This window comes from Dendrobates tinctorius, unplaced genomic scaffold (assembly GCF_039654945.1).
Source record: "Dendrobates tinctorius isolate UK_male_01 unplaced genomic scaffold, ASM3965494v1 ptg000165l, whole genome shotgun sequence".
Classification (NCBI taxonomy): domain Eukaryota; kingdom Metazoa; phylum Chordata; class Amphibia; order Anura; family Dendrobatidae; genus Dendrobates; species Dendrobates tinctorius.
The window spans coordinates 19,681,976-19,754,064 of NW_027361832.1; the positions used below are offsets into that span (position 1 = coordinate 19,681,976).

Consider the following 72,089-nt stretch of genomic DNA (forward strand, 5'->3'; position numbering starts at 1 on the left):
TCTGACCCTCAACCCAGGGTTTTTGCTGAAGGTGCAAATGCCTGAGCCTCCGACCTTTCCTTATCTCCTGCTCAGCCCTGCACTTAACCCTCCACCCTCCACCCAGTGAGAAGTCACCACCAAAGCTCCCACACAAATAATGACAGACAGGGAGAACTTAAACTGCACTGCGCCGCACACACACAGGAATAAACAGTAATGTGAACAGGGCACAACTAAACACAAATATGGGAAGGAGAAAGGATAACGACGGATCATACGACACCAGATATGAATCTCTCTCTCTTGAACACCTCCACTCCAGACCGGAACCACTTGGTATGAAACACAAGCTATAATCGGCGACGCCCATAGGCCAGCATGACTATTTAAAGACCGTGGGCGTGACTAACCATCCAACCTGGTCTCCAGCAGGATTAACCCCCGAGAGCCTGAAGATCAGGCCGGCGCCACTGAGGCTATAGTGGCTGGAGGTGGAACTACCTCTGCCTGCCGGATGCTGTGGTGTGAACAGCGTCCGACATGACACTGAGTCAGCAATGTAAGACAAAACTTTTTCCTGATGCTCTGGCTTTAAAAGCGGTTTGCCAACTCCTAGAAAACTAAGCGTTCGAGGCCTTATGTAGCCAGACGATGATGCAGGGTCAGCACCTCCTGCATTCGGTCCTATTTTGCTCTTGCCACTACCATCAGATCCACCACCAACACCATCATTACCAGCTGCCAACCCCCGCCCAATTCCACGGCCTCTTCCACCAGCCTTCCTCATTTTTGGTAGAAATGTAGACAAAATCTAACAAACTATATAGTAATGTAAAACAAGGTACAAGGTGTCTATAGGACAGGGGAGATTTTGAATTTCTGCAGACACTTGTGGACACTGGACACTTTTGGATTGTGTGAGGCCCACTGATATCTGAGCGCTATGTGACAGGCTCGATGGCACAGCTGTGACCAAAGTGACTAGAGGATAAGGGAGATTTTGAATCTCTGCACACACTTTTGGACACTGGATGGACACTTTTGGATTGTGTGAGGCCCACTGATATCTGAGCGCTATGTGACAGGCTCGATGGCACAGCTGTGACCAAAGTGACTAGAGGATAAGGGAGATTTTGAATCTCTGCACACACTTTTGGACACTGGATGGACACTTTTGGATTGTGTGAGGCCCACTGATATCTGAGCGCTATGTGACAGGCTCGATGGCACAGCTGTGACCAAAGTGACTAGAGGATAAGGGAGATTTTGAATCTCTGCACACACTTTTGGACACTGGATGGACACTTTTGGATTGTGTGAGGCCCACTGATATCTGAGCACTATGTGACAGGCTCGATGGCACAGCTGTGACCAAAATGACTAGAGGATAAGGGAGATTTTGAATCTCTGCACACACTTTTGGACACTGGATGGACACTTTTGGATTGTGTGAGGCCCACTGATATCTGAGCGCTATGTGACAGGCTCGATGGCACAGCTGTGACCAAAGTGACTAGAGGATAAGGGAGATTTTGAATCTCTGCACACACTTTTGGACACTGAACACTTTTGGATTGTGTGAGGCCCACTGATATCTGAGCGCTATGTGACAGGCTCGATGGCACAGCTGTGACCAAAGTGACTAGAGGATAAGGGAGATTTTGAATCTCTGCACACACTTTTGGACACTGGACACTTTTGGATTGTGTGAGGCCCACTGATATCTAAGCGCTATGTGACAGGCTCGATGGCACAGCTGTGACCAAAGTGACTAGAGGATAAGGGAGATTTTGAATCTCTGCACACACTTTTGGACACTGGATGGACACTTTTGGATTGTGTGAGGCCCACTGATATCTGAGCGCTATGTGACAGGCTCGATGGCACAGCTGTGACCAAAGTGACTAGAGGATAAGGGAGATTTTGAATCTCTGCACACACTTTTGGACACTGGACACTTTTGGATTGTGTGAGGCCCAATGAATATCTGAGCGCTATGTGACAGGCTCGATGGCACAGCTGTAACAAAAGTGACTAGAGGATAAGGGAGATTGGATTGCTTTTAAAAAAGCAGTTTGCGGAGCAGTGGGTAAACAGCAATGCAGGAATGTCAGGAAGCCTTAGAAGGCAGCCCAACAACCAACACCACTGATACACCACTATGTAGCCTCCCCTTGCACTGCACACACAGTGACTGGTGTGTTGTGCAGGCCAAATTGCTAGCAGCAGAAGCAGTTTTTTTGTCTTCTCAGCAGGACAAAAAAAAAAAAATTGGGATTGCTTTTAAAAAAGCAGTTTGCGGAGCAGTGGGTAAACAGCAATGCAGGAATGTCAGGAAGCCTTAGAAGGCAGCCCAACAACCAACACCACTGATACACCACTATATAGCCTCCCCTTGCACTGCACACACAGTGACTGGTGTGTTGTGCAGGCCAAATCGCTAGCAGCAGAAGCAGTTTTTTTGTCTTCTTCCCTGCCTAACGCTCTCCCTACAGAATCAGCAGCAACCTCTCCCTATACTAAGATCGGCAGAAGTAAGATGGCGGTCGGCGTGCACGCCCTTTTATACCCCCTGTGACGCCCACCAAAGCAAGCCAATCACTTGCATGCCCTTCTGAAAGATGGTGGTGACCCGTGCCTATGTCATCACGTTGCCCACAGTGTCCGTGGATCCTGATTGGCTGAAAAAGAGCGCAAAACAAACTTTTGAAACGCGACTTTGGCGCGTAAGTCGCCGACCTCGTGGCCGACCTCATCCTAGGGTCGGGTTTCGTTTCATGAAACCCGACTTTGCCAAAAGTCGGCGACTTTTGAATTTTTTCGACTCGTTTCGCTCAACTCTAGTCACTACGTGACACCTGCCTACTGAACACTAATCTTCAAAGAGAAACCTTTGGTGGCCCTGATATCCACACTTGGGAATATATCTCCACACGTTTTCTTTCCTCCACCACATCCCTGTGCAAGTCATCTTTGGACTGTTTAAACAGCGTAACCCCTTTTCTATCTGTAAACAAAAGCTGGGATGCATTATATAGAAAACAAAAGGGAAATGAGTCTCACTGTGTGAAAAGTTGGTAGCCTCCAATGTTGCAGCTGGGATCCAAAGTCCGTCTGACCACCGGACATGATGCATTATATAGTCTGAACTATCTCTTAATCCAGAATACCCACTGCACCCCAGAATCCCATGTGCTCCCCTTCCTCTGTTTTAACTGGTACACTGCTGCTTTTTCCCTGACTTTAATTTCATGTATCGTACCTCAAATTTACTGAATGCGTATTGATATGTCAGTGCTACTCACTCCTAGCCCTATCCTTTTGGGACGTCCTCACACCTAGGGCAGCGGGGTACTTGGTACCGGGCCGATGTCAGGGGGAAGGTGTCACAGCAGCAGTGACCCGGTCCATGGCCCTGGGTGCCCAATATCAATGGCGGTGATGTTAATGGTGTTAAAGTTTAATGGAATAGTTCGTGACGCCACCCATGGTGTTTGGCAAGAGAGATGTTAAGCCAATGCTGCATGCAGATCCGCTGGGACTGATGATATGTTGCAGCAAAGATGGTATAGCACCCCACAGGTGGAGCTGTAGTCCCAGGGCAGTGTAGGTGCAATGGATGAGGAGAGGCGCAGAATGGTATGGATGCTGTTACCCAGATGTTACCCACTGAAGGTGTTGACAGCGAATGAATGGAGGACACCAGGGCTTGCAGTTTCAAAGCTTTACTCACAGTTCGTGGTACCCACTGGTGCCTGCCTCCATGCCGTGTCCTCCGGGGTAGAGACTCAATCAACCTCCCGGGCAAGTCAGGGTTCTCCTCTCCAACACTCCGCCAACATGTGCCTTTCCTGAACGACTCCTCTATTGCGCCTTTTAGTGTGAAGAACTCCAGTACCATAGTTCTCTGGAATTCTTCCTGTCAGATGTTCCTAGAACCTCACTTGTATGGCAGACAGCTGTAGCCTCTATCGGGGACTCCCTTCTCAGGAGTCCTGGCTCTCTATCCAGTTGCTGTTGTGTCCCAAGTCTTTGATGGGAGTAGTGCATTTACAGCCAACTGCTCCACCGGTGTCTGCTGCAGAACCATAAGTGTCCATACAACCTCGGGGACCGGGCCCCGGCCTTGAGCTGAGAACCTATAGGCAGGGTTCCTCTTCCAACCCACAACTCCTCTCTGTTCTCCTACTCCTTCGTTCCGCGCTGTTCCTTCTCTCTCTTATGGAAGCTGAGGTTGCAGTTCTATGTCTTTCTCCTTCTCTTCTCTTTCCCGTGCCAGCTGGCTCAGATCACTGAGGCAGCTGCAGCACTCTTTCTAAACTGAACTCAAACTGAACTCAAAACTAACTTCAGAACTGAACTCCTCTCGCCTGACCTCCCATCAGACTGACCTGTAATTCTAAACTTTCCCACTCTTTTATACTAACTCCACCCACCTCCCAGCCCATCTCGTGTTATGAAACACTGTTCCACGAAGGGTGCTGTGCTACCCCCAGCCTGACGCTGCTAGGTGGACCTACTGAACTATCCTGTGTGTGGGATGCAAATGTTGGAGTGTGGAAAGGAGTTCCCAACTTACCTAGGCGGTGGGGCACTACACCTTAGGAGAAGGTGCAGTGCCTCTGTGGCGACTGAGCCTCAGGGGCGCCACACTTTCATCTCATTCTGTCTCTCCAGCTTTGATGCTAGTCAAATGCTTTATCAACTGCAAAACTGTTAATTGCTCTCTGCTGTGAACTGTCCTCCTGCTCCATCCTCCTCCCCTCTCTTTCACCTAGATTCATTTCATGGACATTTGAATGGTATAAGTCAAATGGAGCAGGTCAGATCTGACCTTGGTCAGATGTGATGTCATTTAAAGTGTGACATCAGAAATATACCAGAAATAGCCCAGAAATCGGTCAGAAGGTAAGAATAATCACTGTCTTCTAATTTTACTTGCCTTTCTTTTCTTACCCTGCTCTTTAACCATACTCACATTTGCTCTAACCATTTTTGCTCCACTAATCCTCACTGCCCTTCGCTATCCCCAAACCCCTGCACCCTCGAACCAATCAACTATCTCCCCCTCTCTCTTACCCCCCTACCTCGCTTCATCTGCAGACCTGCTCCTTAACCTCAGACCTCTCCTACTAAAATATAATACAAGTCGGTCACTCTCTTTCACCCACCTGCTTTCCCTTTCTCTGCTTCTTCTCACTCCTAGTGACATATCACCCAATCCTGGCCCCACCACCTCAAAAATCCCACTGATCCTCACGCCTATCCTGCCCAGCAAGTTCATTCTTTAGGACTACCCAGGCACTTCCAACCATATGGCGGCTTATTGAATAAGACCGGAGATCGGTATGAAGGGTGAATTGTGCGAGCCCCATTATTAGCTTAGACGGTCCATTTGTTACTGTTGCAGTTTCAATGAAGGATTACAATTTCACTAAATGAATATGAGTCAAGAGACATTATTGCCATTATGCCATTAATATGCCTATAATGTTATACAGCATTGCATATAAAGGATGTTGGGTTTTTTTGGCAGGTCAAAGAAAATGAGTGCTGGTGTTTTGCAGAGCTGTTACATGTGAGGAATGGGTGTCTTCTGAGTAGCATTCACAGAGAAGTTATGAAGGACGGGCTACACCTAGGAATACCTGGTTCTGGCTAGTACTGAGTGTTAACAAACACTAATCAGAAAAAAATCCATAAAAAATCATTTGAAAGGTAACTCACCAAACCCTGACTGATGCACTGGCAGGACGCAGCAGAACCCCATTGATAAAGGTTTAGGCAGGACAGGTGCATTCCACTGATGAGGACAGCCAGTAACCATTTGTGGTCCGGCTGCCCAGTGGAAATGCACACAGATGAGGCTTGCATAAGGCATAAGTCACACTGATAAATGTGATGCAAGTACTGAGTGTTGTCTGTCAGGAAGCAGCAGTGGCAATGATGAGGCCATAAAAGTAAAAGGTTTGGTGCTGATCTGAAAGTTCATAAGAATGGCGTGGGATACTACACCTAAATGTTGAGTGTTTTTGTGAGAGAGAGGCCAAGACTTAGTCACCAGTGAGGAGCAAGCTTGTCTTTCTTCAAAAAGGCATGAAAAAACTGATAGTGGCTGTGGAGTTGGTGACCTGGAGGTGGGTAGTCATGGCATGGTAGCATGTATGGTTCTGTGTAAAAGGGCATACCATGTGGGCTACTTCTATAGTTTACCATCAGACAGCGAGGTTAACTATAGAGAGTCTGCTGGACCTGTAGAAATAGTCAAACTAGTGAGGGAACAAGTGGTAAGGTCAGGTGGTGTGATGTAACTGGAACCTTTTGGGGTGAATCAGACTCCATTTAGCGTGGCCCAGTAGATAAGCTCAGTAAGGTTGAGTTCTTTGCAGGCCTTGGCTGGACTGGACCGCATGGAGTAAAGAGCACTTGAAATCAGGACTAAAGTGAGAAGGCCGTGCTACTGTGTGAGACTGTGAGTGAGTCTCACGTGTGGGCTAGCTGTCCCATTCCCATACATAGTTGCCTTCTGGATGTTAGCTCGGGAATAAAAGTGCGAATAGACTGAAGCATAGAGAAGGAGGGTTTGTATCTGGGAAGTTGAACTCTTGAGAGCAAGGTCTTTGAAAACAAGTGAAAGATTGCTGCCAGATACACAGCACAGATTGAGATATTGGAGAGAGACATGGGAAGGAACACGGTACTGCTAGTGACCATGTGAGCAGAACAGAGGACGGCGCAACAAGCTTTTCTAAAAAATTTTTGCCTTCTTTAATTTGGGTATTCCGCAGTATTAATAATTGTTCCACGTGAGTGTTTGAAACCTATGAATTTATTGTGTTTCTTAATATGAGAAACTACGACTTTTGTATAATGTTATATGTGATCTGTAAAGGATAAACATTGACTTTTTAATGATCATAACCCAAGAAATCAATACACATGAATATAAACAGTGGCTTCAGGGTGGAGACACAAGGATTTCTACACAAATCATACAATCGTTCTATTAGTCAGTAGCATGTTTGTGTTACTGCAGTGGAGTAGTCATTTTTTGCAAAGTGAAAATCTGAGGTGCTGGGTAAATTGTCATTTTGTCGTTGTTAAAGAATCCTAACCATATGGTGTATTTTGGTGGAAAATCTATCTAAATGGAATATTACCCTCTTAAACATTGTAGCACATGCACTGAATATGCCATAAGTGACTAAGGGAAAGGCGTATTTTCAGTGCGATCCAACAAAACATCGGACCAATGTAACGCCATGGCACCGTTCCCTTTGAGTCTCTCCTTCTACAATTTCACTTATTAGGGGTTCCATTTGTTCTCTCTTTTATTGGGGAAATTCTATATTAAATTCAATAGAGAGGCGACATCACTTCTCTTCACTACAACAAAGTCTATGACGAGTTATGGAAACATCCAGTAGCCTGACCACCTTTATTAAATGTAATAGGTAAAGTGGTCACTGTAATCCAGCAAATGGAGCTCATGGCCTTTCAGGCAAGTATAACTTAGCATTTGCTTAATGGTCTGCGTTTCGGACTAGCAGCTAGCAAGTCAGAGCAGGCACCTCCGTGAAATATATTCTAGTCAAAAGATGCTCTAACTTCTCTCCCATTCAGGGGCTGGGTGGGCCGATAATTGTTCACCATTTTCACTGGAGCTTCACACTCCATAGTTGATAAAATACTTCGAAGTTTCCCCATCTGCAAAAAATATAATAAACTGGAATTATATTACAGCAATGTCTGAAATAAATTGAACAGCCGGACATATGCTATAAACGTCTAACACATGCAAGGCTTAATTAGACCCTCACTTTTCTAAGGAGTTGGGCCATGCATGGCCAATGCGATCTCCATCCAATTCTATGGAACTGCTAAAAATTGCCAAGAATTTGACATATAATGGTGAAAATTGTCAGGACGGTTTACCTGTTCTGCGCTGGCTGTAATTGGTTCTCTTAGGAGTATCCAGGTCACACATTCCTCACATGGGGGAGTTGTGTAAGAACCTTGGTATGTCCAATAATCACGGGATGAAGGGAACAGGATTGAAGGGTCAAAATCTGTGAAATGCGCTTTCCTTCCCTTAATTAGAAAAGGTAAAATTATTATTTTGGTCGTGATGACAAATGAGGGTATTATGCAAATTCAACTTACCTATTACCTAAACTAGTAGCTTTTCATGTAGTTAAACATTTTCTATGTTGCTAGTAACCCCAGTGCAGCAATCGTCATATTATTCTGCATATCCTATAAATCAGCCTTGGGCAAAGTGCAACTCGCCGGCCACATCCAGCCCTGGCCTGTGGACTGAAACAGCTGAACGACTGAAAATACTGGCTCACAGGCCGCAACATGTGGCCGACTTGCCCCGCCCGGCGTCCCAATACAATGAAGGAGAAGGTAGCCACCAGCTCCTTCTTCCACCACTCGGCATCTACAACTGAGACAGCAGACGCGATGATGTCACTACATCACTTCTGCTCTTTCGAATGTCACTGCGCACAGCAAAGACCGGAGCAGAGCGCCGGGGAAACTGGCTCGAGGTGGATATGTGTTTGGTTTTTTTTATTAGCATGTGTGAGGGCTGATACTGTACATAAGAGGGTGAGGGTGACCTATGTGTGAGATCACCCTGTATATAAGGATGCTATGTGGGGGCTCATGCTGTATGTTAGGGTCTGTGTGTGGGCTCATACTGTATAATGGGGCGGTGTGTGGGCTCATACTGTGTACACTATGGGCTGTGTACATGAGGTGTGGGGCTCATACTCTATATAGGGGTTGTTGGCATACTTAATTCTGCTCACTAAGTTATACAACAATATTAATATAAAATAATATAATTCATCTGGTAATATTTATATGGAAATTAATTAATTTCAGCCAGTTGGTTCAGCCCTCCGCAACAGTCAGTCACTCATGTGGCCACTCGGCAAAACTAATTGGCCATCCTTACTATAAATCATGCCAGTGTAACCTCACTACATGAGTACGACTTCTCTAGGGCCTTATGAAATAATTGTAAAACTATGAGCAAAAATTAAAATTTTAGTATCTGGCTGAAGAGGACAAGTGCATGTCACTGCATCAATATTGCCAACATGTGGAGAATTTGTTTCTACCGGAAGGTTTATGACACTAGTCGACGTATGATCATTCTCTAACCAGACAACGAGAAGAGCAGATAAGACCTAAAAATGTTCTGAGATTGAGCTTCAGCCTTTCAGTATAGCAGCTGGACTCCCTGCACCAGCTCTATACTTCTGTGCTTACTTATACACTCTGTCCTTGTATTACAAGGTGGCCTGCTAGAACAGCCACGCACAGGTATCCCTTAAAATAACAGCTGATCTCCTGGGATCACCCAGGGGTTAGAGAAACCCAATGCACAATGATCACCTGAACACCACACAATTTATTTTAACTCTTGAAAGTATAGACTTTATCAACAAGTAAAGGTGAAACGTGCTTATAATATATCCAAAATATCTATATAGGGACTAATCTAAATGAAGTACAATTTATTCCACAAAGATGCCACTTTTGGAACATGCACGTTAGTGTTTTACCTTTTTATTTGGATACAAAAAAAAAGTCACAACAGTTTATTATTTTCTTTTAAGCTAGTTTCACACTAGCGTTTTTGCCCGCAGCGCACGGCGCCGCTAAGCCCCGCCCCCTCCGGTCATCTCCGCCTAGTGTCGCACATAGCTGCATGCGATCTGCACACCCTATCTTTAGCATAGGGTGCGCAGACCGTGCGCTGGCCATGCGCTAGTAGGATTTTGCGTGCACTGCGCCCTTTTGACGGTACGCCGATGTGCGCAGAACACAACTTGTTGCATTTTGGTGCGCTCGGAGCACCGTCAAAAGGGCGCAGCACATGCAAAATCCTACTAGCGCACGGCCAGCGCATGGTCTGCGCACCCTATGCTAAAGATAGGGTGTGCAGATCGCATGCAGCGATGTGCGACACTAGGCGGAGATGACCGGAGGGGGAGTGGCAGGGCGGGGCTTAGCGGCACCGTGCGCTGCAGGCAAAAACGCTACTGTGAAACTAGCCTCACAGTGATCATCATAAATCACAAATATTTATTTTCCAGGTTGTTGACGTTTTAGGGATACCAAATTTGTATCCGCTCTCTTCGGACCATTGTTCCCTGCCCGATCCTTGCCCTTATGTGTCTCGATCAGTAAGCTTTAATAAGTAATATTCGAGGTTTCCCTGATCTCTGTCAGCAGAGAGGGGCTGTAGTCACATACTAAGGTTTCTACCCCGATCATACGAGCAGAGTAGATGTAAGGGTATGTGGCATGTGCACACGATCAGTATTTGCAGCATAAAATACATTTGTTTTTTTTGTATGCATTTTCCCATTCATTAATATGGGTGAAATCTGCAGCAAAAACGTTCAAAGAATTGAGCTAAATCTGCTGCAAATCTGCAAGTCATATACTGTATAAGCAAGATGTGCATGAGACTGTAGGAATCTCATTCACTTTGCTGGTGCTTGGAAATTCTTCAGGTTTTGTGACAGAGAACGCAAAGGGACTAGAAAGGACAACAATCAGGGATTGCAGTTGATCCTGGGCCCTGGAGCCCCTTTCACCCATATGAGTTGACAAATAATATGAAAGACTCATAGTTTGAAGCCCTGTTGGATACTTTGCATTGGAGTCCTCAAACTTCAAGTTACATCACTGACACGTATACTATTCAGGATGCAGCTACTAGCTGCAGGACAAGCAAGCTAAATTGTCATGGACAATCAAACAGTTGGTTTTTTTAACCATATCATGGTATCTCAAATGAGCATTTTTTTTACTGTAGTTTGTATTTATACCTCGTACTGTCAAGCATCATTTCATCACACACCTTTGCCTTGATGCAGTCCAGTGCTTCTAAAATTGCCTTCAGCTGCTGGTTTACTTTGCCAACCTGTTAAAAAATAAATCCTAATTATTTAAAGCTTTTGCACCCCAATAAGCATGTGAAGACTTCTGGGGCATAGATCGCGCTGGGAAATACCGGCGCATGCGCAGTAGCGATTATATGCTTCGCCCACAGTTGGGCAAAGCATACTGCGCAGGCGCCGGTGGCCTTTACAATGCGCAAGCGCGGAAACCAACGTTATCTCTGCTATTCATAGATGAAGATTACGTGCAGCAAGCCGAGGAGGGGGGGAGAAGCGACTAAGCCACGTCCATCGGACCGTACCGTGGCGATTTGCATCCATCCCCAACAAGATAAAAAAGGTATTTATGCCTCAAAGGTGCGGGGTCGGGGGCATCAAAAGCCCTAATAGAATCCTTATGGGACACGCATTTGGGTGATATCTTTACATGATATCACGAAATATGGGTGACAGATTCCCTTTAAGATAAAAACAAAATGTGCAAAATGCATTTATGTATCTCCTCATTGCTGGGTGTCCATTGGTCAGGATCTTGTTCCTGCTTGACCCTTATTCATATTTATGACATTTGACAGATAGTAAGACTTTAATACTAAAGGTTAGGACCATCCCAAAAAGAGTCACCATGATGTGGAGACACGGGGGGTCACCCAGGTCCGCTGGCCGGAACCGCATGGACCAGGGATCGTCTCGCCGAACACCCGCTCTCCTTTTAACGTGGGCACAACGCTACTCGGACAACACAGGGTGAGGATAAAACAGTGTGGCAATGCTTTATTGAACCACAAAACAGGCATATAACATGTAGAACAGTCCCAGAAAAATACCCCAAGATGGTGCACATTAGAGTCTCACCCTTCCACTGACTCGCCGGGATATTGGCAGCTGTTACTTCAGAGCATCCAGGGTAGACTACCCCACCTGTGGCATGCGCACAGAGAAGATGTAACAAGAAGTGTAGCCTGGCTTCTCCAAACATCTCCAAACAAAGTCGAAGTCCCCTAGGCTGGCATCCTGTAGAATAATAAATCTGTGCCCCCTTGTGATGAAGCCACGATGTTGTCGGGGGTATGATATACTACGTTTGTTTATGCCTCTGCCTTTCTCTGTTGTCCCAATGCCATATATTATAGTGTATGTATATTTGTAAGATATGATGGTACTGCTACACGATTTAGTGTATTACCACTCTTATACAATGGTACTGCTACACTGTTATGTGTATTACCATGTCTTGCTGCATGTGTATATGTATAATGTTATATCATAATATAATGCTGCTATGTATAGGGTAAGTGCAGTTACTGGGTTGGCCACTAGATGGAGGGGCATTACAGTGTACAGAGTGTTCAGCTAGTGGATAGGATAGGAAAGGGTTAACAATGCTCTGTGGTATGCTAGGAATGTTCCTTTAGGTAGTGAGAAGGGCGAGAGCACCTGAAGAGTCCACATGGGCTCTAGACCCAGGACGCCACCATAGTCACGTAACATTAAAGAAGAGAAGTTTAGTAATTTGTAGTCTATTGGACAGAAGTATGGTGTCAAGCAGCAGGATTGCAGCAGTATATAGCCGGAGAAAGGAAGTGGTCCGGGAAAGTACAGGGCACAGAATGTTCAACATGTGGCAGATAGTTGCATGGGTCGATGCTCTCAGGACCGGGCGAAACAGGCCAGAGAATCCCCAAGCACAGGAAGTCTGAACAGGGAGAATGCTGCGGTACCGCCTAAGGTGCTATTACCCCGTAATGTACTGAAGGAGGTGGAACTGAGTACAGGGAAGGAACAGGATGAGAACTGCATGGAACTTGCTGTTGATGCTGTAACTGACAAGAATGTGCTGCCAAGTTGTTCAAGTAAAGTTTCACATGTTGTATTTGAACCGGATTGTGTCTCGATTCTTGCAAAACCAATTTCAGAAAGTCTTCAGCACCACAGTGGAATCCCTGATGGTGTAGTGAGAGAAGACACAGGTATGCTGGTGAGAGAATGCTGTTTTCATGTAAGAGGAGGCCAGGGCTCAGATACTCCTGAGTGCTCGGCCATGACTTCAGTCCTGGCACTCCCTTACACTGTCTTGGCTGCTGTGCCATCTCTGGTGCTTTGGATGTCTTGGCTGAATCTCTGGCTGTCTCTCAGTCTTTCTATACAGAGGCGTATAATCTATTTCTATTCTTAACAAGTGTGCTTCATTCAGTATTTACATAAAGGGTAAGAATGGAGATGAGATCAAGTAGCATTACTTGATTATTTAATCTACTTGCATAGTTTTTCTTCCTCTGTTTTCGAAGTCATCAAACTATCTGGCCTAGACAATGCATAATTAGCAGTAAGCATCACTAGTCATCAAGGATAAGAGCGCAATATGCAGGACAAAGTATGAGGTCTGATTTGGCTGGGTGAGAGGCTAAGACTGGGATCTAAGGGGTTAGGTTCCACCATCTGGATAGTGACATGCCAGGTCTGGCACACCAGTATCAAGAGACTTAAACGCCTTGCCTGCTCCTCTGGGAAATTAGATATGCAAATTTTCTCTTCAGAGAGAAGGAGGACTTTAGTATAGAAATGTGTTCTAGTTCATGCCAAATGGGTAAGAGTCGAGTTGAGCGACTTTTGTTTTTTTAGGGTCGAGTTTCGTTTCGTGAAACCCGACTTTTGCAAAAGTCGGGTCAAGCAAGATCGGCCGATTATAGGGAAAAGTCGGGGTCGTCCCGAAACACGAAACCCAATGTAAGTCAATGGGGAATAAATGTCGGCAGTGAGAGGAGGACAGGAAACACACCTACAGTGCCCATTTGAATGCCAAAAGCATCAATTCTTCTTACTTAAGCTTGTCAACCTTAATTAACTTCATAATACAAGTTACGCACTGAAAAATGGGGGTTATTTTGCTAAAGTTGTGGGGGGGTAGGGCTGGCTCCAGGTTTTCATGTGCCCTGGGCGAAAGAGCGCCCCTTTAACACATACCACAACTCATCATGCTCCGATACGGCAGAGAAATAGCGGTATAGTACAATGAAAAATACTTCACTTTTTACATCTCATGACGAGGCCCATCTATTTCTCCATACAGAATCATTGGTCCCATATAATGTTTGAAACAGTATATGATGAGCTCCACATAATGCTACAGTATATGTTGGTCCCCATGGATGAAGCTCCACTGTCTTATGGGCCCAAATAATGCTCCAAACATAATGGGCCCCATTTCTAATGCTCTAGTGTATAATGGGCCCTGTAAATGCTGCTCCAGTGTCTGATGTCCACCTTTGGAATGTTCCAGTGTATGGTGGGCCCCATCTATCATTCTCCAGAGTATAGTGCTCCCCAAAAATTGCTGTCCCAACATTGAAAACAATCAAATAAGTCTCCTCGCTAGGGAATCCCTGTACTAGTCTGGACTCCTCGTCGTCCCCATCTTCCATCTCACTGCACAGTATTTCAACCTTGCAAGTGCTGTGATCCTGAGCAAGCAGGGGGGGCCCACTCGTTGGCGACGGCACTGGCACAGGGCCCCTGATAGTACGGTGGTGTGTCTGATGGCGGGTGGGCCGAACCTGCACTTTCATCTGCAGCTTCCTCTTTGTCACCGTGTAAGATGGAACTGTATATGGGAAGGGTAACCTGAGTTTCATCAGGGTCAGATTCAGGCCGTGTAGCGTGCGAGGGGAATGTAGTGGTCTGGGTCAGTGTACCAGCAGATTCATCGAGCAGTGGCTGGGCATCAGTGCACTTGTGTCGCCCCCAGGAGTACGGTCGCCACAGTGGCATTACCTTCCTCCTAGGGAGTGTGATGTCATTCTTGGGAGCAACGAAGGATCTCTCTAGCAGGTTAACTGATTGGGCGGCGTTATTCCCACGAGTCATGACCCTCCAAACAGCGTTCATGAAGGCAAAGTGTTTGTTTTACGTGGGCAGTATGGTTGCAAAGCTGAACCTTAAAGGAATGTTCAGAAGGGCACCACCAGGAGTGGAGCCTACGGTTAAATTCGACTCCACCTGGGAAACCTCAATCATTCCAGCTACAGAACAGATGCACACATTGCAAGCTTAATTCCGTTAACGAACGAGACTCCGTCATGCCCCGCGGTCCGAGTCCGACTTACTAGAGGGACACGTGAGGCTCTGGCACATGAGATTGGCCAATAACTGGTGTGTCATGCCCTTACATGTCCGTGGCTGCATGTGCGCTACACTGAAAAGGCCAGCGTTTGTCGCTTACAGGTGCAGATAACCCGCTGAACAACGTTAGTGATGGGGATCACTGATTATTACAATTATTACCCGCGAACGATGATTTCCCAGTAAGTGCAGGTCAACCGCAGTTCCGGAATTAGGCCTAACCGTCATTCCTGAAAAAATGAAAAACTTACGTGTGCAAACCACAGGTGCTGTAGCTTGCTTAACAGCTCGCCAGCCGTTCTCACACCCAGTATGGATTACACGTGATTGCACAAAGGTGAGAAAGGGTACCGTATCCCCGGATAACATGTATGGATAGCGTACACATTCAAAATATATGTCTATATACATCAGGAGGCAGGCTCAGACGGTGTTAGGCCCAGTATGGCTTGCACGTGATTGCACAAAGGTGAGAAAGGGTACCGTATCCCCGGATAACATGTATGGATAGCGTACACATTCAAAATATATGTCTATACATCAGGAGGCAGGCTCAGATGGTGTTAGGCCCAGTATGGCTTGCACGTGATTGCACAAAAGTGAGAAAGGGTACCGTATCCCCGGATAACATGTATGGATAGAGTACACATTCAAAATATATGTCTATACATCAGGAGGCAGGCTCAGACGGTGTTAGGCCCAGTATGGCTTGCACGTGATTGCACAAAGGTGAGAAAGGGTACCGTATCCCCGGATAACATGTATGGATAGTGTACACATTCAAAATATATGTCTATACATCAGGAGGCAGGCTCAGACGGTGTCAGGCCCAGTATGGATTTGACGTCCCAGACTACACAGCGGAGGAGCAGGGAGAGGTAAAGATTGCAAATGCTGGGCCCTGCCCAAGCAAGGGGGGCCCACTCGTGGGCGTCAGTACTGGCACTGGGCCCCTCATAGTACGGCGGTGTGTCTGACGGCGGGTGTGCACCACCACCGTCAGAGACACTTGATTGCATTATGAAGGACCCTGTGCCAGTGCCCGCGCCCAAGAGTCGGCCTACCCACCTGTCCAGGGCAACGGCACTCGCACGGTGTTGTGCGCTAGGTGGTGACCCCGGCCATGGGGGGGGGGAGGCAGCACAGTTAGGGAGTTTTAGAAAGTGGCATATGTTGATGTTGGACATTCAGCTGATGCAAAAGGCGAAATAGGTCAAGTCCCAGGAAGAGGTGGACCAAAGCAAGCCATTTTTCTGTCACCCTATGTGTCATCAGGGGAAGGTGGGACAAAATCCTTGGAAACCCATGCATGGTTCATTTTAATGAAGGTTAGATCATCCACATTTTGGGTTGACAGACGGGTCCTTTTTTCTGTCAGGATTGATCCAGCTGCACTGAAGACTCTTTCCGATAGCACACTTGCAGCTGGGCAAGCGAGCTCCTGTAAGGCATATTGTGCCAATTCAGGCCAGGTGTCCAGTTTAGCAGCCCAATAGTCAAAGGGGAATGACCTGTGTGGGAGAACATCGATATGGGAGGAAAAGTAGTTTGTAACCATAGTTGACAACTGCTGTCTCCTGTCACTTTCCATCGATGCAGTATTACCAGTTGTGTGAGCGGTACTTGAAAAATCAGTCCACAACATTGTCATGAAACCCCTGTCTCCAACGCCACTTCTGCTGTGTGCACCATGAACACCTCTGCCAAGCTGCCCCCGGCCCGTATGGCTCGTGTGAGAACCATCACCGCTGCTGTGTGCTGGGAATGCCTCAAGCAACCGATTTACCAGAGTTGCTTGTTTATTAGCCAATATTAGGTCAAGGTTCTCCTGTGGCATGATGTTTTGTAATTTGCCTTTATAGCGTGGATCCAGGATGCTGGCCAACCAGTAGTCGTCATCGTTCATCATTTTGGCAATGCGGGGGTCCCTTTTTAGGATCTGTAAGGCATAATCTGACATGTGGGCCAATGTTCCCGGTGTCAATGATGCACTGCGAGTGCTGGGTGGAGGAGAACTTTCTGGCAAATCCACATCCCTCCAGTCACGCACAAACCCTGTACCAGACCTTGCCACGCCAACATTTTCACTTGCCCCACGAGATGCATCCTCCTTCCCTAAGTAATCATCCCCATCATCATCCCTCCTCCTCTTCTTCCTCCACCTCGTCCAGGAGAGGTCCCTGAGCAGACAATGGCTGAATGTCATCAAAGATTCCCTCCTCCTCTTTCTCCTCATCAACATTGGCTGCAGACGCCTGCTCCTTAAGGTGCGTCAAAGTTTGCATGAGCAGACGCATAAGTGGGATGCTCATGCTTAGGATGGCGTCGTCTGCGCTTACCAGCCGTGTGCATTCCTCAAAACACTGAAGGACTTTACAGAGGTCTTTCAGCTTCGACCACTGCACACCTGTTAACTCCATGTCTGCTCTCAAAGTGCCTGGCCGTGTATCCTCCCACAAATGCATTATGGCCTGCCTCTGCTCGCACAGCCGCTCCACCATGTGCAGGGTGGAGTTCCACCTTGTTGCAATGTCGATAATGAGGCGGTGGTTGGGAAGGTGGAGCAATCGCTGCAGCTTCTGCATACGAATGGAGTGTACAGGCGACCGGCGGATGTGCGCGCACAGTGTTCGCACCTTCTGGAGCAGGGCTGTTAACTCCGGATAATTTTTGAGGAAGCACTGCACCACCAGGTTCAAGGTGTGAGCCAAGCAAGGTATGTGGCTGAGTTTTGAAAGGGCTATGGCTGCCACAAAATTACGGCCGTTATCACTAACTACCTTGCCTGCCTCAAGATGTACACTGCCCAGCCATGACTCAGTTTGTCGCTTCAAGTACTCGGCCAGCACCTCGGCGGTGTGTCTGTCGCCCAAACACATCATCTGCAACACAGCCTGCTGACGCTTTCCACTAGCTGCTCGATAGGGGGACACCTCGTGTGCAACAGTGGCAGCTGCAGATGGAGTGCTCGTACGACTGCGCTCTGTGGACGAGCTTTCGCTTCTGGAGGAGGAGGAGGAGGGTCGAACGCCTACAGCCAACTGTTTCCTATACCGTGGGCTAGGCAGCACTGTCCCACCACCGCTGTCCCCTGTGGACCCTGCATCCACCACATTAACCCAGTGCGCAGTGATGGACACGTAACGGCCCTGGCCATGCCGACTGGACCATGCATCAGTTGTGAGGTGCACCTTTCCACTCACTGACTGCTTGAGTGCATGGACAATGCGGTCTTTTACATGATGGTGGAGGACTGGGATGGCTTTGCGAGAGAAGAAGTGGCGACTGGGTAGGTCATAGCGTGGTACTGCATAGGCCATGAGTTCGCGGAAAGCTGCGCTTCCCACCAACCGATAGGGCATCATCTCAAATGAGATTAGTTTGGCAATGTGGGCGTTCAAACCCAGTGTACGCGGATGAGAGACTGAGTACTTTCTTGACCTACTCATAGTGTCTGGGAGGGTGAGCTGGACTTGAGAGCTGCATATGGTGGAAATAGCAGTGGACAGGGCGGACTGAGAGAGGGTTGATGATGGTGATGGAGTTGGTGTTCTTTCTGATGGCCTAGATTCAGTATTTCGTTGACATAACAGTGGGATTCCCTGACTGCTGTGGCCTTGCAACGACACTTCAACATTTGCTGCTGTGCTAACCGGTGGGCTTACAGTGGGGGAAACAATGTAGCGTTGTTGACTACCTTCTTTGTGATCAGTTGCACATGTGGCACTTGAGGTTTGGTGTTGTGTCCACGCTTGCAAGTGCATGCTGGTTAAATGTCTAAGCATGCAACTGGTATTCAAATTTTTCAGATTTTTCCCTCGGCTAAAGGTCTTTGCGCACTTCTTACAGATAACCTTGGCCTGATCATGAGGATTTTGTTCAAAAAAGTGCCACACTGCACTCTTCCTACTTTGGCAGACATTTTGCGGCCTAGCACGCTGTGATCTTTTGACGGTCTGGACAAGCTGTCCAGCAACTCTTTTGATTTTTGGAACCTGTCTTTGGAGTGCTCCGGGCCTGCCAGATAACAGCTGATGCGATGTCGACGTCTGCTGTGGATGCTCCTCCTCATCTGAGCTATTGGAAGCAGCACCCTCTTCCCCCAATGGATGCCAATCTGGGTCAACAACTGGGTCATCCATCACCTCCTCTTCAATGTCATGTGCACCTTCCTCTGTGTCACCGTGTATGGTGGTATAGTGTGCGGGAAGGGGCACCTGAGTCTCATCAGGGTCAGAATCTGGCTCTGTACACTGCAAGGACAATGTAGTGCTCTGAGTGAATGTACCAGCAGAATCATCTATCAGCGGCTGTGCATCAGTGCACTCCATGTCAGATTCATCTTGGCCTGGGTAATTCACCATTTCACTTGATAATCCAGGCATGGTATGTGAAAATAGCTCAATGGAGTAATCAGTAGTATGGCCTGCGTCATCCTTCAATCTTGGTTGGGGTGAAGGACACAAGGAAAGGTGTGGTTCATGAACATGAGCCTCCAATGACGACTCAGTGCTTTTACTTTTTACAACTGAAGAAGAGGCGGCGATAGAGCTGGAGGCTGAGTCAGCAATGTAAGACAAAACTTTTTCCTGATGCTCTGGCTTTAAAAGCGGTTTGCCAACTCCTAGAAAACTAAGCCTTCGAAGCCTTATGGAGCCAGACGATGACGCAGGCTCAACACCTCCTGCATTCGGTCCTATTTTGCTCTTGCCACTACCATCAGATCCACCACCAACACCATCATTACCAGCTGCCAACCCCCGCCCAATTCCACGGCCTCTTCCACCAGCCTTCCTCATTTTTTGTAGAAATGTAGACAAAATCCAACAAACTATATAGTAATGTAAAACAAGGTACAAGGTGTCTATAGCACAGGGGAGATTTTGAATTTCTGCAGACACTAGTGGACACTGGACACTTTTGGATTGTGTGAGGCCCACTGAATATCAGAGCGCTATGTCACAGGCTCGATGGCACAGGTGTGAAAACAGTGACTACAGGATAAGGGAAATTTTGAATTTCTGCAGACACTAGTGGACACTGGACACTTTTGGATTGTGTGAGGCCCACTGAATATCAGAGCGCTATGTCACAGGCTCGATGGCACAGGTGTGAAAAAAGGGACTACAGGATAAGGGAGATTTTGAATTTCTGCAGACACTAGTGGACACTGGACACTTTTGGATTGTGTGAAGCCCACTGAATATCAGAGCGCTATGTCACAGGCTCGATGGCACAGGTGTGAAAACAGTGACTACAGGATAAGGGAGATTTTGAATTTCTGCAGACACTAGTGGACACTGGACACTTTTGGATTGTGTAAGGCCCACTGACGCTGTATGGTGTGAAAAAATGCACGCTCAGTACCTCAGCAGGACAAAAAAAAAAATTGGGATTGCTTTTAAAAAAGCAGTTTGCAGAGCAGTGGGTAAACAGCAATGCAGCTGTCAGGAAGCCTTAGAAGGCAGCCTAACAATCAACACCGCTGATCCACCACAATATAGCCTCCCCTTGCACTGCACACACAGTGACTGGTGTGTTGTACAGGCAAAATCGCTAGCAGCAGAAGCAATTTTTTTTTCTTCTTCCCTGCCTAACGCTCTCCCTACAGAATCAGCCACCTCTCCCTATGCGAAGATCGGCAGGAGTAAGATGGCGGTCGGCGTGCATGCCCTTTTATAACCCCTGTGACGCCCACCAAAGCAAGCCAATCACTTGCATGCCCTTCTGAAAGATGGTGGTGACCCCTGCCTATGTCATCACGTTGCACACAGTGTCCGTGGATCCTGATTGGCTGAAAAAGAGCACAAAACAAACTTTTGAAATGCGACTTTGGCGCGTAAGTCGCCGACCTCGTGGCCGACCTCATCCTAGGGTCGGGTTTCGTTTCATGAAACCCGACTTTGCCAAAAGTCGGGGACTTTTGAAATTTTTCGACCCGTTTCGCTCAACTCTAGGTAAGAGTGTCAAACTAATAAATTTAGCACTGATAATGAAATGTCGCAATTTGAGCAAAAATTTGGATGCAAACACAAGGATGACTGTCATCCAATATGTCTTGACTAAATTTGGCCTTTTTTGTTGCCTCATACTGCCTCATGCAATATCCAGTAACATCAATGATATTATTCTTCAGAGTTCATCTTACTTTTAAAAACACAGCTATTATAGCTACTCCGTCAGGATTCTTCTTGGCTTCTGTAACATTATCGTACTTTGCGTTCCAATGAACAAATTGTAACTGTAAAACAAAACAAGTGTGTTTCCATTATGTTAGATGACTTTACCGATGAATGAAAAGCACATTATTTGTGCCTAAACTTTACATTTAATGCACCTTTTAAGGGTGCTGAAATCTCATCTCCCGAGATCTTGATGCTGAGATCTCCATCTGTGCATGCGCCGCCCCTGGCAGCCATTTTCCCACCCCACCCCATAGGAAATCATACAACTGCGGGGGCTCAGGCTTTTCACAAAATGTCGTCAGAGCCCCTGCAGCACCATACACCTGGAGCACCGAACCCCGCAGCGGTGCGCCGCACATGCAATCGCCCCTTCATCCCAGCCTGCTTCCTACAGATGCACCCCCATTTTCCCCCCAAATTTTGAGGAAAAAAGGTGCGTCTTATAATCCGAAAAATGCAGTATGCCTTTGTCTTACATTAGGACCTGTTCACACTGTCTTTCTTTACTGTGCCCCGGTGGGTTCTGCCTAAATCTCTTATAGAGCCATAGATTGCAAAGGCAGGAATGGAGTTCACATGAATTCCACAAGTGATGGTTTTTTTTGTGAACGTGTCCGTCTGTTCCAACAGCCACAGAAAAGTGGACACTTTTAGACAAAAAAACACAAACAGACTGAGGGTAGGTGCACATGATCAGTAATCTCTGCAGGTTGGACGCTGTGTACTTGTGCAGCGTCCAGATGTTACAGAATAGTGGATGGGATCTCAAGAAATCCCGTGCCCACTATGCGTTCACAGACGCCCGCGGCTTACCCGCAGAGATTGGCAACATCCAGATCGCAACATGTATATTTATCTTTGGGAGACGTGATGAATCTCACCCATACACTGTTTTGGACGCAGTGAATCCGCACGGTTCAGTGATCACATGTGGAGTCACCTGCGTTCAATAGCCGGTAGCAGACATGTGCTGTCTCCAAAGCGCTGCCGATTCCTGATCGTGTGCATCCAGCCTAAGAAAATAAATCAGTCAATTTCAGAAAAAAAAATCATCTGACCTCTGCTTGTGTCAGTGCCGTCTGTGACATGTTGGGGATTTACGTGAATTCTATTTTAGGGGGATTCAGGCAGAGCCCCCCGGACGCACTGCAGAAGCGCAGTGTGAATAGGGCTTAATATACTATTGTGTGGAATAGTGCAGTCTACTATACTAATCCACACTGTCCTAGTACAGCCGCCAGACACTGAGACCGGCCAGACACTGACACCATCCAGACATGGACACCGGCCAGAAGACATTTTCTTTTTTTCATAAATCTGTTGCTGTCGTCTTTCAGCATTTCTGCAGACTTTTTTCCCTGTTCAAATGAATGGGACACAAAAATGCAAGTAATAAGGCAGCAAAAACGCTGAACATTTTCACACTGATTGAAAACACTGGTGACACCGATATCGGTGTAACATGTACATGTTTTATATGGACATGGGGACCCCACTTTGAATTTTGCCTAGGGCCCCAATTTGTCTAAAACCGGCCCTGGTCCTAGGTGTATATCCTTAAAACTAAAAGTAAGCAACTAATAGATATTATTTCCAGTACCTCTCCTGCATATTTCAGTCCGTCTATTACATGTTCAGATCCTTGGTCATCAGTAGAACCCCAATGGAACTGCAGTTGGCGGAGTCTGTAGCTTCCAGTAAGAGGACCATCTTTTATCACTAAAGAAGAAAAGATTAGACTTTCTGCATTCATGGGCAAGTCACAAAGGAGACATATGATATAGCTCAATATCATTTTAACACTGGTTGTACAGACATTGTCTCCTAAGGCTGCTTGCCCACGATCAGGAATAGTAGCATTTTGGACTAAGCGTATTTTCTGAGTCCAAAACGCTGCTTTCTACATTACAAGTGTGGCGCCCCTGAGGATTCAGTTGCCACAGAGGTACTGCACCTCCTCCTGAGGTGTGGTACCCCACCATCCAGGTAGGTTGGAGGCTCCTGACCACGCTCCAACACCTGCATCCCACACAACACAGTAGTTCAGCAAAGCAACATTGCAGCTCCCTGCTTGGAGTGTAGCAGAGCACCTTTGGTGGCTCCCTGCTTGGAACACGAAACGTGCTGGGAGGCGGGTGGAGTTAGAATACATAAAAGAGCGGGAAGGTTTAGGATTTCAGGTCAGTCGGTCAGTCAGTAGTAGAGAGTGAGGAGAGAAGATCCCTGGGAGAGGGATGGAGGAAGGAGGTGCTGCAGCAGCAGATCTCAGTGACCTGGAAAGGAAAGAAGGAGAAAGACATTGAACAGAAACCTGATCTTCCATAAGAAGGAGAGACTAGTACGGAACGAAGGAGTAAAAGGGAACAGAGGACGTGGGTTAGGAGAGAACCCTGCCTAGAAGTTCTAAGAGCAAGGCCGGGGCCCGGTCCCCGAGGTTGTATGGATGCTAATGGTCCTACAGCAGACACTAGTGGAGTAGTGATCTGTAAATGCACTACTCCCATCTAAGACTTGGGGGCACAGCAACTTGGATAGTGAGCCGGGACTCATGAGTAAGGTGTCTCCGAAGCAGGCTACAGCTGTCTGCCGTACAAGTATGGTTCTTAGGAACATCTGTCAGGAGGAACTCCAGTGTAACTCAGTACTAGGAGTACTTCACACCGAAGGCGCTATAAGAGGAGACGTTCAGAAAGGCACATGTTGGCGGAGTGTTGGAAGGGAGCATTCCATCTGACCTGGTGGTTGACTGAGTCCCTGACCCGGAGGACACAGCACGGAGGCGGGCACCTGTGTGTGGCGCCCCTGAGGCTCAGTCGCCACAGAGGTACTGCACCTTCTCCTAAGGTGTAGTGCCCCATCATCCAGGTAAGGTGGGAACTCCTTTCCACTCTCCATCACCCGCACCCCACACACACACAAGGTAGTTCTGCACAGCCACAACCGGCTCTGTACTTAGAGAGTAGCAGAGCACCTTTGGTGGTTCCCTGCTTGGAACACTGGACGTGCTGGGAGGTGGGTGGAGTTAAGACATATAAAAGATTGGGAAAGTGTAGGATTAGGGGCAGTCCGTCTTGAGTCAGATAGAAGGTCGGCGGAGTAGTAGGACACTCCGGGAGGAGTGAGGATCCCTGGAAGAAGGGATGGAGGAAGGAGTGCTGCAGCTGCCTCATTGACCTGAGCCAGCTGGCACGGGAAAGGAGAGAAAGGAGAAGGACGTAGAACTGTAACCTAAGTTTCCATAAGAAAGAGAGTCAAGTACGGAATGAAGGAGTAGAGAACAGAGAGGAGACATGGGTTGGAAGAGGAACCCTGCCTATAGGTTCTCAGCGCAAGGCCGGGGCCCGGTCCCCGAGGTTGTATGGACACTTATGGTTCTGCAGCAGACACCGGTGGAGTAGTTGGCTGTAAATGCACTACTCCCATCTAAGACTTGGGGCACAACAGCATCTGTATAGAGAGCCGGGACTCAGGAGAAGGGAGTCCCTGAAGCAGGCTACAGCTGTCTGCCATACAATTAGAGAACACAGGAACATCTGTAAGGAGGAACTCTAGCATAACTTAGTGCTAGGAGATCTTCACACTTAAAGGGGCAATACAGGAGACGTTCAGGAAGGCACATGTTGGCGGAGTGTTGGAGAGGAGCCTTTCATCTTGCCTGGGGGTTGACCGAGTCCCTGACCCGGAGGACACAGCACGGAGGCAGGCGCCTGTGTGCCCTACTAACTGTGAGTAAAGCGTTGGAACTGCAGACCCTGGTGTCCTCCATTAATTATCGCGCCTACACCCTCAGCACAGCTACATCTGGGTACGCTCCTACGCTGCCTGCGCCTCTCCTCATCTATTAATACTACACTGCCCTGGGGCTACAGCTTCACCTGTGGGGAGCTACACCATCTATGCTGCAACACACCACCAGCCCCATAGGATCTGCATGCAGCGTCGGCCTAACATCCCACTTGCCGAACACCACGGGTGGCGTCACGAACTATTACACTATAAACCGCAACCACCATTGATTTGGGCGCCGAGGGCCACAGACCGGGTCACCGCTGCTGTGACACCTCCCGCTGACACCGGCCCGGTACCGAGTACCCCACAGCCCTGGGAGGGTGACCCATGTGTACTGTGAGTAAAGCTTTGGAACTACATGCCCTGGTGTCCTCCAATTAATCCTGCACTAACACACCCTGTACCACTACATCAGGGTACCAGCTTCTACACCGCCTGTGCCTCTCCTCTACCCCTACATCTACACTGCCCTGGGACTACGGCTCCACCTGTGGGAGCTTCACCAACTTGGCTGCACCACACCACCAGTCCCAGAGGATCTGCATGCAGCGTTGGCTTAACATCTCACTTGCCGAACACCACAGGTGGCGTCACGAACTATTCATTTAATCAACTACATTTCACCATTCAAACTTCCCCTAATAATTGGGCACCCAGGGCCATGGACCGGGTCACCGCTGCTGAGACACATCCCGCCGACACCAGCCCGGTACTGAGTACCCCACAGCCCTGGATGGCGACCCACAAGCATAGTGGATGGGATTTATAGAAATCTCATGCTCACTGTGCTTCTTTTTAATGCTGCATAAACTCACCTGTGGTGTGAGTTTCCGAGCCCCAGCATGTACACTTCTATAGCCGATACTCTTATCTCCTGTGTATAATCTCCCCACTAGATTGTGATTAGATGTGGTAAATCCACATAGTAACAAAACACAAGTACGTAATTTAGAACGCAGTGTTTTGTACTCGAAAATACACTGCGTCCAAAACTCCACTATTCCTGATCATCAGCAGGTATCCTTAGGAGTAAGGATCAAGAAGATAATTTAGGACACTGACAGTCACTAAATGTTTGGTGAAGGCTGTAGGTCATAGGATCAGTGGTAAATTTCAGGGTCTAACCAGTGAGCTCCAGAAATTCTGAGAACATGGCTGTGCATCCCAAGAATGTAGCTCTGCAGCTTCAGCTTCAATGGTACAGAGATGTCCATGCTCAATGTCCAATCCATTCATTGTGTGTAGGATTTCCAGAAATAGCCATTACAGAACATAGCTATTTCTGACAGTCCATGGACAATGCAAAGAGTGGAGGTTGAGCATAACAATCTCTGCTCCATTTGAGATGGGACTTTGCTGATCCGTTAAAATATTTTTTTTGTGCACCGTTGACCAAGCATGCCTGTTTATGGAAAGGTCTGGAAGATTGCGACATCATGTATACCGGACCTTAAAGGGAATCTGTCACCTCATTTTTGGCATATGAGATGCAGCCACCGACATCAGGGGCTTATTTACAGCATCCTATAATGCTGTAGATAAGACCCCGATGTAAACTGAAGGATAAGAAAAACGAGTTAGATTATACTCAACGGGGGGCGCAGTCCGGTTCGGCGCCTCCCATCTTCTAGAGACGTCCTCCTCCTTACTTATGCCGCGGCTCCTGCGCAGTTGTAGTTACTCTGTCCTGTTGAGGGCAGAGAAAAGTAATGCAGTGCGCAGGTGCCGGACCTCTCTGACCTTTCCCGGCGCCTGTGCACTGCAGTACTCTACTCTGCCCTCAACAGGGCAGATAAAGTATGCCTGAGCAGGAGCCGCGGGAGAAGTAAGGAGGAGGACGTCATTGCTAGATGATGGGAGGCACCGGACTGCGACACCCATTGGAACGGACCCCAGGGTGAGTATAATCTAACTCGTTTTTCTTCTCTTTCAGGTTACATCGGAGGCTTATCTACAGCATTACAGAATGCTGTAGATAAGCCCCTGAAGGCGGGGGCCGCATCTCATATGCCAAAAAATAGGTGACAGATTCCCTCTAAAAAAAAATTTTCCACTTATAGTGTGACAATATATGATAATGCCAATGAGGGCTGCATACATGTCTAGTTATACAGTATATACCATAATGGGAACCATACATATAAAGATGGAGGTCATATATACCAGGATGGGGGAACGGGTATATCAGGATGCAGGACATCTGTGTGTATATATTCAGTGAATTGTAAAAGTATTCACCACTTTAGCGTTTTTTGTGCTTTGCTAACTCACAAACTGGAATTTTCTTTTTCCTTTTTTTTAGACTTTGCATTGGCTCATGTAAACATGCCTACAACTGTGAGCATTTGATTTTCTTTTAGCTGTGACGCAAACAACAAATAACTAAAAACTTCAGTGTGCATAACTATTCACTCCTCTAAAGTCAGTACTTTGTAGAGCCTGCTTTTGCGGTAATTTCAGATTACAGCTGCAAGTCGCTTTAGGTAAGTCTCTATGAGCATTCCACTAGGATTTTTGCCCATTCCTCAAGGCAAAACTGCTCCAGCTCCTTCAAGTTAGATGGTTTCCTCTGGAGAACAGTGTAAGGTTCTCAGTCTCTTTTTGACATGTTTTTTGAAACTCAGTTTTTCCGTCGGCCATTTTGCTTTCTGTTTTGCTGCAGCTATCTTGCCCTCAGTATGGAGTTTCCAGCTTTCATGTTCCCGCCCTGCTTCTCTCCCTCTTGCCTCTTAAGCAGCCTCAGCTGAGCAATTAGTGCTTCAGAATCAAGTCTGCAGTTAGCCTGTGACCTGGCTCCTGAAAGTATTGGATATGGTACTCCAGCCATCTGCTGATGATGAACTTTGGAACACATGTGGACACTGGAAACCTGTTGCCTGCTAAATCCACAGTTGCAAGGGAAGTATCAGAGAGACCATGAACCTGTTGTGGAAGTTCTGCTGTGCTTAAAGTTTACTCTGGCCTGCTGTGTCTCCTGCCTTTGTATCTGCAAACTGTGGGAACCCTTTTGCTTACTTGTATGAAGTAATACAAGTCCTTCCTAATCACACCTGTGTCTCCTGTGTTTTCCTCGCACCCAAGCACAAGACGCTATATCAATCGTACACAGTACATCACAAACAGCAATCTTCAAGTCTGACTACAGATTCTCAATTGGCGTAAGGTCTGGGTTTTGACTCGGCCACTTGAACCACTCGAATGTTGCTTTAGCAGTATGCTTTGGGTCATTGTCTTGTTGGAAAGTGAACCTCCATCTCAGTCTCGAATCGCTGACAGACTAAAACAGGTTTTGCTTAAGAACATCCGTGTATTTCACATCATTCATCTTCCCCTCTACTCAGACCATTTTCCCTGTCCCTGCTGCCGAAAAATATCGCCACAGCATGATGCTGCCACCACTATAATTCACTGTGGGATTGGTGATCTTTCAGTGATGTGCCGTGTTGGTTTGGCGCCAGACATAGCATTTACCTTGGTGGCCAAAAAGTTAAATTTTGGTCTTATCGGACCACTGTACTTCCTCCATACATTTGGGGAGTCTCCCACATGTCTTTTGACAAACTTAAAATGAGCCTTACAATTTGTGTGAAAGTAATGGCTTTTTTTTTCTGCTCACTCTTCCATAAAGGCCACCTCTATGGAGCGAACAGCTTATTGTGGTCGTATGAACAGTCCAGTCTCTTCTTGGGAACTTTGCAGCTACTTCAGGGTTACCTTTGGTCTCTGTGCTGCCTCTCTGGTCAATTCCCTCCTGAGAGTTTTGGTGGGTGACCCTCTCTTGGCAGGTTTGTTGTTGTACTATGCTCTTTTGATTTGATGATAATGGATTTGATGGCGCTCTGGGGGATCATGATAGATTTGTTTATTTTGTTTTTTATAACCCAAACTTGACATGTACTTCTCAAGAACTTTGTCCCTGACTTGTTTGGAGATCTCCTTGGTCTTCATGGTGTTGTTTGGTTAGTGGTGCCTCTCGCTTAATGGTGTTGTAGCCTCTGTGGCCTTTCAAAAAAGGTACAGTGTATATATTGACAGACATGTGACACTTAGATTACACACAGGTGGACTTCCTGTCACTAAGCATGTGACTTATCAAGTTAATTGCTTGCACCATAGCAAAAGGGTTGATTACATATGCACATGCCAATTTTTAGTTATTTGATCCCATACATTTAATTTATGCCTATATTTTTCACTTCACCAACTTAGACTATTTAGTCTAACGTTGTAAGGTAACAAAATAGGTAAAAAGCCAAGGGGTGAATACTTTCACAAGCCACTGTATATGTACTGTACATACCAGGATGGGGCCAGGATGAGGGACGTATATATACATTTGGATGTACCCAGGATGGGGACTTGTATATCAGGAAGGATCCCAGGATAGGGGACATTACTACATAATGGGGGAGGGGGGCAACTTGTATGTCCTAGTAGGATTTATATGGCTACAAGGACCCATGCATCTGATCAACATGCAGGGTTCGAGGTGTGTGCAGGGGTTCCAGGTACAAATTTTGCATTGGTGCCCATAAGATTCTAGTTACACCACTGGTGTCATGGTTGATGGATGATGAGGTCCACTGAGGTTATGTCAAGATTTTCCTAAGTTTGACAACAAAATAGATTCCTACTGTGCTATTCTTGTGATCCAAAGTGATGTAAACCCTAAAGGAATTGCCAACAGAGGCTCTCACTAAGGCTACTTTCAACACATCCGTCTTTTGTAATCTGGCACGATGCGGCGAAAATTGTGAAAAACGGATCCGGAATTGGATCCGGTTTTTTCACATACAATGTAATGATCGCCGCATCGTGCCGGATGGGGCGCCTCCGTTGTTTGCCGGATACGGCAAACATGTGCCGTCCGGCGTCTGCAAAGAATGTTGCCTGCAACGTTTTTTTGCAGCGCCGGAACGGCTTTTTCAAGAGCGCATGCCCGGACACTGAGTTTTAACCCCACAAGTGTGCTTTCTCCTGCGGCTCATCTTTTCTCCTGCGGCTCCTTTAAATGTTGTCCAAGCCGGATCAGGCGCCGCATCCACATCCGGTGTCACCGCTGCAGGCCGGATCCGGCGGCCCGGCTTTTCGCCGCACAGCGCCGGACCCAAGACACCGGATGTGTGAAAGTAGCCTAATACCAACCAAGATTAAGATCCCTTATCCCCTCAATCTGCGGATCTGCATGGCATCTACTTACTCCAATAACCCTTTATACTCTGTTTTGTTTCCTTCTGCACCCTTTTCTATCAGATGATTATTTCATTTTTTTCCATATTGCTCAAGGTATTAACAATGTTCACGGAAGCTAAAATAGGATTCAGCGTGTACTCGACTTTTGCATGCCATTTATCCTACCTCGCTTTGGTGGCCTTCACTCTTCTGCAATGTCTGCAGTTGCCTATTGTTTTCTACCTTATTTCATTTCTATAGGATCTATTGCATCAAGTTTTCATGGTTTACAAAAGATATGATAGAAAGTGTCCTGGGACCCCAAGTATTAGTAAAACTGCAGGATCTCCTCTATGTCCAGATAGCTATGCCAATTCACCTGTACAAATAGAAACATCACAATATAATAGAATAAAGGATCACCTGATGAACCATCGAACATCACTCTGATCGTAGTGCCATCATTGGCAATAGTCATGGAAGATGCTGCACGGTAGGAAAAAGTCCATGGACGCAGGCTGACATCATGCTTAATATACCGCGTGTGAAGCTCAATGGGCGATTGGCTTTGTCCTTTAGCACATGGGAAGTAGTCTGCCCAGGTGTCTGGACCTATACAATTGAAAATCATATACATTTTATGAAATACAAAGAGTATAAAAAAACAGGTATATTTATTAAACGTAATATCTAATTTTATATAGAATACTTTTTATATAATAATATACTATAGTTATAACATAATATAATAATGATAATAATATTTATATAATATACATTGTTTCATATTATAAAATTATATTATATAGAATATTATTATTATTATTATATAGAATTTTTGTATATAATATACGTTGTTACATAATATAAAATTAGATATTATATATGAAAAAAATATATTTGTTTAGCATTACTTGAGCACTGTATTTTGGCATCAAATGACTCATCCTAATGCAAAATTTTACCTGCTTTGGGTGTGGAAATGGGTCCCCTCACCTCCTGGGCCCCGGTGCACAGACTGCACTAATGGTATGTCCGCCTCTGATATATGGCATATCATAAAAATATACAGTATAATAATCTTTTTAAATATATGTATTGAAAATCGAGTACTCACCATTGAAGTTGCCGTATGACCAGTCGTGTCTTCGTGACATCACTAGTTATATGTCCGGTTGACAAGCCCTGATTGTCTATTTGCAGGTACCCCTCTGTCATTTATAGATCCCTATACCCGTCAGTGCTGACACTGGGTTGACTCTTCCCCTCCCCTATGTGCTGGGTGGACTTCAGGGAATGGAAATGTTATGTTGACTAACGAGCCATCCTGCCCTGCAGGAAACCATTCAAGATATTATGATCCCACCTCATATTTAGAAATTGCAGAAGATAAAACGTTAATCCGATCACAAGGAGGCGTCACAAAGCCAAGCGCATTCAGACACGGGCACTGAAATTCTGACAGTAACCGAATAGTCCGAGATGATGTGAGAAAATGTGTCGCCCGAGCAGATGATATTGTCTGTGCTTAACACTCGCATGAGTAGAACATTTATAAGTTCATCTTGTCGTTGTACAAGGATGTGAGTGAGATAAATGTGAGAAATACTGTAAAAGACGAGCAGTTTCAGGTTTCGTTAACAAGAGCTAGGGAAATCTCAGAACTTGTTCAAATCAATTTATAGAAATAAAATTACATGTGAAGCCATACATCAATGGGACTTATTTTTTTCTCCACAACTGATTATAATTCTTTGGTTTTTTTAGTATGTAAAGTATGTCCTGATATGAAACATTGGGGGATGAAAAATGGATCCGTAGCCTACAGAGAATCTTTCAGTTGATATATCTCGGTTGACTTGTCCAAGAGCCTTCTCCCTGCCCCACTACCTGAGACTGAAAGGTCTGTCCCTACAGACATACTGTACAACAGGTGAAATAAGTATTGAACGCATCACCCATTTTCTAACTAAGTATATTTCTAAAGGTGCTATTGACATGAAATTCTTACCAGATGTCGGTAACAACCTATCCAACCCTCATAAGCAAAGAAATCAAACTATAGATGTCCTTAAATTAAGTTTTGCTTGACTCGATGCCAGTGATAAGTTACAGATCTTTACTCCATGTAGTCAAAACAGGAAAAAAAAAAACCTGTGAAGCAATTCGGCTCCTAAGGGCTATGAAAGAATGCTTCAGACGCTTTGGCCCTGATTCATCATTTGTGTTTTAAGTCTCTTTCCTTATTTGTCTTGTGGAATTAGGTGACGCTTTTGGCACCAAATTCTTCAAAATGCTGCACATGATTCATGAAGTTGGAGCAAAGTCAAAAATGTTTTATTTTATGTCCTCTAAACTATTTTTGTGACTTTTGGGGGCCAAAAGTCACGTTTTGCAAAATGATGCAAAAATTGTGCTAAAACACTGGCAAACTTCAAAAATACACTAGGGAAGGGAGTGGTGTGAAGTTGAGCCAATTTTTTTGACTTTTTAAAAAGTCACAATTGATAAATCAGGCAAAAACAACTGACATAGCCAAACTCCATCCACAAAGTGGAAAACAAAAAGAAAACAGACAAACATACAAAATAGACTTTAAAAAAAAGCACCCGTTCAGACCTAATTTATGTATGGATGTGACGGTCATTCTTTTGATATTTGTATGTATTTGCCTTCTGACTGAGCACTCCGCCCCTTAGCCTTAAAAGGAATCTGTCACCTACCCTTTGGCGGGCGATGAAAACGAGGTCGGTCTGGTCCGATGGGCGGTGTTCCCGATGTGTGCCGCCTCCCTATCCTTGCCCACCGTCTGCAGGTTATTGCTGAATAACATCTCATAGAATATAATGAAGCACCCCACAAAATATAATGCAACCCCCTCATAAGGTATAATGCAGCACCCCATAGAATATAATGTAGCACCCTCATAGGGTATAATGCAGCCGCCCTCATATAGTATAATGCAGCCCCTCCACAAAATATAATGTAGCCCCCTCAGAGTATAATGCTACCCCCTCATAAGGTATAATGCAGCCCCCATAGAATATACTGTAGCCCCCTCATAGGGCATATTTCAGCCCCCCTCATATAGTATGAATTAGCCCCCAGAATATAATGTAGCACTCTGAGAGAATAATGCAGCCCCCCACAGAATATAATGTAGCCCCCTCATAAAGTATAATGCAGCCCCCTCGTAGGGTATAATGGAGCCCCCCTCCACCCCCATCATTGTCCTCATCACTACCTCTATCATTGCCTTTTCCACCACCTCCATCATTGCTTTCTCCCCCACCACCTCATCATTTTCCATTTCACCACCTCCATCATTGCCTCCTCCCCACCACCTTCATCATTGCCTCCTCCCCCACCACCACCATTGTCCTTTCTACCACTACCATTACTGTCCTATCCACCACAACCATCATTGCTTTCTCACCCACCACCCCATCATTTCCCATTCCAACACATCCATCATTGCCTCCCCCCACCACCACCATCATTGTCCTTTCCACCACAACCATCATTGCCTTCTCCTTCAACACCCCATCATTGCCCATTCCACCACCTCCATTATTGCCTATTCCCCCACCACCCCCATTGTCCTTTCCACCACCACCACCATTGCCTTCTCCCCCACCACTGCTCTCTCCATCACCCACATCATTGCCAATCTCCAATACACACACAGCACCACTCACACACAGCACAGCACCACTCTCTCACTCAGGCAGGGATCACACTACCGTGTATGATGCGAGAAACTCGCTTGAGTCTCTTGCATCAACACCCGGCACTGCTGCCAGCACTCAGGACCGGAGCTGCAGCTGCATGTATTTCTAAGCAAATGTGAGACACAGGGGGCAGAATGTGAGACACAGGGGCAGAGAATGAGACACATGGTGCAGGATCATGGGGCAGGATGGATACAATGGAGACAGATGGGGCAGCAGGATCATGGGACAGATGGGGCAGGATCGGGAGATCATATGGGTCAGGATCAGGAGATCATATGGGTCAGGATGGATACTCGTGAGGGCAGGATGGGAGAACATATGGCTGAAGCCAGAAATGATATACACGGGGCAAGGATGGGGGATATTGTTACCATAGGGGCTAATTTAGGGATATTATTGCTGCAGTGATGTATTTATTTTATTATTTGAGGATACTGTTTTAAACGGAGGAGGGTCCTGTTACTGTGCAGAGCGACACTGAAGCTTTTTTTCTTCATCTGGTATAGTGTAGAAGTTGGGGAAAAAATTAAGTAATGTGCTCTGCAAGCGGAGCTCTAGATAACTGTTTTTTCCTGCAGAGACAAGCCCTGGCTATAAGTGATGGCGGTCTGTGCTGGATGAAAGATGAAAAGCGAAGCTGAAGGACTTCGCCTAGAGACATCAGTGGTGAGTCAGTGTGTTACTTGTACACTTTTCAAAAACTGACCATCATATCCAAGCATAAACATAGTGTGAACATGTGCTTAACCTAGAGTTACCAACTCATATATACTCAAACAAAATAGGAAGCACACTGTAGCACCATAACATGCAAACATGAAATATGAAAAATGAATTGCATTACTGCATTAGAAGTTTGAAAATTTGAGAAAGTTTAGTGCATAAATTGGCCAATTTATGTGTACCTGGAAGCCACGGTAAAGCATTTCTCGTTTTCCAGGACCCTAACCTAATGCCAATCCTCACTTAGACTAAAGTCTTCATCTGAATGGGAACCTATGTAAATCCTCTCCTTAGACTGAAATCTATATCTCTGTGGAGGGGTGGTGGCCCTGCTTTGATTAAAAACGCCTGCGGCTACCAGGTGGAGTGCTCAGTCAGAAGGTTAATGAATACAAATTTAAAAAACTGACCGTCACATCCAGGCATAAACATAGTGTTTATAGAACAGTGGGACTGTGGACAGTTTGAAGGGTGGAGGTCGGGCTGGGGTGGAGCTTGGGTGGAGTCTCAAAGGGCCCCGAAAATGTTGCCAGTATGGGGCCCCGAAATTCCTAGTGGCAGCCATGTTGGACTCAGTCTATTGCACACATATTGGACTATTTCCAAGAGGGTTTCTTGGAGAATTGAACTGTGCGTGCCTCAATGACAGTGCTGTCAGGCGCCTATGTTTTTTTGGATAATATGCGCCTTTCGTCTGCATTATGGATCACTGCAGACCATGGAAATAATTTTTGATTCACACTAAATTTTCTGACCTATCACCTTTGTTGAATGGCTTTTGTTTAGAAACATGTCAGACTGAAGCGTGCTATTCAGGGTGTTGGAGGTGTAATCCAGCTTGTTCACCCATTTCCAATGAGGTAATGTCCCAGACATGTTGGCACCCATAAATTTTGTACAGGGAGGATTTCTGGAAACGAGGACATTGCTATGTTTGGTGACATACCCCAGCTGATGTTTGCTTTACCAGAAATAAGCTCATCAAGCCATTGATTTAGTAAAGAATAGCTTTAGGCTGGGATCTGAACTATTAATGTTCCGCTGCCAATCTGCTACTTAACCAAACATGCCAACATCACACGTATATCCTTTAATACCCTCTGATATAACCTGTCAGTTTGGGCTGCAGCTGTTTTGTAGTTAGCGATTCCCTAAGAATAAAAGGGAGAGCCATTTCATTCTGTGGCTGAGAAATAATAAATAATTCATTGCTTTCCAGGATTTAACGATTTTACAATCGGACAATAAAATGTCCTCTTAAATGTTACCTTATAAATATATTTGTAGAAAGTGTCTACAGATTCAGAAGCAGAATCTAGTTTTAAAAGTTTATAATTTCTTAAAAAATTTCTAAATGATAAAACTAATAATGGTAAAATAATAAATCTATGAGACTGGGAAACTTTTCTTATGGGACCATTTCCATATTCAAACGGATAAAAAGTTATCTGTTACCAGGTTTTTGCTACAACAATCTGACAGCAGCTTAATGTAGGGACTGAGACCCTGATACTGGGCTACTTGCTATTATTTTGAGCAAATCAGTTTTATCAGCTTATAAAGCAGTTCTCTGAATGCTGAGCTCTGCATAACCCTGCCCAAACCACTGATTGGCAGATTTCTATGCGCACTGTGCAATGTGTACAGTCAGAAAGCTGTCAATCAGTGGTGGGGGCGGGGTTATACGTAGCTCATGAATATAAAGGACTATGTGGCAACAGGTTTACTAGTCCTCTAATGACGATTTCCTGCTGATAAAACAGTGATTTTATCAAGAATACACTAAGCAACGCAGTAAGATACACATCGCTGAAATCAGGGTCTCTGCCCCTACATTATGGTGCTCCCAGATTAGGTGGTCATTAAAATCAGCAAAGAGTTATATAGAGTACCTCTCTTTCAACTAATTTTTGTTTTTATGTCATAGTCATATATGAATAGTAGTAATGCTGTGTAAACAATTTAATTTCACAATTTTCTGTTCCTTTTTGTTAAAAAGGACCATAGATCACAGCGTGTTTGGCAGCTGGGCCCCTGAGAAATAAGCAAAATATTGTGGTAAAACTTGACAGCAAGTGTTCAATTCAGCTGCAGCGCCACCACAGGGCTGAATAAGCATTACACAACTTACTAATAAGATAAGATAAGATAATCCTTTAATCGTCCCACAATGGGGAAATTCAGAGCATTACAGCAGCAAGGCAGGAACAAGTACAGATACAGATGCATAAAGGCATTACATTGACAGTAGGTAGGTACATATACGGGGAAAAAAAAAATGTAACCGGACTGTCACAACTTTGGATCTATCAGTTCACTGTTTGGGTCGTTTCCGTTTTGGACAGTGCTGGTTATACAGCCTAACTGCAGCAGGAAGGAAGGACTTTCGATAGCGCTCCCTCTCAAATTTAGGATGAAGTAGCCGGTCACTGACAGTACTGCACATCTTTGTCACGGTCTCATGCATGGGATGGGAATCATTCTGCACCATGTAGCTCACCTTGGCCAGTATCCTCCTGTCGCCTAGTTCCTGAACTGGGTCAAGGGGGCATCCCAGGACAGAGCTGGCCCTTCTAATCAGTTTGTCCAGCCTATTCCTGTCCCTGGTTGATATGCCACTACCCCAGCACGCCACACCAAAGAAGATGACTGATGCCACAACAGAGTTGAAAAAGGATGCAAGGAGTGCCCCTCTAACTCCGAAGGCTCTCAGCCTTCTGAGCAGATAAAGCCTGCTTTGGCCCTTCCTGTACACTGCATTCAAGTGATGGGCCCAGTCAGGCTTATTATTGAGGATCACACCAAGGTACTTATAGGTGTCGACTATCTCAATGTCATTTCCCTGAATGTTCACCACTACTGGTGGATTTTTGCCCTTGCGAAAGTCCACCACCAATTCCTTGGTCTTCCCGGAATTAATCCTAAGGTGGCTCCTCTTTCACCACTCCACAAAAGCTTGGTTAGTATCTCTGTACTCTCTTTCATCTCCTCCTGTGATGAGGCCTACTATTGCAGAGTCATCAGAATACTTCTGCAAGTAGCAGCTAGATGAGTTGCACCTAAAATCCGCAGTGTACAGTGTGAAGAGAAAAGGGGCAAGAACTGTACCTTGAGGTGCCCCTGTATTGCAGATCACTGTGTCTGACACACTGTCCCGAACCTTTACAAACTGAGGTCGGTTCGTGAGGTAGTTAAGGATCCAGGTGGAGAGTTGGAGGTCCACACCAACAAGGCCCAGCTTGTCTCTCAGTAGACCTGGCTGTATGGTGTTAAAAGCACTAGAGAAATCGAAGATCATTATTCTCACAGTGTTCCCAGGTTTCTCCATGTGAGAGAGAGTCCTATCTAGAAGGTGGATAATGGCATCATCCACACCAATGCCCGGCCTGTAGGCAAACTGGAGAGGGTCCATATCCGAGCTCACTAGAGGATGGAAACGTGTGAGAACCAATCTCTCTAATACCTTCATCAGGTGTGATGTCAATGCTACAGGTCTATAGTCATTAAGGTCTTTCGGATAAGGTTTCTTCGGAACTGGTACCACACACGATAATTTCCACAGTTGTGGTACTATACCCATTCTCAGGCTCATATTGAACAGATATGAAATGATCTCACTCAGCTGGTGCCCGCAGGTTTTGATTAGCCTTGCACTGATGCCGTCAGGACCTGCAGCCTTCAAAACTTTGATATTCAGTTCTTTTGCAACCTGGGTACTTGTGAAGAACAGACCCTGGCTCAGTTGACAAGTTGCAGCAGGGGGTGAGGTTATTGTAGCAGAGAGATGTGAATGGTATGCAGGGGCAGGAGCAGCCAGTGTGTGATTAAATCTGTTAAAGAATAGATTAAGTTTATTAAGCCCCTCTTTATCTACAACCATCCTGGAGACCAGGGCTGCCATTAGGAATTTCAGGGCCCCATACTGTAAAACTTTTTGGGCCCCCTTGAGACTCCGTCCAGGCTCCACCCCAGCCCTGCCTCCACCCCTCAAATCTTCCAGAGTCCCACTGCCCACTCTTGGAAAAACTCCACTTCTGCACCACGTCCTCACCAATCACACATTAACATTTCCCAGATCATACATATAGCCAGCAGCTTTCGTTCTGGCCAAAAGAATTGCCGCCCCAACAACAAGGTAAACTTTTTTGGCCGAGGTCTACTGTACTGTAACCTATTAATCATTTGTTAAAATACCCAATACTCTGTTTAAGTATATTTTTATTTTTCTTTAAGGAAATGAGTCATATACATTTTTTTAAAATAATTGAAACCAGATTGTGACTTTTTTTATAATCTGTATTTCTGATTGTAGATTATTGTATTGTTTTCTGTACATGTATGAAGCTGTTGGTGGATATCGATCTGCGCTCGGACTGCAGTACATGGACGGGCCATGGGTCTCCTGACTAGAATTCAGCAGCCTCACAACATGTATGAGAATGCAGGCCAGGAGATCGGCGCCCAGTCCATGCACCGCAGTGCGAGCGTAGAACAATTTCCCAAACAAAGATGTTTCCCAGTCATATATACCCACTTTTTATTTTTCCATTAATATGGCCATGTGAGGGCTTGTTTTTTGCAGAACGAGTTGTAATTTTGAATGACATGATTGGCTTTATCAAATAGTGTACTGGAAAATGGGAAAAAAATTCAAAGTGTGGTGAAATTGAAAAAAAATGTGGAATTCTAGAATTTTTTTGGTCGTTTCAGCAGCCTCCCATCTCCTCACCTCAGCAGCCTCCCATCTCCTCACCTCAGCAGCCTCCCATCTCCTCACCTCAGCAGCCTCCCATCTCCACACCTCAGCTGCCTCCCATCTCCTCACCTCAGCAGCCTCCCATCTCCACACCTCAGCAGCCTCCCATCTCCACACCTCAGCAGCCTCCCTTCTCCTCACCTCAGCAGCCTCCCATCTCCTCACCTCAGCAGCCTCCCATTTCCTCACCTCAGCAGCCTCCCATCTCCACACCTCAGCAGCCTCCCATCTCCACACCTCAGCAGCCTCCCATCTCCACACCTCAGCAGCCTCCCATCTCCACACCTCAGCAGCCTCCCATCTCCTCACCTCAGCATCCTCCCATCTCCACACCTCAGCAGCCTCCCATCTCCACACCTCAGCAGCCTCCCATCTCCTCAGCAGCCTCCCATCTACTCAGCAGCCTCCCATCTCATCACCTCAGCAGCCTCCCATCTCCACACCTCAACAGCCTCCCATCTCCTCTCCTCAGCAGCCTCCCATCTCCACACCTCAGCAGCCTCCCATCTCCACACCTCAGCAGCCTCCATCTCCACACCTCAGCAGCCTCCCATCTCCTCACCTCAGCAGCCTCCCATCTCCTCACCTCAGCAGCCTCCCATTTCCTCACCTCAGCAGCCTCCCATCTCCTCACCTCAGCAGCCTCCCATCTCCACACCTCAGCAGCCTCCCATCTCCACACCTCAGCAGCCTCCCATCTCCTCAGCAGCCTCCCATCTACTAAGCAGCCTCCCATCTCCTCACCTCAGCAGCCTCCCATCTCCACACCTCAGCAGCCTCCCATCTCTCCTCAGCAGCCTCCCATCTCCACACCTCAGCAGCCTCCCATCTCCACACCTCAGCAGCCTCCCATCTCCTCAGCAGCCTCCCATCTACTAAGCAGCCTCCCATCTCCTCACCTCAGCAGCCTCCCATCTCCTCACCTCAGCAGCCTCCCATCTCCTCACCTCAGCAGCCTCCCATCTCCTCAGCAGCCTCCCATCTACTAAGCAGCCTCCCATCTCCTCTCCTCAGCAGCCTCCCATCTCCACACCTCAGCAGCCTCCCATCTCCTCAGCAGCCTCCCATCTACTAAGCAGCCTCCCATCTCCTCACCTCAGCAGCCTCCCATCTCCACACCTCAGCAGCCTCCCATCTCCTCTCCTCAGCAGCCTCCCATCTCCACACCTCAGCAGCCTCCCATCTCCACACCTCAGCAGCCTCCATCTCCACACCTCAGCAGCCTCCCACCTCCTCAGCAGCCTCCCATCTACTCAGCAGCCTCCCATCTCCTCACCTCAGCAGCCTCCCATCTCCTCACATCAGCAGATTGCCATCTCCTCACCTCACTCCCCTCTGCAACTTCCTGCAAGTCCTCACACACTGCCCGCCTCCTCTGCCTCATCGCCGACTTCAGCATCTTCTGCCTCCCAGAAACGTGACATGTTGCTGCTCTGCTCGAGAATGGAGAAGAGCGCGCAGCCTGTCACCTGATCAGGATCCGGACCATGATGCACTTGGTCCTGCTGCTTTAAAGGTACAGCACTGATTTCTGGCCGCCGCATTCACTAGCAACACTGTAGGTGTATCTTTAAATCACCGCAGTGTTGTTATGTATCTGACTTGCAGCGGCCATGAACTATTGTGCCTGTAGCCCAAATAGCAGTATCAAGAGAGGAGGGCCCGGGGTGCCAGCGCATCCGGGCCCCTCTTTTTGCTACTGTTCATTGGGCCCTATACAGTAGTAAGGGCAGTAATACCCTGATGGCGGCCCTGCTGGAGACAGTCTGTCTATGCCCAGATATAGACTTTAGACCCTCCCAGACTTCATGGATCCTTTTCTGTGACAATTTCAGTTCAATCCTTCTCTTATAATTAGCCTTTCCCTGCCTGATTATATACTTCAGATCCTTCTGAACCTCTCTCAGCCTGCCCTTGTCACCTGATCTGAAGGCCAACTTCTTCTCTTTGAGAAGAGCCTTTATTCCGGGGCTGATCCATGGTTTGTTGTTAGAGAAGCACCTCACTACTTTTGTGGGTACCGTGTTGTCTACACAGAAATTAATGTAGTCCGTTATACAGTGTGTGAGACCATCCATGTCATCACCATAGGAATCTTTCAGCACTTCTAAAGTGGTTGTTTCAAAGCAGTCTCTCAGAGCATCATCACTCTCCTCAGTCTATATCCTCACTGTGCGAGTGACAGCAGGTTCTCTCTGTACAAGTGGCTTGTACACGGGTTGGAGGTGCACTAGGTTGTGATCCGATCTTCCAAGGGGCGGTAGGGCTGACGAGGCATATGCCCCTCTCACATTGGCAAAGAACAAGTCCAATGTTTTGTTGTCTCTAGTGAGGCAGGTAACATACTGTGTGCAACTGGGTAATATGGATGCTGGAGACACATGATTGAAGTCTCCCGAAACCAGAAGGAGTGCTTGGGGGTGAAGGGACTGCATCATCCTCACTGTGGATTGTAGGACCTCAGTGGCAGCATCAGCTTTCGCAGAAGGGGTAATAATGCTGATTATCAGTGGGCTGCGCATGTACCAATGTGTCCATACTTAACGTTCCTTGAAATTAATACAGTAGTACGACATTCTAGAAAATTTCTTGACAGGCAGCAATTTACATTATGTTTCATTTCATACATGTACATCTCGCAACACATTTTCAGATACGTCAAACCAAGCAAATGATAAAAGAACACATCTGTAATATGCAAAGGCCCATATTCATCAAAGTGATTCTGCCAGATTTCATTCTTAAACATTTTGAAAAGTCACAATATTTTTGCACAGCACAGATGTCGCGGCTGTTATCGAGTGTCCCGGGACCAGGGGCTCCTTCCCTGTCCCTAACGCTAGGGGCACCCAAGCTTGCCCTGGTCCCCAGATTACTTGTGATGGTAAAGATGCTGGGGCGACATACCTTGCCTTAGCTCCTGAATCCTCCCTCAGTCTGTACTCTTCCCCCACCTGGGGAAGAGGTGAGTAGTCGTGTACCATAATACACCAACCAGACTAACAAGGTAATACAAACAGGGATAAAGGAAAATGCCAGTCATACAAATATACTCACACAAACAACAGAGGTAAACATCAGGGAGTGCAGGATGGGGTAAAACCAATATATGAGAAAGAGGGAAAATAGCACACACCAAAACTTTGCAACAGTCTCATATAAATCCACCAAATTCCTTCTCATTCATCAACCACAAACCACCATCTCCTAACCATGCAGCATAAGCTAGCACTGGCAATGAGTGCTAGCTTGGGCCTAGTTTATATAGGACATGGTAGCGGCTAACAGTGAACAGCTGAGAGCCCTAATGCAGGAAAGCTTCCATGAGCTCTCAACTGAGCAGATTAACCCCTGCACTGCTAAAAAAAAACCTGCACCATTTAGTATAAACGTGAAGTGCTTCTAAACAGTGCAGGAGTAGGAGAAATCAGACGCTGTATCTTTTGTCTTTTGGCTCCTCTCTGTTGTGGTAAACCTGTGACAACAGAGATGCGCAAAAAGTTTGTGACTTTTGACATTTTCATGGCAATTTCGCTCATCTCAAATACGAGTAGAGAATATAAGATGAAGAACAGCAAGCAAAACTAGTGTAAAAAGGGCTTAAAGTAGGGTGAAGGAAGGAAAGACCTCCAGGATAAAATGGAAGGTGGTCCATACTTATGCTCAAAATGGTTTTAAGTCTACATAGAAGTGATGGAGCTTTGTAGGAAAAATTAAAATTGAATCCCTTTAATGCTGGTTAATAATGTCAAACTCCTAAGCACATGAAACTGGTGGATTTAGTTTTCTCTTTCCACTTTCTCTTAAGGAACTCTTTATTTTCTAATATTATTGTGTGACGCTTGTCAATGTCACTTCTCACAGACAGTCCATGATGCAGGGAAGTCAAGAGGTCCGGGGTCAAATACCTAAAGAGTTGATCATGAGCAGAGGGGCAATGCAAAATAGTTATCAGGTCACAGTCTGAGGACAGAATGCTGGGAAGCGGATCGAGACAAAGGGGTAAGGCAAACGGATGATCAAAGGCAAGGTCCAAGGTTGGGCAGCAAAAGAGCAGAAAAACAAAGTACTAGGAAACAAGGCAGACACCCCACCGAGCTGAAGCTACAACTGGCAATAGTTAACCACTGCCAATTAAATAGCCAAACAATCACCGAAACGTTTGACATCTGGAGGAAACCCAGCAGGCCTGATCTAAATGAACGGCTGGGCTGTCCCTCCATATATACTGACAGCCCAGCACGCTGCTATCGGTGATTGGGCAGCTGGGCTGTTAATCACAAAACTTACAGCTTCACAAGCCATTGCTACTGACTGGACGGCTGGGATGTCACTCACTAAACTAATCGTTCAGCATGCCCTTGCACCTTATAGGGTGACTGAGATGTCCCTAGGACCTTGTGAGTGGTAGAGTCGTGACATGTTAGATATGTAAAGAAACCTTCCAATTTTGACAGAACCAACTGAGGGCCTCCCAACTCTCCCCTGACAGATAATACTCACATGACACTAGCTTTAAGTAACAGGCAATGGATCAGAAATGGGGGTCTCCTATTACCCTGTGTAAATAGAGCACTAGAGTTAATGCTTGCTCATTATTCCATTTGCTTTCATGGAAATAACAATTAGGCAGTCCCATATATGTGAATGAAGTGGTGGTCAGAAGAATTGCCTACTACTGTCGTTTTACACAGGGAACTTTAGGACCACTGTAAGCAATGCAGTTGGGATCCGTCATTGGACACCCAGCAATTATACACCTAACACCTATCCTGGGTAGACATGATAAATGTATTTAGTGGGAAGTCACTTTTAATCATTTCTGCTATAGTTACTATAGATGATGATCTGCTCTTTTGAAATTCGCTAGGTTCCACAAACTTTTTTTCCAAAAATTTGACTTTCCTGCAAATCATAATACTACAAAGGCTCCAACTGCGCTGAAAAGACGCATGTAACACCTTGTGATGTCCTAGGACTAAATCCAACTCATTTCAAGCTCTTTAATGCAATGTCAGCCATAGCAATGTCAAGGTGATCTCACCATAGAAATGGATGGTAACCTTCAATAAACAACAGTCCATTTAATAGCACAGTACCCTGACAAATATTTTATGGTTTTTTTTTAATTAAAAAAATGGTCCAAATTAATCCCTTTTAGTCATTTGTAATCAGACAGCTCATTCTTTCCAGAACACTGACTTAAATTGATGGGTGTCACTGTCTGAGGTAACATTATCGTGCTGTGACTGAGATGAGTGGTGTATCATGTATTCCATATAGTCTGTTCCCTCCCCACTAACATGCTTGCCGGAGGCCAACTGTCTCCTGTGCTTGGTAGCTACAAGGCTGGTACACACTGTTTGTGGTTGTCAGGTGCATATACTCAGGAAGTACATGAAAATATTCAAACAAATGGAGTCAAAAATGTCTGACTTTAAAGTAAATACAATATCATTTTTATTTTTACATTAAACATGAATATAAACATTCAATAAAATTGTCTTACTCCAATAGATAATAAATAATAATAATAATAAATTTTATTTTTATAGCGCCGACATATTCCGCAGCACTTTACATTTCAGAGGGGATTTGTACAGACAATAGACATTACAGCATAACAATAATCATATACAGTAGATTATAACAAATAACAAGAGGAGTGAGGGCCCTGCTCGCAAGCTTACAGTCTATGAGGAAAGAGGGAGACACAAAAGATGGGTGGTAACAGTTGCTCTGAATGTATGGACCAGCCATAATGTTAAGTGTGTAACAGTACAGACACAGAGGGCTAATGGATGCATAAAGCATGTGGGAACATGATGCTGGGAACCTGGTTATGGTAAAACTTTTGGCTCTGCCACACAGGGATAGGTTAGGTTAATGTGTTGAGGCGATAGGCCAGTCTGAATAAATGCGTTTTCAGGACACGCTTAAAATTGTGGGGATTGGGGACTAATCGTATTGACCTGGGAAGTGCATTCCAAAGAATTGGCGCCGCACGTGTAAAGTCTTGGAGACGGGAGTGGGAGGTTCTGACTATTGAGGATACTAACCTCAGGTCATCAGCAGAACGGAGGGCGCGGGTAGGGTGGTATACTGAAACAAGGGAGGAGATGTAGGGTGGTGCTGAGCCATGGAGGGCTTTGTGGGTGAGGGTAATAAGTTTATACTGAATTCTGGAGTGGATGGGTAGATGGGTAGCCAGTGTAATGACTGGCACAAGGATACACAATAGATACACCAATATTCCAAGGTAGAAAGGTGAATTTTAAGAGAAGGACTCAGGTAAAGTAAGTCTGGAAGTCACAGTATGATGCATGACTATGCCTTTAAGAGGCCAACAGTATCATGGCTAGCTCAGGATTGATCCTTAACCTGTCAGGAACACAGCACTGAACTTGCTCACTGAGCCAGTTCTCGTGTCCTGAGTAAAACAAACTGTGCTCAGAGATACCTGTGGATCGGGCAGCAGCCGAGAAGGTGCGTACTGCAGAACAGCAGGACCTGAAGCACGTGACTGATGGGGGCGTGGCCTAAACCTCAGAGCGCTAGGAGCTGCAGGAAAACTCCTAGCCGGGTAACTACGGGACTAAGTTACCAAGGGGCATAGACAGGGACGAAAACAGATCAGGCCGGGGTCAAAGCACGAGATAGCACGACAAAACCAGAGGATTAGACAGGAAGGATAGTCAGGACATAGCCAATGAGTCATACACGGAGATAGCTGCAAAGTACAAGAGGGGAGAGCAGAGAATAGTCAGGTCACAGGCATGAGTCATACACAGAGAGGGTAGCGCAGTACAGAATCAACAGGCAAACTCACAACGGGGAACAGAACCCGGTCAGAACCATATAAGCAAGCTATAAGACAACGAACAGGCACAGGCACACAGGGGTCAACACACTCGGCCAAAGGCAAAAGTATAACTGACGGGGATTGGAGTTTCTCAGGGGTATAAGAAGCTCTCCCATAACCAAAGAGAGGCCACAATAATTAACCCCAGGCGTGCAGGTCAAAGCCTGCATTGGGCTCCAGACATTAACCCCTGATGTGCTGGTCAAAACCTGCACTGGGATCATGACATAACCTTTTTGGTCTCAGTATGACACCAGACTGCCAGCCCCTATGCACCTTTCGACCCATTGGTGACCCGAGATCACGTGACGGGGTCTCCGATGGGTTGGATTTCAGGCCCGATGGCCTTTATCGCGCATTAAATGCCACAGTCAGAGATTGACAGCAGCATTTAACGGGTTAACAGCCGCAGGAGGATGCGATTCCTCCCGTGGCTGTTAGCGGCACATGTCAGCTGTTCACAAGAGCTGACATGTGCCAGAAAAGATGTGGGCTCAGTGCTAGAGCCCACATCATTGGGAGGGAGTCCAACATCAGCGTTCTATTACTTCCGATGTTGAAAAGGGGTTCTAATCATAGTAACACCTCATACTGTGGCCAATCTCTCATGAACTTGATTCTTCCGGTCTTACACTCCCCAATACAGTGTTGACTTCCAGACTTACGTTACCTGAGTCCTTCTCTTAAAATTCACCTTTCTAACTTGGAATATTGTGGTATCTATTGGAGTAAGACAATTGTATTGAATGTTTATATTCATGTTTAATGTAAAAATGATATTGCATTTACTTTAAAGACAGACGTTTTTGACTCCATGTGTTTGAATATTTTCATGTATAATTGTTGGAGTTTTCTGTTGTGTTTTGGCAGTTCTGAAGAGGCCATTTGGCCCGCCACAACCTGTATACCCTTAATATTGCTCTGATTTATTTATTTATGCACATACTCAGGAAGCATGCACCTAACGGTGACCCTTGTCAGGATGGATGTTGAAGCATCTGTCCATTGTTGCCGTCACAGATGCACTTTGCGTAATCCACCGCTGCTAGCCAAGTCCTCAAGGGTTGGGATATTCTTCACCCACTCCCGAAGTGGAGGGTGGCTTTACAGAGCCTTTCTCAAACTGCAGTCGTAGGATGGTTGGCATCTGCTGATGCGAACGATGTGGAGCCAGATACAAGAGTAAACACAAATGAAAACCAAAGGGAAACCCCATTACAATCTAACATATATAGCTCAAGTGTGTGTGTGTATGTATGTATGTATGTATGTATGCATGCATGTATGTCCGGGATTGGCATCCACACCGTCGCAGCTACAGCCACAAAATTTGGCACAGTCACATGTCTGGACCCCGAGAGCTTCCTAGGCTATGTTGTGAGGCGAAACCCTGCACGTTCCAATTCACCAAACAATTTTGCCCCTATCTACATAATGGGGAAAAAGTGTGTGTGTATCAAGCCCCGCCCCTCATTATGATGTCATAATGGTTGCCATGGCGACGCTGATGTCATCATAGGTTGCAAGCCCCGCCGCTCATTATGATGTCATAATGGTTGACTATGGGAAGGAGGATGTGTGATGGGTATATGGGTACTGGACTATGGGATGGAGGATATGTATGACGGGTATATGGGCACGGGACTATGGGATGGAGGATGTGTGATGGGTATATGGGCACGGGACTATGGGATGGAGGATGTGTGATGGATATATGGGCACTGGACTATGGGATGGAGGATATGTATGACGGGTATATGGGCACAGGACTATGGGAAGGAGGATGTGTGATGGGTATATGGGCACTGGACTATGGGATGGAGGATATGTATGACGGGTATATGGGCACGGGACTATGGGATGGAGGACGTGTGATGGGTATATGGGCACTGGACTATGGGATGGAGGATATGTATGATGGGTATATGGGCACGGGACTATGGGATGGAGGATGTGTGATGGATATATGGGCACTCGATTATGGGATGGAGGATATGTATGATGGGTATATGGGCATGGGACTATGGGATGGTGGATATGTATGATGGGTATACGGGCATGGGCCTATGGGATGGAGGATATGTATTATGGGTATATGGGCACGGGACTATGGGATGGAGGATAATTATAATTTGCTATAAATAACCACAGTTAGTTACTATGCCAAGGCAGCGCCAGGCTCTTCAGCTAGTTGCTAATAAAGAAAAGCTAATAGTGACCATTACCAACTACTGAGAAGCAACCAGTGCTCGACTTGGAAGCACTCATAGAATCATAGAATCATAGAATCGTAGAGTTGGAGGGGACCTCCTGGGCCATCTGGTCCAACCCCCTGCTCAAAGCAGGATTCGCTAAATCATCCCAGTCAGATGTCTGTCCAGCCTCTGTTTGAAGACTTCCATTGAAGGAGAACTCACCACTTCTCGTGGCAGCCTGTTCCACTCATTGATCACTCTGTCAAAAAGTTTTTTCTAATATCTAATCTGTGTCTCTTCCCATTCAGTTTCATCCCATTGCTTCTAGTCTTTCCTTGTGCAAATGAGAATAAAGTTGATCCTTCTACAATGTGACAGCCCTTTAGATATTTGTAGACAGCTATTAAGTCTCCTCTCAGTCTTCTCTTTTGCAAACTAAACATTCCCAAATCCTGCAACCTTTCCTCATAAGACAGGGTTTGCAGACCGGTCACCATTCTGGTCGCTCTTTTCTGAACTTGCTCCAGTTTGTTGATGTCTTTTTTAAAATGTGGTGCCCAAAACTGGACACAATATTCCAGATGAGGTCTGACCAAAGAGGAGTAGAGGGAAATAATGACTTCACGTGATCTAGACTGTATGCTTCTGTTAATACATCCTAGAATTGCATTTGCCTTTTTTGCTGCTGCATCACACTGTTGACTCATATTCAGTCTGTGATCTATTAGTATACCCAAGTCTTTTTCACATGTGCTGTCACTTAGCCCTATTCCTCCCATTCTATATATGCTTTTTTCATTTTTATTGCCCAGATGTAGTACTTTGCATTTCTCCCTGTTAAAAACCATTCTGTTAGTTGCTGCCCACTTCTCCAGTTTATTTAAATCTTTTTGAATCCTCTCTCTCTCTTCTCTAGTATTAGCTATCCCTCCTAGCTTTGTGTCATCAGCAAATTTAATCAGTTTACCCTCAATTCCTTCATCTAAATCGTTGATAAAGATGTTGAACAATACAGGGCCCAGGACAGAGCCCTGTGGTACCCCACTTGAGACATTCTTCCAACTGGATGTGCAGCCATTTACGACCACTCTTTGGGTCCAATCACTAAGCCAGTTATGAATCCACCTAACAGTTGCCTTGTCCATTCCATACTTAGTCATTTTTTCAATAAGGATTGTATGAGAGACTTTGTCAAATGCTTTGCTGAAGTCAAGATATACTATATCTACAGCATTTCCTTGATCCACCCAATCAGTGATACCGTCATAGAAGGAAATTAAGTTAGTCTGACATGACTTATTAGTTATAAACCCATGCTGACTCTGTTTAATCACTTCATTCTTATCCAGGTATTGACATACATGTTGTTTAATAATTTGTTCAAAGATCTTTCCTGGTATAGAAGTCAGACTCACCGGCCTATAGTTGCCTGGGTCCACCTTCTTCCCCTTTTTGAAGATAGGAACAACATTTGCTCTTCTCCAGTCTTCTGGCACTTCTCCTGTTCTCCAAGAATTTTCAAAGATTATGGAGAGGGGTTCAAAAATTTCTTCTGCTATCTCCTTCAGTACTCTGGGGTGTAATTCATCTGGACCTGGAGACTTGAATTCATTTAGGTTAGCTAAGTGTTTCCTCACTATCTTTCTGTTTATAGATATCCTGGATTCTTCTATTCCCTTAATAGGACAGTGAATAACAGTTGATGTTGCATTTCCTTTCTGAGAGAAAACAGATGCAAAATAGGAATTTAAAAGTTCAGCCTTCTCAACATCCTGTCTTACCATTTCATCATTTTCATCCTGTAAAAATCCTATAGCATCTTTGACTTTTCTTTTACTTTTGACATATCCCCAAAATCCTTTATTATTGCTTTTGACATCTCTTGCAAGCCTCAGTTCATTTTCAGCTTTAGCTAATCTGATTTGTGCCCTGCAGGTTCTGCAGACAGCATTATATTCTTCTTTAGATATGCCTCCCTCTTTCCATTTTATAAACATTTTTTTCTTCCTTTTTAGCATGTGATTAAGTTCTGTGTTCATCCATCCTGGTTTCCTTAAATGCTTCCTATTCTTCCCTCTTTTTGGAATTGTTAACAACTGTGCTTTGAGAATTTCATTTTTCAAGATTTCCCATCCTTCCTGGACATTTTTGTCTTTAAGGATATCCAGCCATTGGATCCCTCCAATTCTCTTTCTGAATCCCTTAAAATCTGCCTTTCTGAAATCTAACCTTGACGTCTGAGTCTTCACAGGTCTTCCACCTCTAGTAATCCAAAATTCTAAAATAGCATGGTCGCTACCTCCTAGGGTCCCAGCCACTTTTACCTCCTCAACCATTTCCTCCCTGTTTATAAGGATTAGATCCAAGGTAGAAGTTCCCCTTGTTTTCTCCCTTACCTTTTGGAAGATAAAGTTGTCAGCAAGAGAGGATAAGAATTTCCTTGACCTGTTAGTTTTGCCTGAGAGAGATTCCCAACAAATGTCTGGATAGTTGAAATCTCCCATGACAACTATGTCATATTTTTTGGAGAACTTGGCCATCTGATGCATAAAGAGTTCATCTATATCTTCGGCTTGCACAGGCGGCCTGTAGTAAATGCCTACAATGGTGTCCTTTCCATTGTTCTGTCCTTGTATTCTTACCCAAACAGTTTCCACAGAACTCCCAGTCTCTGAAGCTTCAATCTCTGTGCAGATATACGCGTTTCGAACATACAATGCGACACCCCCTCCTCGTTTATCAAGTCTGTTTCTTGCAAATAAGTTGTATCCTTCTAGTCTTGTATTCCAATCATGTGTATTGTCCCACCAAGTTTCAGTGATTCCAATTACATCATATTTCTGTTCCTGTGTTAGTAGTTCCAATTCTCCTTGTTTGTTGCCCATGCTTTGTGCATTAGTATAGAAACATTTTAGTTTGTGATTGGTTTCTCTTTCTCCAATATTTTTATTAATTAGATTCTTTCGTCTTTGTTCTTCCTTTCCACTTCTAATAGCAGAGTTCTCAATAGCATTTGTCAGGTGTATGGCTTTTTCTGGTCTTTTGCTTCCCTTCCCATGTTGTTCTAGTTTAAAGCTCTCCTTACAAGTGTAGCAAGGCGACTTCCAAATACATGCTTTCCAGTCTTCGTAAGGTGCACCCCATCTCTAGCAAGTAGTCCATCGTATAAGTAGTTCACTCCGTGATCCAGAAATCCAAATCATTGCTGACGGCACCATCGACGTAGCCAGTTGTTCACCTGCAGAATCTTATTCCACCTCCTTGTTCCATGGCCATCCACTGGCCATCCACTGGAACTCACCATACCACTACGCAATGGAACTGAATAAACAGCACTGAACTGGATTAGAAGCAGGCCAAATCCAAGGACAACAATCAGGTGATGCATTCCTCCCAGTCATGTCCAGGGAGTCACTCCCTGCTCACCTGAACAGTAGGGTGCACATATTCTCACTGTTGGTTAATACCAGGCAAGGCAGTGTCCCATGTCTCTCGGGCCGCAAAACAAGTCTCGTGTTCCCCCATCATTCACCACTTCCACGAGGCATCACTGTGTGTAGTCACACTACCCAAGTGGGTGCTAGCTCTGCCCCCAGTGTGGGCAGACCGGTGGAACAGTCTGGAAACCGGAGGAGGACATTTGCGTCCATGGCAGGAATTCCTAAACAAACAGCATGCAGGAGCATAGCAGGCAGCTATGAGCTGAACAAACATACTTTTGGCATAAATCGGACAAGTGTGGGTCTACAGGAATGTTACAGTAGAAAAGTTCCCTACATATACAATAGGCGCACACGCAGTGTACACTTAGCCCAAACTTTTGAAAATCTGTTAATCCATAATCATTTACCCTTTTCCAAAAACGACATGAAAGGAAATGCTAGGTAAGTATACCTACAGACAGCAAAATGTGGCATCAGCAGAGGCGTGATGTGTACAGTTGTCAATTTGGTCTAATAAAACATATGCAAAAAGACACAGGCACAATTAAATGTCTATATTTTTTCAATCCGCTTTTGAAAAATTCTAGGTAGGTGTATGACCAAAATTGCTGTTCGTGTTTAGGCCCATAGTAAAAAAAAAAATGATAGTCCTGGATAAACACTTGTTAGGGTGCCTTTCCACCTGCATGTTTTCCCTTTATGTACTTCTTTGATCGACAGTTCTGGCTTCATAGAGCCAGAGAAGGGCAGAGATTGATGGAAATTAAGCATGTGGGAAGGTGCACTGAAATGTTTAGCCTCGCCATGATGCACTAAGTGCCTGTACTTGGTTTGAAAGGAGAAATACAGTGCGCATCCACTGTGTAAATCCGTATCAAAAAACACAATAACAGAGAAAAAGGAAGGTGCTCACCTATTGGGGTTGTGAGGAAGTCACAACACCCATAAACGCATGAGAAGCAGCAGCAAATCTGCACAGGGTCCTAGGACAAATTTGCAAAAACGGCGTGAAAGTGCAATAAGGACTGCGCTTGCTTCTGGTGGAGTACAAGGTTCTTTATTCAGCCAACGCGTTTCCTGAGCCTACTGGCTCACTTCATCAGGGCAGATTCAAATGATGAAGTGAGCCAGTAGGCTCAGGAAACGCGTTGGCTGAATAAAGAACCTTGTACTCCACCAGAAGCAAGCGCAGTCCTTATTGCACTTTCACGCCGTTTTTGTACTTGGTTTGAGCAGTCATTCTGCGTTGACAGTCCCTTTAAGAATGAAGAAAAATGTGTAATTGTAACTCAAACGCAGTAGGACAGATGTCATCTACATCATTACTGATAAATCACATGGAGTCTGTCACATCTGCTGCTTGCACACTCTGCTATCTCTCTCTCCCCCTATCAATTGATCTCTGTATTAGGTCGGGATCACACATGCGAGGAATAAGGCAAAGTCTCGCATGTTAATACCCAGCACTGCCGCCGGCACTTGGGAGAGGAGCGTGCGGCTGCATGTATTGCTATGCAGCTGGACGCTCAGATCCGAGTGGCGGTGGCAGTGCCGGTTATTAACATGCGAGACTCGGTCGTGTTTCTCGCATGTGTGATCCTGGCCTTATTCACAGACTACTATACTTGTCACAGGCAATATTCCATGTAGTGTGCAGAAGTTACCACTCTGCCATAGCAGTGACAAAGAAAATAAAAGGAAAATAAAGTTTGTGATGCCAGGGTGCACTTAATTAAGCTCTGCTTCCTGGTAGTGTGATGTAATGTGATGCACTTCAAATAGTCCAGAAAACAGGGAGGCTAGAGGGGTTGTTGATAACTTTTAATTTTTGCACGAATACACAGGTACATTCAGATAAACGATGATTGAACAGAGATTCAATTCATGTACAGCAATCACAGTAACTTTCCAGTACAGTAATGCAGATATAAAAAAAGTTGCAGTTATTTTTGAGCTTCAACTTCTGCTTAAATGCCCAATCCTTATCACACAGCTGTCTGAAGCTGAGGCTCTGATTTCTCATATACAGGAGCTAGTGCTCCTCCCTTACCTGGTCCCTCAACTTCTCTAGGACGTCTCACATGTGCATAAAATGTCTGGTTCTCCCTCACTGCTAAGACCAGGACCGGTTATGTGGTCTAACCATGTGACTTTATGGCCATATATGGAAACCATGGATGCTTTATTAATTGAGCAAAATATCCCTGAGTGCAGCGCCCATAGAAGGGAGGATGAGGTATGTTTTTCTGAGGGAGTGCTGGGCCCCGGCGTGGGATTTCGTGGCCGTAACTGACACTGATGGGAGGATGTAAGTATTACAATGAAGACAGGAGGCAGGGATTTCTTCCAGGCACCACACCGCACATTTCTATTACCTGTATGCCCATATTAATAGGTCATATAAGTCCTGGGGGGAGACAGATTCCCTTTAACAACCTCCTAATAGCAGAACATAATAATTACATCACTTTGACCATATATAAACCACTTGTATGTACTGAATTCTCATGAACATTATCCTTTGAAGATAATGTACATAGCAGTAAGTGTAAACATAATGAGCTAGCTGCCATCTCTGCTACATCTTAAATGCACGTACACTGCAACTTTGGAGCATTACATATTCAACCACTTTAAAAATAGGAGGAATAGACAGAAGACACAGTGGTGCTGCTAGAAGCTAAACCAAGGCTTCGTAGCTGCAGGTGAAATGGCAGGCTCTGTGCGGGTCCTGTAAGGTTAGGATAAAAGTATTAATAAGGTAAGAAATCACAGTGCTACAATGAAAACAAAGATACTGGTAGTATACTCCTGTGTGAAACAATGTGAGGCTGCGATGTGCCAGAGTGGTTAGGTCTCGCAGATGATAGGACTTCTGCAGTGCGGGTGTGCCGCAACGGTCCGTGCTGGAATGGCTGGTGTACATAGAGGCTGTGGTGTGGGCATCATCCTCCCATGGCGACTCACATAGGTGCACGGAGACTAGGATATGAGGGTGCGCCGGGATAGAAGCTAGAGGCGGGCTCCAGCCAGAAGCACCGCCAAAGCAGGGACGAGGTTGCCAAAAGGCGTGACGTCACGGGGCTCACAATGACGGATGCGTGGTGTGGGCCAAAAAACCAACCAACATGTTTTGAAGGATGCGGTCCTTCTTCATCAGGGTTACAGACGGTTCCTGCCCCTAATCTGTCCTTATATAGCTGCGGGAACCTCATACTCCGTTGTCTGCTAGCAATATAGTAGTGTGTCCGGCTAAACAGTATGTGAACCATCTAATATAGAAAATGCTGCACATGATATACTGAAATGAATCAGTGTAGACCCGAGTATGCAATAAAATAATCTAACATGAATTGGGAATTAAATTAAGGTAAATAAGGATGAAAAAATAAAGAGATGAACGATGAACATATTAATTAAACACACCAATCCAGTCTAGATGGTTGTGTTTTATGTTAACTGATTAATTGAGACCCTGCGGGTGAATTCTCAGAACCGCCTACTGTGTAAACATAGTACTATTTGAATGAGGGAAGAGATGAAAAGAAGCTTAATTGAAATATATAGATAGCAATGAAGGATACGGAGAACAGGTTCTGTTCATAAAGTAAGGAGAAAACTGCCTAAAAACACTGTTTAATTATTATAATTAAAATTCAAGACCTATGAGAATAAGAGAATAAAAAAAAAATATACACTCACTGGCCACTTTATTAGGTACACCATGCTAGTAACGGGTTGGACCCCCTTTTGCCTTCAGAACTGCCTCAATTCTTCGTGGCAGAGATTCAACAAGGTGCTGGAAGCATTCCTCAGAGATTTTGGACCATATTGACATGATGGCATCACACAGTTGGCGCAGATTTGTCGGCTGCACATCCCTGATGCGAATCTCCCGTTCCACCACATCCCAAAGATGCTCTATTGGATTGAGATCTGGTGACTGAGGAGGCCATTTGAGTACAGTGAACTCATTGTCATGTTCAAGAAACCAATCTGAGATGAATCGAGCTTTATGACATGGCGCATTATCCTGCTGAAAGTAGCCATCAGATGCCTGTTCTTAGCTGAGAGGAGTGGTACCCAGTGTGGTCTTCTGCTGCTGTAGCCCATCTGCCTCAAAGTTCGACGCACTGTGCATTCAGAGATGCTCTTCTGCCTACCTTGGTTGTAACGGGTGGCAATTTGAGTCACTGTTGCCTTTCTATTAGCTCGAACCAGTATGCCCATTCTCCTCTGACCTCTGGCATCAACAAGGCATTTCCGGCCACAGAACTGCCGCTCACTGGATTTTTTTTCTTTTTCGGACCATTCTCTGTAAACCCTAGAGATGGTTGTGCGTGAAAATCCCAGTAGATCAGCAGTTTCTGAAATACTCAGACCAGCCCTTCTGGCACCAACAATCATGCCACGTTCAAAGGCACTCAAATCACCTTTCTTCCCCATACTGATGCTCGGTTTGAACTGCAGGAGATTGTCTTGACCATGTCTACATGCCTAAATGCACTGAGTTGCCGCCATGTGATTGGCTGATTAGAAATTAAGTCTTAACACACAGTTGGACAGGTGTACCTAATAAAGTGGCCAGTGAGTGTATATGAGAATATAAGAATGTGTTAGTCATTGATAATTTGGTAAGGCTGGTGGGAGGGTGAAGAGTATTTTAGAAATTTAAAAAAAAAATTTTACAAAAAAATTTAAACTATTCCAATAAATATTAAAAACATGTTTTTAGTGTGTGAAAGATAACTATTTGTCATACTGCGTATAAATTAAAGGATGAGGGGGTATAAAAAGAAATATAGTAAAAAATATATGGTAAAAAATAGGGACCCTAAATATACTAGAAAGCATATAGTTTAATTTCATGGTTCAAACCTTTAGGAACTAGGCTGTCCAATAAGAAAATCCATCTGGATTCAACCCTCGACATCTGTTTTAATCACCCCCCTAAAACTTTGATGGACAAGTTGAATGCCACAAAAAGTGATTCCCTGACAGAACCAATTGTATACGTCCAAGAACTGGCGTGGAAGGGGCCCTTAAAACTTTTTAAGCGGTTTCTTAGAACCTACCCAGATTTACCAAAGCTACTGGTCAAGGTATGCCATGTCAGTGCGCATTTCTGAAAGTCAGCTACAGCTGCTGCCGCTCTGTCACTGCTGTAGCAGCGCATGCAAGTGCCAGCTCACCAATTGGTGGGTAACATCACCACGCATTGGAACTCCACACTGCACATCTTGGCAAGGCTTTGACAGCAGCAGTTATCGAATTCCAACACCAACATGCCAGTCATTATCCTAGGCAGCTTCTGCACATAACGCTGCGCGGATTGGGTAACAATGAAGAGGAGGAGGAAAAGGAGCTGGCTGCTAACACAACAGAGGCTGGTACACACTCAAGTTTCATCCCATCTCTCCTACGTGGATGATCTGAAGAGAGGAATGAGGAATAAATAGATGAGAAGGAGAAGATGGAGAGTAGTCATCATGGTGGAGACAGGGAAGTGTTGGCTGTAAGGAGCTTGGCACATATCGCCGACTTTATGTACCGCTGCCTTCCCCGTGACTCTTGCGTTACATTCATCTTGGACAAAAAAAGAGTTCTGGTTGTTCACCCTCCTAGACACACGCTACAAGAACTTTGCATCTCTCCTTCCTGAGGCAGAAATATCTACTAAAATAGTGCTATACCAGCAGACCATTGTGGAAAATATGTTGAAAAAATTCCCATCACACAACGCTAGCAGCAGGGGTCAAGCTTCCTTGCCCAACCAAGGAGGCGAGGAAAGGGAGGCACCCACCAGATATTGCGGAGGCAGGGGTAAACTGTCAAAGGCCTGTGCCAATTTCATGACACCCTCCCAGTGTCCAGGTCCTGATGACCGAGTATTTTTGACAAGGAGTGAAAAGTTTTTAAAGATGGTCAATATCTGGCTGACACAACCAACATACGCCCTAATTTCTCTGCATCCTTCAACTATTTCATTTCAAAGCTGGAAATCTCGCATAAGCTGTCCCTCTATACCTTGGAGGTGTTGTGCTGCCCTGCCGCTAGTGTCTTGTCTGAGAGCATTTTTAGTGCACTAGGGGGTCATAACAGACTGGCGCTTTCGTCCGCCAACAGATAATGCAGACAGACTCACTCTGATAAAAATGAGCAAAGCCTGAGTTAGCCACAACTTTTCCACACCGACAGATGAAAGCAGCACATAAAGTGTTTTTGATATTCAATATTTGAATGAGGCCCGCCAGTTGTTGCCTTCAGCGATCTATGGATTACTGTCTAACCCTTCTTATAATTTTTTTCCTGACTTTGTGCAAAGCCTTTATGAGTGTAGAAGTACATCAACTACACTTTCAAAATATTTGAGGCCCACCAGTTGTTGCTTTCAGTCTATGGATGACTGAATGAACCTCTTTTTAATTTCTAGGCTTGCACCGTGTGAAAAGCCTTTATGAATGTAGAAGTGCCACAACTACACTTTATTAATTTTTTAATGACGCACTCCATTTGGTGCCTTCATGGATGTATGGATGACCCTTCCTTATAATTTTTTTTCCGGCTTTGCACTTTGTGAAGAGCCTTTTATGAGTATAGCAATACCACAAATACATTTTCTTAATATTTGAATGAAGGACTACAGTTGGTGCCTTCAAGGGTGTATGGATGACCCTGATTCTAATTTTTGGCAGCCCATGACATGACAATTTGAACATAATGTGTATGAGGCCGCCCTTTATGTCTAATACAGGGTGTAGCTAAGTCCCTCTTCCATCTAATTTTTGACAGTTCTTGCTTCATTCACAAATTACACTGAAATTTTCAATTTCCTTTATAAAAATTCAATTTTAGTTTACTTAAATTATTTTTTTATTTTGCGTTATATACAAGTCATTATACAGGAGAAAAATATTTGTTACCTTTTTTCCTGTAAACTTCAATTTCTCACCGGTTTTGAAGGTTTTATCGTCAGTCCTTAAAGTGGAGTAAAAGTGTGCCACCATTATTCTCAACAGCAATCTGGGAGTCAGAGATGCTTTCAGGGGTCTTCCCCATGCTATTCTCCTTCCATTTGCAACTGGAGCAGGGTGGTAGAGCCATGGACAAATGGCACATCTTTTTCTTCGGTCCGGCCCGCTACAGAAATAGGGGAACCTTTGGGTCACTGTGTGTGTGCTGTGGTGTTTCGGTGGATAAGATTTCTATACAGACTTTGGGTACGCAATCTGCGGCATCATTTTCCTTAGTCTCCAGAAGGAGGAAACCACGCAAGCTAAAAAACATAAAGTCATTTTTACTAACAGCAATCATCATATCCAGCAAATACCATGTGACATAGTTTCTTTTCTCTTACTTCGCATACAATGGCACCTTTCAATGGTGATGGACACAGATCCAGATCTTGACACAAAGAAGATTGCAGAATGCTACAGCTCTAAGGGAAACTCCATTTTCAGTGGAACCTGTACACAGGGGCGTATCTAGGGGGGGGCAGCCGGGGCATTTGCCCCGGGCGCAGCCGGCAGGGGGCGCAGTCGGGCCGCCTAATGCAGTGGTCCACAGTGTCCTCCCTGGCGGCTGAGTTCTGCCGCCCCCCCGGCCTGAGAGTCGGCGGTTCTCTGTGTCAGCTGTCAAGCTGACAGCTGGCGCAGAAAAGATGTGCGTGCCGGCTCCCAGAGAACAATTGTACTGGCGTCTATACAGACACCAGTGCAATTGAAGCTCTGACTGCTGGGCCAGAGCGACGTCGGCAGCGTGGTCAGGTCATGTGATCACGCTGCTGACGTCACTCCCCGGCGCCCAGAGCGAACGCTGGTGGTAAGTGCTCCACTGTGGAGCTGAAGACACTGAAGATGGGGGGTGTTAATGTGGGGAAGGGGGTTAATGAGTGGGGATGGGGGTTAATGTGTGTGGGGGGTTAATGAGTGTTGATGGGGGTTAATGTGTGGGGGGTTAATGAGTGGGGATGGGGGTTAATGAGTGAGGATGGGGGTTAATGTGTGGGGGGAGTTAATGAGTGGGGATGGGGTTAATGTGTGGGGGGTTAAAGAGTGGTGATGGGGTTAATGAGTGGGGGGGTTAATGAGTGGGGATGAGGGATACTTAATGTGTGGGGGATTTGGAGTGGGGATGGGGTTAATCTGTGGGGGGATTTGGAGTGGGGGGTACATAATGTGTGGGGGGATTTGGGAGTAGGGATGGGGGATTATTGAGTGGGGATGGGGGTTATTTAATGTGTGGGGGGATTTGGAGTGGGGATGGGGGGTTATTTTATGTGTGTGGGGGGATTTGGAGTGGGGATTGGGGTTATTTATTGTGTGTGAGGGATTTGGAGTGGGGATGGGGGGTTATTTAATGTGTGTGAGGGATTTGGAGTTGGGATGGGGGTTATTTAATGTGTGGGGGGATTTGGAGTGGGGATGGGGGGTTACTTAATGTGTGGGGTGATTTGTTGTGGGGATGGGGGTTATTTAATGTGTGTAGGGGGATTTGGAGTGGGGATGGGGGGTTATTTAATGTGTGTGAGGGATTTGGAGTTGGGATGGGGGTTATTTAATGTGTGGGGGGATTTGGAGTGGGGATGGGGGGTTACTTAATGTGTGGGGTGATTTGTTGTGGGGATGGGGGTTATTTAATGTGTGTAGGGGGATTTGGAGTGGGGATGGGGGGTTATTTAATGTGTGTGAGGGATTTGGAGTGGGCATGGGGGGTTATTTAATGTGTGTGAGGGATTTGGAGTGGGGATGGGGGTTACTTAATGTGTGGGGGGATTTGGAGCGGGGATGGTGGGTTATTTAATGTGTGTGAGGGATTTGGAGTGGGGATGGGGGTTATTTAATGTGTGGGGGGATTTGGAGTGGGGATGGGGGTTACTTAATGTGTGTGAGTGATTTGGAGTGGGGATGGGGGGTTATTTAATGTGGGGGATTTGGAGTGGGGATGGTGGGCTATTTAATGTGTGAATCATAGAATCATAGAATCATAGAATCATAGAGTTGGAAGGGACCTCCTGGGCCATCTGGTCCAACCCCCTGCTCAAAGCAGGATTCGCTAAATCATCCCAGTCAGATGTCTGTCCAGCCTCTGTTTGAAGACTTCCATTGAAGGAGAACGCACAACTTCTCTTGGCAGCCTGTTCCACTCATTGCATTGTGTGAGGGATCTGGAGTGGGGATGGGGGTTATTTAATGTGTGGGGGGATTTGAAGTGGGGATAGGGGTTATTTAATGTGTGTGGGGGGATTTGGAGTGGGGATGGGGGTTATTTAATGTGTGGGGGGGATTTGGAGTGGGGATGGGGGGTTATTTAATCTGTGTGAGGGATTTGGAGTGGGGATGGGGGGTTATTTAATGTGTGTGAGGGATTTGGAGTGGGGATGGGGTTATTTAATGTGTGGGGGGATTTGGAGTGGGGATGGGGGTTACTTAATGTGTGTGAGGGATTTGGAGTGGGGATGGGGGGTTATTTAATGTGGGGGGATTTGGAGTGGGGATGGGGGTTATTTAATGTGTGTGGGGGGATTTGGAGTGGGGATGGGGGATTTAATATGTGTGAGGGATGGGGATTTAATGTGTGGGGAAATTTGAGGACACAAAATGAAGAGTATGTATGAGGAAACAGTATGGGGGATGGGTGCAAACAGTATGCGGCGCGAACAGGTTAATGTATGTGGACACAGTATGGGGAGTGAGGGTGATGGGATGTGTGCAGACAGTATGGGGAGTCGGGGGTATGTGTGAGCAGACAGTATAGAAAGTGTGGGGGTAAATATATGAGGAGACAGTATGGTGAACAGGAGGGATGTTAGAGGAGACAGTATGAGGAGGGAGGGGAATAGTGTGAGGCGACAGTATATTGCAGACATTTTTATTTAGGAGCATTATAATGACACTTCTATCTTTAAGGGGATCGTGTGGAGATTTGCTGCAGAAGACCAGAGAAGATGGACGTCTACAGAGACAGCTGTGGATGAGAAAACGCATCATAGGGTCTGGACAAGAAGAAGAAAAGGAGACTGACTTCAGAGAAGACGCCATCTATAAGATACCTGGATGTAAATATTATTTGTGATACTGACTAATTCTCATTTTTTATTTGTTAGGAACATTAAAGTGGTTGTCCAGGTTTGTGCTGAGTCTGCAGTCATTCTGTGTGACTGCAGACTTCTGAATTCTCACAGTGCTCACTGAACACTGTCAGGATTCTCTCGTGTCGGTAATTTACATATATGCGGTCACATGCTGACTAGACATGTGTGTCCTCACTCAATGAAAATGAACAGAGCGAGGCCGGGCACGTGTAGTTGGAATGTGGCCAGAAGTATACAAATCACAGGCTTGTGCTGACATGACTGTATATCGGCAAAAGAGAATCCTTAATGTGTGCAGTGCATTAGTTGTGAGAATTCAGAAGCCTGCAATGTCAGGATTCAGCTCTGCAGGTTCCAGTGCCATCACATGGACACTTCACTCATATGCGATTTTCATAGTTATGGTCCAGTGACAACTAGCTTCTCTTCCTGCTTTCAGTCTTTTACTGAACATTGAGAGGATTAGAGAGAGCAGCTCGTGGGCACATGACTAACTGTGCAAGTCGCATATGTACTTGGGGGGGTGGGCGCCAAACCAAATTCTTGCCCCGGGTGCCAGAAAGCCTAGATATGCCTCTGCCTGTACATAAGGAAGCTCCTGCTTCCACCGTATTGTTTTCGCTACCTGACTTTCTAGATGGGGGCGGGAGTAGGGCGCAGCTAGAGGAAAGCCCCCATGACTGCAATTGGCCGGGGAGGTTTCAAACCTGGATGCGAAGGGTGAAGAAGTGATTGGATGGGGGGAATAGGGGAGGAGTTGTTAGAGGGGGACGGGGGGCTGGAGGAGTAGTTGGGGGAAAGTGCGGGAAAATCGCCATTCCAGCCTGAGGAACCAGAACGAGAAGACCCACCCACCCTTCCTTTCTTGGGTTGGATATTCAGCATGCGACAGGGGTTGTATAAAAAAAAAATTCAATACAATGAGAATTTTGGAGATAGGCATTGCACACATATATACTTATTTGGTGTTTGTTCTCGTCACAGTGGCTAGGATGGCGGGGGTTGGGGTTCTTGGAGTTGATACTGAATGGTCGGGGAAGGATTTGTAAGTAAATTCCAGGCAGTTTGAAATTGTGTGGGGTTGATCTGGCATTTGGGTATGGGCTCTGGACCGGGTTTTACCCGGGAGCTTTTGGTGGTTAATCTTCCCGGAATGGGATGTATGGTGCCCTCGAGCTGGTGATGGATGGCTGAGGGTAACATGGTGGCAGAGGTTCATTTGTTTTGCCAGATATTAACCCAGATCTTTTAGCTCCAAGAACCCTCCCCTCATATTTACATACCGATTGTATGTATATTTATGGTTATATGTTACTGTTTGTTAATAAACTTGGCCGCTGTGGCCAAAATTTATCCAAAGAATTTAAATTGTAGTGTTTTTATTTAAAAGGGGGTGGAACGTTGGTACGGATGGGTTCAGAATGGAGGTTACAAGGTAAGAAGCCGTATTTCGCCATGCGCGGTCATGAATCTAACTTGCAGATAAGGCTGTCCAGTCCCAGCACGTATTTAAAGTCCCCAAATTGGCCTCTTCAGGTAAGACTCTTCTGGTTGTTCTCGTTGTTCCTATACCCTTTGTATTTGTCAGATACCCGTCTCTTCCTTTACTCCTGTTTTTTTCTGAGACTCTCTTACCCACTGACTAAGGGTGGTTTCACATTAGCGTTTTTGTGCGCAGCGTTTCATGCGCACCTAAAAACGCATGACAACGCATCCTTTTTCCGACGCATGCGCTTAAAAGCGCAGCGTTTACACGCGTTGGTATGCGTTTTTTGCATGCGTTTGCGCTTTTATGCGCATGTGATCGAAGAAAAAAAAAAAGGACAGATGAAATTCAATGATAAACTTCACCAATGGGACACAAGTGGGCGGGTCTCATGGGATTACTGTAAACATACCATTGCAGAGAAGAAATCCTCCCATTTTGCTCCTGTATCCTGCGTCAAGATGGATCTTCAAATGGACAGTTTGTACCGCAATCTTGATTTGGATCTCGGCTTGTTTTTTGCTTTTGTTGTAGCTTGTGACGAAGAACGGAAGAGAGAAAGACGGAGATGCCGGCGTCGGCGATTTTGGCGACACCCTTTTGTGGAAGTCCGGGAGAGCTTTGGAGCTTACCACTCTTTATTCACCGAGCTAAATAACAATCCAGACAAATTTTACGACTGCACAAGGATGTGTCAAGACAGTTTCCGTTATTTGCTTTGACGCGTTGAAGGAGCCATCACCAGGCAGGATACCCAGCTCCGGAGAGCGATTCCTGCTGAGGAGCATCTGTTGGTGACACTACGGTACGTAATATTTCAAACTAAATGCCTCTCATAATTATTATTGTTTGGCAATGTACTTATTTTTTTTTTTTATTTCTCTTTTTATTAGATTTCTGGCTACTGGAGAGACATTAACATCGCTCCATTTTCAGTATCGGATAGGAATTTCAACACTTTCTGGGATTGTTGCAGACACCTGCCGGGCTTTGTGGGATGTTCTTCGTGGTGAATTTTTACTAGTACCCACCATGGAAATATGGAAGGACAAAGCTGCAAAATTCCAGGAAGTTTGTGATTTTCCCAACTGTATAGGAGCAGTGGATGGCAAACATATCCGGATTACCAAACTGGCAAGAACTGGATCTCAGTACTTCAATTATAAAAAATATTTTTCAATAGTGCTCATGGCTATTGCCGGTGCAGACTGCAGCTTTGTGGCCGTGGACATTGGATCATTTGGACGTGCTAATGATTCGAGAACATTTAAAGACTCAGACATGGGCCAACGATTATATCTGAATAATTTCAATTTCCCTCAGCCACAGCCTCTTCCCAACACTGAAGGACCTGCAATACCATTTGTTGTGGTTGGGGATGAGGCCTTTCAGATGCGTTCCAATCTCCTTAAACCATATTCCAGTCGGGACTTGGACCATACTAAAAGGATTTTTAACTACAGACTGTCCAGGGCAAAAAGAACTGTGGAGTGCACCTTTGGTATCCTTGTCTCAAAACGGCGCATTTTACAAACATCAATTAATCTAAAAATTGAAACAGTGGATGAAGTGGTCTAGGTGTGTGTGGTTCTGCAGAACTACATAATGGCTAAAGAGCGACCCAACGATCAACTTGATGAACCTATTTCTAACCCATTGCCAGATTACCAGCAACACCCTTCTCATGGGGTTAAAAAAAAAAAAACTTATGCGCCGTGTTGCCACCGCTGCTCAGCCCCGAGTTGGCTGCTCCTGTGTTTCATCACCACTTGAAGAGCTCTGTGAAGAAAAAGTAAAAATGTTACACATGTGTAGAAATGACAGTGAATACTTACGAACAGTTGATAATGTACTCACTTCACTGGGTTGTCCACTGTGGGAATTCTCACTGGTTGATGGCATGATCCTCCTGAATTCTGAAAGAATAAATACACCAAAAAAAAAAAATATTTCACACTGCAGGGCTAAAAACCCCCCAAAAAATTAAAAAAAAAACCCATTAGCTGGTATACTTACATGTCCCAAAGCTGTGCTGTCCTCTCCAGAGTCTGTAGAATTGTGATGTAAAAACAATGCCCACCCACTATATTTATATTTTTGGGGGGTTGGTCTAGACAGTCCCTGCTCAGACAACGCAAGCGCGCGCTAACGAAGTCGTGCGCATGTCACTGCGCACAGAAGCACTCCCATAGACTTTTATGCATTTTTTTCGGCGCACTCCGTGCGCAAGAATGCACATGTGTTTTTTAGGCTGAAAATTGGCGCCAGAAAAATGCAACATGTTGCGTTTGGCGCCACACGACGCATTCGCCCAGACGACGCATGCGCTGGAAAACGCATACAAACGCAAGTCCATGTGGCCCTCATGTTAAAGATAGGGGCGCATGACGCATGCGCATGGATGTGCCGCAAACTCTGCACACAAAAACGCTAATGTGAAACCACCCTTATGACTCCCCAAATCTCCCAGAGATCCTTCGGTCTAAAAACCAACAACCAACTGCGGGCCAGCCTAACTAGTTACCCCTGTATACAACTACCAGGATATACAGGCAAAATTTCTTACATTATAAAACAGTACTGCCATCTAGTGGGCGTATCATAAATAACATATTGACTCTCGTTATACTCGTTACTTGAAACGAGCATCCAAGCATTCGGAATTGCTTGGTTCGAGTAACAAGCATCCGATCATTTTAGTTCTCCCTCTTCTCTACACAGCTGTGAGCTCTGACATATTCACACTTTCCTAAATTGATTATTCCACATCCTATCAATTTATGTGATATGCACCTCCTTTTAGATTTTGCTGTATACCCACTGCATATATCTTGATCATTTTTCGAATAAAATTTATATTTTATTGCATCCATTTGATTGCAATTTTAATTTTTTTTTTCTTTTCTTTTTTCTACTGCTGCCTTCCCTGTGTAGGGTTCAGCAGGTTCACAGGATGCAGTGACGAGACACGAGACTGAGTGTGGTTTGTGGATTAAACTTTTATAAAACATTGAGCAAACCAAAAGTGTTAACAACAACTAGTCCACGCAGGGACTCAACAATCCTAACAACACTTTCTTAATATAATGCGATTAACCCGGTTTGCCTGGGTGCTATAGGTTACGTATGACCAAACTACGGGTCTTTATCTACTATATTAAACTTATCCTTCCAGGGGGTCTTTTAGGATCACAAGCGTGGTCGCGTAGAGGTCGCTGATGCGGCTGCCTTGATGCCTTGATATTCCGGGACGGAACTGGGCTGAAGAAACGATGCCGGTGGGGCGCAACAGGCCCTGAAGAAACGATGCCGGTGGGGCGCAACAGGCCCTGAAGAAACGATGCCGGTGGGACACAACAGGCCCTGAAGTAACTGGGCTGGTGGGGCGCAACAGGCCCTGAAGAAACGATGCCGGTGGGGCGCAAAAGGCCCTGAAGAAACGATGCCGGTGGGGCGCAACAGGCCCTGAAGAAACGATGCCGGTGGGGTGCAACAGGCCCTGAAGAAACGATGCCGGTGGGGCACAACAGGCCCTGAAGAAACGATGCCGGTGGGGTGCAACAGGCCCTGAAGAAACGATGCCGGTGGGGCGCAACAGGCCCTGAAGAAACGATGCCGGTGGGGCGCAACAGGCCCTGAAGAAACGATGCCGGTGGGGCACAACAGGCCCTGAAGAAACGATGCCGGTGGGGCACAACAGGCCCTGAAGAAACGGTGCAGATGGGACGCAACAGGCATCTCCTTGTGGCTCTCATCCCACCGCGAAGTTATGACGTAGTCTCTAGATATAACCGTTCACCAACCTCTGCTTGGGGCCCCTTTCCAAACCGGACGGGGGCCCCTCCTGCCACCTGTAGCGAGGTGGCGCCTCCTGGGCCCGGTGGTGACAGGGCCGCAGCTGTGGGAGGAGGCAGGCGGGCAGTGTCCTGACCGCTGTAAAGGAATGGTCTGTCGTCACAGCGGTCGGTGGAGGTCGTGGCCTTGTCACAACCGTGCGGGAATCAGCGGGGGCGGCTGTATGCGACCGTATGAGGGGAGCGGCCGCCGGTGACCGTCTCTCAAGTCTCACGTGTCGGTGAGTCCGCAGTTTTCCTTTCACAGGCCCCTGTCGGTCTCTCCACAACACATCCCTCGGTTCTCTCAGTCTCACACGGCTTCCTGTCTGTTTTCCGGCTCTCTGTCAACTGCCATTTCAGCGCACCCCCTCCTCCCTTTAAGCTTGCCTCGCCCCCTGTTTCACTGACAACTTCAGTCAAGTCTCTCCTTTTACTGTCCTACCAGTATCGTCCCCTGGGTACCTGTCCATTCTCTGTCTGGGAGTCCTCCTCCCCACACCTGCATAAACTGTTATACAGGCAATGATAGTCCTTCCTGATTGGCTGTGCTATACAATGTGAAGTTTTAACAGCAAGGCATTATGTAGAAGCTTGCATAGACATTAATGAGGTCAGGTCCGCTTTCTTCCTCAATTTGTAAAATGTTGTCTGCAATGTTTTTAGCAATTCAAGCAAACTCATTAGCAAATTGTTTAAATTTGCTGGGAATTTCTGAGCAAGCACGTCCAGCTGAGATGTATTGCCCCGCAGAGAACTGTCAGATTTCTGCGCCACAATACACCCAGCCGGCTAATCAGAGGCCAGAAAATGACTTCGGCGTGCCCATCATGGTGGCGCATGGCACTGACGTCATGCACCTCCCGTGGAAAGCACACTGAAGTCAGCTGGCGACCTTTGTGGCGACTACGGAAGCGGACACCATAAATTGTGGGAGTGGAGGAATGTAAGAAGAATCATTATTTTTTTTAAAAATGTGTCAGAGAACAGTTGCAAAACAGAGAACATTATTATAGAAAGGGGCCCTGGATGAGGGACATGGACATTGGATGGGGCCCAAGACGTGGTAAATTATAGCAGGAAGAGGACAAGAATAGGTGACATTATTATTGGTAGAAACGCAGAATGGAGGACATTATTACAAGATGGGGGACATTATATATGAGAAGGCTCCCAATATGGAGGACATTGCTGGAAGGGGCCCAGGATGGGAGAAATTGTTACTGAAAGGGGCCCAGGATAGAAGACATTATACCAGGAAGGGTGTAGGATGGGGGAGATTATTAAAGGAAGATTCCCAGGATGGGGAATATTTTCACAGGATGGGTGACATTATTGCAGGTAGGGGCCCATGATGGGGGGCATTATTAAATAAAGCACCCAGGACAGGGGACATTGTACCAGGTATGGACCCATGATGGGGGACATTATTACATGAAGGGGCCAGGATGGGGGATCTATTACAGGAAGGGCCCCTGGGGGACAATATTACAGGAAGGAGCCCAAGATGGGGTACCTTATTAAAGGAAGGGGCTCAGGATGGGGGACATTATTACAGGAAGGGACCAAGGATGGAAACATTATTACAGGAAGGGGTTCAGAATAAGGGACATTAATACAGGAAGAATCCCAGGATGTGGGACATTATTGCAGGAAGGGGCCAAGAATAGGGGACTTTATTACAGGAAGGGGTCCGGAATAGGGGACATTATTGCAGGAAGCGGCCAAGATGGGGGACATGTATCGCTTTATATGATCTAGAATGCTACAAGGACCCATACATCTGATCAATATGCAAGTGGGGGCTCAGGTCTAAATTTTGCACCAAGGCCCCAATCGGACTCTACGTCATTGCCTGCCAGGTACAGGTGTCATTTTATTGGTTTGGAAACTAACACCTCTTCAGGGGAAAAAAATAGATGAGAGAGAAAACTAATGCAACTAGAATTACACCTGAGAAAAAAAAACGGTCCATTTCTCACAGATAATAAAAATCGCACAGATGTGACAATGTAGCCTAAAGATCATTATGAAGCATATGACAGCATTGTATGTACTTTGTCCGGTGTAGAACATCACACACCTATGAAAGTTATTTTATTATAGTTAAAACAAGTAAGTCTTTGATGGAAACCTTCCCGGTTTCTGTGCACCAGCTATTCCAATAAACCTACTCTTTTAATTTGCATATATACTGTATAAGGAAGTTCCCAATCCTGTAAACTACATCAAGAAAAAAAATAGAATCAAGATTGTGACAGCGATTCAGTGCGGAAGCTGGCAGTGCTAGGAGGAGCTGCCCGGTGCATAATGGTCATTGTGTTTTCTCTATGACCTCTATTCTCTACCAACCCGCACAAGAACCAGAACACAGTCCCGTAAGTGCTCATCTTTATCGTATATATTGCAGAATAACTTTTCTCCCGATCATCTGTTATACTGACGTCCCTCACTATGATATAGATACACGTTGCAGTAAAACTACGCATAACTAAAACTAAGGACTGAAACAAGTGTTTAGTTGCTGTTAGCAGTGATTACCATCTAATAATAGCAAGATAAGAATAAACCCCTGAAGAAGACTGAGTTGTTGGTGAAACCAGCGGATTTTGGTTCCTTCTTCATGCCTCCACTTTGTTCATTGAGTAGTACCACAGATCACATGACCACATGGTGATTCCTATTAGTATATATCTTGGATAGGTTGTGTGTCCTGGTGGTTGAACTTCCACCTAAAGTTGATATGTGATTTATAACTCTTCTGTTTCTGTCTACCCTATTTATTGATTTGTTTGTACCTTTATCTATCAGTACTATAGGCGAAGGATTGGATGATGACATATTATTATATGGAGAACCATGTTCGGATGTCGCACTTTGCTGATATTTTTGATTCTTGTGTCTAATAAAGATCTAGAGTTTCTTCTGTGTGTTTTGGCTGCTCTTTTTGTTGGATGAAGTTGGCTAGCGCCTTTATTACGGTACTCACCATCTTGCTGTCGTTCAACTGTTACATTTGCTTTTGGGTATGTGGCACAGCACTAACTATATCCAGGTGGTTCCTGCCGTTACCACTTTTATTAGATTGGAATACTTTTATTGTCCATATTTTACATGTATATTTCTATAGTTATTAGCATAAACATTAAATTATAATTAAGCCATTATTGTTTTAGGTCAGCGCTTTATATAATGTGTACATGACGGACCCTTTGATAAGACTATGGGCGAGATTTAATCAAACTTTTAAACCAGAATTCTGGTAGAAAAAGTTTTGAAAAGTTGCGAACTGTTGACGCAATGTGAGGTTGTGTTAAAAGTTTTCAACTTTTGGCCGTCTCACAACTTTTTCACGCAAATCTGTTAAAGTGGGCAAAGCTAGGGCAGGACAGGCGCATGGGAACCCCAGCTCATCAAATTCATGATAAGTGGCAGCATTCCTTACACCACAAATCTTACTTTAGTCCCTGACTGGAGTAAAATTTGATGCGAGGTTCATACCATTTATCAGAAATGCCTACCTCTCATTGAATCAGGAGTGTCTGAGTCCAGCAAATCATCAAAAACGCTGGTCCTTATGAATTGTTTCTTTCTGTTTCAATTAAAAGCAACATGACTGTATGGAGAAAACCACGGTAATTTGTGCCATAATATGAAAACTGATATAAAATATGAAAACGGATAATCACAAGATGTTACAGACAGACGCTATGTGTTCGACTAACAACAACATAACGCAAATCGCATTGTATCTGGAATCAATCTTGCGTCTTACTATATAAATACACATCTCTCGTGAATCACTTCATGTATCGCCTAGCATCACCTTTGTTAGAATACTGAAACCAGTGACAAATATAGATATGCCTGATTGTTTAAACCAGGTTTCATCTTAAATGTATTTTTAAGCATTTTGGCAAGTTTTTTTTCCCCATATCACAACCGTTATTAACCCCTTCACCAACGAGCATGTTTTCAACGTCCTGACCAGGCCAAATTTCACAATTCTGACCAGCGTCACTTTATGTAGTAACCACTCTGGAGAGCGTCAATGTACAGTTGTGGCTAAAAGTATTGACACCCCTGCAATTTTGTCAGATAATGCTCAGTTTCTTCCTGAAAATGATTGCAAACACAAATTCTTTGGTATTATTATCTTCATTTAATTTGTCTTAAAAGAAAAAACACAAAAAGAATTGTCCTAAAGCCAAATTGGATATAATTCCACACCAAACATAAAAAAGAGGGTGGACAAAAGTATTGTCACTGCTCGAAAAATCATGTGATGCTTCTCTAATTTGTGTAATTAACAGCACCTGTAACTTACCTGTGGCACCTAACAGGTGTTGGCAATAACTAAATCACACTTTTAGCCAGTTGTCATGGATTAAAGTTGACTCAACCTCTGTCCTGTGTCCTTGTGTGTACCACATTGAGCATGGAGAAAAGAAAGAAGACCAAAGAACTGTCTGAGGACTTGAGAAACCAAATTGTGAGGAAGCATGAGCGATCTCAAGGCTACAAGTCCATCTCCAAAGACCTGAATGTTCCTGTGTCTACCGTGCGCAGTGTAATCAAGAAGTTTAAAGCCCATGGTACTGTGGCTAACCTCCCTAGATGTGGACGGAAAAAAAAAATTGACAAGAGATTTCAACGCAAGATTGTGTGGATGTTGGATAAAGAACCTCGACTAACAAACATCCAAACAAGTTCAATCTGCCCTGCAGTCCGAGGATACAACAGTGTCAACCGTACTATCCGTCGGCGTCTGAATGAAAAGGGACTGTATGGT

The 72,089-nt window shown here is 45.5% G+C and overlaps 2 protein-coding genes across 2 annotated transcripts in view; one reads left to right on the forward strand and one right to left on the reverse strand.

Annotated features, from left to right (window-relative positions):
* Positions 1-6,793: 6,793 nt before the first annotated feature.
* LOC141053069 (carbonic anhydrase 3-like) lies at positions 6,794-31,407 on the reverse strand. Its single transcript, XM_073550387.1, has 7 exons — positions 31,290-31,407; positions 30,596-30,784; positions 22,812-22,930; positions 21,175-21,267; positions 10,868-10,930; positions 7,918-8,073; positions 6,794-7,689 (listed from the first exon to the last, which is right to left on the reverse strand). The coding sequence occupies exons 1-7, from the start codon at positions 31,327-31,329 to the stop codon at positions 7,570-7,572; spliced, it is 780 nt and encodes a 259-aa protein (XP_073406488.1). The 5' UTR covers positions 31,330-31,407; the 3' UTR covers positions 6,794-7,569.
* Positions 31,408-69,592: 38,185 nt separating this feature from the next.
* The window catches only part of LOC141053185 (E3 ubiquitin-protein ligase RNF31-like), a 67,898-nt gene continuing 65,401 nt past the window's right edge, over positions 69,593-72,089 (forward strand). The window contains exon 1 of the mRNA XM_073550554.1: positions 69,593-69,675. The gene's annotated coding sequence lies outside the window, so the exon portion shown is untranslated. The remainder of the gene's footprint in view (positions 69,676-72,089) is intronic.

Coding starts and splice junctions, on each gene's coding strand:
- LOC141053069 (XM_073550387.1), bottom strand. CDS start 31,329: ATGTCACGAAGACACGACTGGTCATACGGCAACTTCAATG. Junction 22,931..30,595: donor GATGTTCGATGGTTCATCAG/GTGATCCTTTAT, acceptor TTTCTTCTTTAG/TGATAAAAGATGGTCCTCTT. Junction 7,690..7,917: donor TTACAGCCAGCGCAGAACAG/GTAAACCGTCCT, acceptor TATTTTTTGCAG/ATGGGGAAACTTCGAAGTAT.